This window comes from Takifugu flavidus, chromosome 8, assembly GCF_003711565.1.
Source record: "Takifugu flavidus isolate HTHZ2018 chromosome 8, ASM371156v2, whole genome shotgun sequence".
Classification (NCBI taxonomy): domain Eukaryota; kingdom Metazoa; phylum Chordata; class Actinopteri; order Tetraodontiformes; family Tetraodontidae; genus Takifugu; species Takifugu flavidus.
In genome coordinates this window covers 801577-862524 of record NC_079527.1, presented here as the reverse complement: position 1 = coordinate 862524, position 60948 = coordinate 801577, and the positions used below count along the sequence as shown (strand labels likewise).

Below are 60948 nucleotides of genomic sequence, written 5' to 3'. Positions count from 1 at the left end.
CTGCCTTGACAGAAAAAATGTCCTGGGGATATGATGGGACATATAATGCCCCCATCAACATCGTGTCCACTGCGCATCCTCTCCTGTTGATCAGACGAACCTTGGCCGCACCCCTCTTCAGTGCGACTCCGCTGGTCCTCACACCGTCCGCCAACTCCAGGATGGGCTTTTGCGGCTTGAAATTCTCATCAAAGTCCTTGAACTTTGTGATGTCTGTCACGATGTGGGATGTGGCCCCCGTGTCGACCATAAGCCCTCTCTTCTGTGGTCTGCTGACAGGATCTCCATCCACCTGGCCCACCTTGAATGCAAACGTGTGGTCCTCCTCATCCACCCCCTGCTTGACCTTGCCTCTCCTCCTCCACCTGCAGTTCACCTCTTTGTGTGTGGAGCTCTTACAAAAACTGCACCATTGTCTCTGTACACTGCGCTGGCCCGCAGCAGGACACTCTATTGCTTTATGGCCCTTCTGGCCACAGCTGTAGCAGGTCAGTCTCACGTCCCCGCCAGATTTTCCTCTCATTCTCATGACGCTGTCCTCATCTGTGGACGCAGTCCTGAACTCTTTCGGTGCTCTCTTAGCTCCGCAACTTTGTCTTGTACTCAGTGAAGGTCAATTTCTCATCACTCTGGGCCACATGAATGGAAAATGGCTTAAACACATCTGGCAAGCCCTTTAATATCATTGCGATCAGCAAATCATCACTTAAAGTTTCTCCCGCATTCCTCAGTGCGGTAATTGCAGTCTCTGCCCGTATGATATAATCTGTAACGCTCTCATTGACAGCCTTTTGGAGGGATGTAAGTTCAGTATACAGATTAATCACACGGGGCTTCCCCTTGCCAGCGTAGTTGTCCCTCAGTATCTGGAGCGCTCTCCTACCATCATCAGCCGCATCCCTCATCACAAGAGACAAACTCTTGTCGTCCAACAGCTGGATTAACTCAGCATACGCTTCTTCGTTTTTCTCGGCATCTTCTTCTTCACCATCCTCACCCTCATCTGGCTCATGGAGGATGGTTTTCTTGAGTCAGAGCAAACGTAGCTGGCCAGGGAACTTAGTTTCCCATAACTCATAATTTTTCTTGTCTCCATTAAAACATAAACAATTCCATCGGCTTCCAATCTCTTTCCTGGGCCCATAACCTGTTGGCGCAGCCATCATAAAGAGCTGGATAACCGGGTACACATAGTAAGAGACGACACAATCGTGGTCTTTGTTTGACTGGGGAGAAAACTGGCACAAAGGAAAGCCATCAGTCATTTATTAGATTTGCTTCACCTGGTGCACTGGTGTCAGCATGAGGGCACATTCAAGAACAGTAGCAGGCATTCTGCAACAGTTTAACAGTTCCGCTCAAATCTCCTATTAACTCAATGCAGAAGAGAGTGGGGGAAAACGCCTCCGAACTGACAAAAGCTTCATGGTTAACTCGTCGTTTCTCCATCACCGGGTAAGCTAAAACTATAACATGCCAGGACTCCATAGAATTGGACGGTGTTAAGCAGTCCAAAACAGCTTTTGAATACGGGTGGTTCTGATCGCGAATTTGTGCATGGGGTGGAGGGGTGGAGCAGCTCACAGCCTGTGTGTATGGGAGGGGCTGCCTGTGTGTGTCACATTAATTGGGAAAATAAGACTATTTCAAATGGCAGCTTTCAAATTTCTCATTGTACGTGAATCCACCGCCACTTCAATTGATACAGTCCCACCCTTGCGCTTCACATAAGTACGCATCTCCTACATCACGCTGCTCATTTCAATTACTTTCACAACTGCTAAATGAACTAATTCGAGCTAAAGCTTCACAATCACACTATTCTGTGTCTCAGTGTAAAGAATTGACCGTTGTTAATTGCAGAGGCAAAGTAACCTAAACCATTGTCGCTCTTAAGATCTACATTTGATTCCAAATGGCTAATGCTAATAATCGGTATTGTGTCCCTCAGTTTGTGTTCTTATTTTATTCCTTTTCTGGGGGTTTAGTTTCTAACAGATTTAAGTTTTCAATTTACAGCTAATCTGGTTACACTGCCATCTAATAGGGTAGTTGGAAACAGGAAGTGCGTCAAGCACGAAGAAAAAGTGCAGCAGAATATGAAAGACATGTTGCTCCTGGATCGAGTCTGGTCACTTCTTTTACCTTTGCATCTTTCAAGGGCATGATCTGCAAGTTGATGTCGCCTTTCACTGTTGTAGTTGTTGTTCAAAATGCTGCATATTGCTAGTGTTGGGACCTCGAGTCGGCTATTCTGCACACCGATTTGAGTGTGAATGCGTGTTCTTGCATCGAAGCTAAACGTTGTAATTCTTTTCTCACAGTTTTACAAAATAAAATGGATCAGTAAAACCAGGGGTGTCCAAACTACGGCCCGCGGGCCAACTGTGGCCCTTCGTCCATTTTTAATTGGCCCGCAAGACATTTTATAAATAGAATAGAATATGGCCCGTACTTCAACTTTTGCTTGAGTGTATTGGACTTCTTAGTTTTAACACCAGGGGAAGCTACTGTTGGCATCAAGGCAGTTACTCCACCAAAAAGGGAAACCTGCTTTTGCGCATCACTTTGTAATAAGCGTTTTTCTTGTTAACACACAGTGTACAAACCGCTGTGTACAGCGCACACACTGCACATGAAAAGCAGCTCATCTCATCTGATGCAGATTTGCTCCTTGATCAAGTGACATTTGTCCGTATTTTTGGCACGAGTGGCGTCAGATCAGGACCACAGCTTGATGGTCCGATTTACATACCCAACTGATACTCACCAGAATAATTTACTAAATTTATACGCACGTCCAGTTCAGTCTGTTAATGTTGATAACCATTTCAAGTGAACGTTATTAGGTGTGCTCCTAAGCCTAATAACTTAAATAACAAGCTTGAAATCTACCAGTTTCATTTTCCCCTTTATTGTTTTTTCTCTGTACTGTAAATCTTCTAAGAAGAAATCTGAGGCTGCTGTTCTGGGAATGAGCTACCAAAGCTTTTTCTGAATAACTCAATAAAGATCCATTTATGCAAAGCTGTTATGAAGGCCATTTTGTCTTTAATTATATTCAACAATATAACATATTTGACCACTTTTAATTGATTTTTCTAACTTTAATACACTAAAGTTGAGGCTATATACCTAATTTCTTGTAAGTGGCCCAGCCCCTCCTATATTTTTATGTATTTGGCCCTCGGTGAAAAAAGTTTGGACACCCCTGAGTAAAACCAAAGAACAATTCAAGAGTGGTTGCTGATGCCATATGTTTAGCTCACTGCCGACGCTAAAGCTCTTAGTTGAGGGCAGAAGACTTACCATCCATGTCTGAAGCTTCTTGGGAAGAGTCATCATTGAAGATCTCAGCAGAGCTGTGACCTTATCCTACATCCCCTGATGGTTCAGATCAGAGGTGTCAAACTCAAATACCCAGTAGGCCAAAATTTAAAACTGGGACAAAGTCACGGGCCAACATTGGTATTTATTGAAAAAATCTTCCTCCAGCTATAACACGGTGTCACAGCCCCATTCCCCCAGTTCCCTCCTGACCCTCTGCCCCAGTAATTTTCCACTCTACCTGCCAGCCACTCCCACCCCGTCAGCTCAACTCCACTCACCTGCAAGCACAGCTGCAGCCGATTCCCAATCAGCCCGGTTTATAAGCCTCCCCTGCATTCTCAGTCTTTGCCAGATTGTTTTTCAGCATTCCCATGCAAGACTCTCCAGCACTTATCTGCCTTACTTCCTGTTGCTGAACCTGTTTGCCCCTGACCTGCCTGCGCCACCTGTCTCAGTGTTTATTGAACACTGAGACTTATTTACTGTACCAAAAGTCCCCAACAGGATTAGAGATCCTTCCTACTTTGCAAATGATCATGGTGTTTAAATTCAGAAACATTGTTTTTGTTTGTGTGAAGTGTTTTTAAGGAAAACCTTTTAAAGACAATGGTTTGTCATTTGAGGACTTGTATGTTTGATTTGGAATGATTATTCACAGAAGCAGAAAAGTTATTTGTCCTCACAGGTTTTTTATTGAGAAATATAATTTTCTCCACTGTTGCAGCCTTCAGTCTGCTCCCCTTCTGCCTGACCAGCTCCCCAGCTTTGGAAAATATCCTTTCACAGGGAACAGATGATGCTGGGATGCACAGATACTTGCATGCAAGTTTCCACAGCGTCAGATATAAAGTCTTTCGTGCCACCCAGTACTTCAAGGGATCCTCGGCTCTTGTCAGAATTTGTTCTTTCAAGTATCTATGACACAGACAGTAAGACAATGAATGACTGAATTTTTAAAAAACAACTGATGTTTCAACAGTAATCAACATGCATACCTCTGGATCTCCACTGCAGCGCTGGCAGATGCGCTGCTGGTGCAGTGCTGAGACTCTACATAGTTGTCCAGTAAAGCCCACAAGTGATTTTGTTCACTAGCACTGGCAGATGTTGTTGCAGTCTCCAGTGGCACATCTTCTGCCGACGCATCAATAAGAGTGCACACTCTTGTGTCGGCCTTTCCACAGCAGCCTGAGCATTGCTTTGATTCGTAAAGCCAGCCTGTTTAAATCGTGGATCCAAGATGGTTGCCACAGACAGGGAGTTCACCTTTTCCAAGCCGCTGAATTTTTCATTTAAATTATTTTTCAAATGGTTGGCAAGCGTGGCACCAATACAAGGAGCCATTTGGGCACACTCGGCAGAAATGACATGTCTCAGCATTTTGGCTAAAGGAATTGCCTTTGACCCTGACACTCTCCTTTTCTCAGAAAGCTCAACAGTTGCCTGATTGAATGGCCTTAAAACTGTCAGGCAATGGTTGATTGCTGCATAGTCATCAGCAGTGAAAGGCACTAAGTCAGTGCGAAGTGATGCCAGGGCTGCCCCTAAAGGTTCTCTCTGCTCATAAAGCCTATGGAGCATGGCATAAGTGCTGTTCCATCTGGTTTCAACCTCTTGAACAAGCTTTTTTTGGGGAATGCCCTATTAGCTTGAATAAACACAACTTTTTCCTTTTTTTGGAACTGGACTTGAAGTGTGCCACCATTTTGCGGGCCCTACTGCGCATGTCTCCAGCTCAGACTCTGACAAAGTGATTTTTTGACAATGAGATTTAGCATGTGGGCAAAGCAATAAATTGTGTCTAAACATTTAAAAGAGTTAACCTTGCCACAATATTGTGAGCCCCATCAGTAACCATCCCACAGACTTTTTCAGTGATTCCCCACAGAGAGAGAAATGGGGTACTTCTTGTCAAAGTGACAGGTTGACCTTTCCCTGAACCCGCCCACATCTGTCCCCCCCCCCCCCCCCCACCTCCCTTCCCCGCCTTCCCGCCTTTCTCCTTCCCGCCTTTTTTTAAAAAGGAAGGGCAACAGTTACAAAACAGTTACAAAACAGTTTTGCCATAGTCCTGGCATAGCCATCTGTGGACAACATGAGTAGTTCTACATCCGTGATTGGTGAGACGGCTGTGACCGTTATAAGAGAATTGTGTGGAAAAGTAGTTGAAAAATCCACGGTGTTTGTACAGCGTTCTCAGGCGTCACCTTCTGAGCCTTTGCAGCAAGAATGGTCTTTGGAGCCTTATAGTCAAACAGGGAGTTTTGGGTATGTGTTCCGTTACAAGACGGGGGAGCTGATTCTCTATCAGCGGGAAGAATCTTCCAGTGAGGGGCCTATGTTGTCGGCTACGATGTCTTCCAATGACTGGGGTGTGTTGAAACTGATCAAACCGAGAATGGTGTGTGTGACTGAAGAAGGCTGTGAAGAAAGAAACAACACAGAACAGAAACCTTCCACAGAACAAACATTTGTGAGCATTTGGTTGACGAAAACCTCGGGTACGGGAAGATGGTTCTATCGTGCTAGCTACAAGATGCAGATGGAAGAGATGTCAGGGAAACCGAGACAGTATTTTGTCTTGGATCTTTTTAGCTCAGACTGTGGGGTTTTCAGCAACGTGTTGACTCTACCTCTTGCAGCATGGATCGAAAAGATGCATGAAATGGATGATAAAATCACAAAATTTTTTCACCATTGTCGTCTTTGGAACAACACTGTGGTGACGAAAAAAAGAGTCCTCCCTCATGTAAGCCCACACCCATATCTCAAATGTATAAAAGACGTTCGTCTGAACCATACGTTACCCACTACCGGAGTGAAACACTAAGGAGAGCATGTCTACCGACAGAAGCGTCAAGAGCGGATCTGACAATCCGAGCAATTCCTATCTGTGGGATGAGGATGAGACACAAGCGGAACGCCCTCAACGTCGGCTTCGGCCTCGCAGGCTGGACTTTGACTCACTCATCCAACGCTTGGATCCCACGGATTCTAAGGAGTCTCTCACTCCTTGGCTAAGCCCTCCACCAACCCCACCCCTCGGACGCTCGGCATCGGATCCTGGGGTGTCCAGTCCTCACTCACCCTCACTGACACCACCCGTCAGAGACTCAGCATCACTTCCAGAGCTGTCCGAGTCTCTTCTCCAAGGCAGAGATCCTGCGCCGTCTCTGGCTTCTTCACGTCCAGGTTCTCCAATCTCTGTGAGCGGTGTGGAGAGTCTTTCACGCTCAACAACCCCTGATCTGCCTTTGCCCGACGACGCATCGGATCTCCCCGGGGGTGTATGTAACGGTGCTGACCAGCTTGACGGCTGGGCATCTGAATTCTTTGGTCTGGTAAAAAAAGGCGTTCTTCATCTACTTAGCGTCGTCCTGGACCTGTACAAGGGTGAGGTTTGCAACGGATGTCGGATCGACCACCCCAGCCAGCGCCAACACCAGTGTTTGGATGTGATCGAACCGGGTTTCTACCGCAACAACTTTTACATGTTGATGAAAAGACTCTACACACCCAAGTTCATTCCTGCTATTCAAAATTTCCTGAAAGCGTGCGGTGTCAACGCTGACTACGTGAAAGTCAAGATCGCCGCAGAGACCCTTTTGTTCGAGCTGAAATCCAGCGAATTAATCTACACTCCCATCCAACAAATGTACGAGAGTATCGCCGACAACGACAGCGAGATTAAACAGGAACATCTGGACACGGTGACTCAGTACTGGACTGAAAACACTTATATCTGAAAATGGTGTTTTCAGATATAAAATGGGGAGCTTCTGGGGAAAAGTTGTAAACGATGTAGAAGGTGTCAAGATCCAATTGATCAAGGGTCAGATAATAAACATCTTGTACCAGGCTATTGAGAAAAAAACGGCTTCAAACAAAAACATCTTGCTGGAAAAAACCAGAACGTGTGCAGGACCCGCACTTTGGGAAGAGATGGTAAATGACACGATGCTTATGAGCAAATCTGGATTGTCGGATTGTTTTAAAGTAATTTTTAAAGAACTGTCCAACGATGTTGTAAAACCATGTCATATGATAGCCTTTTATGCTTTGCTCATTGATGTGACCAGCAGACTTGTGCAAAACAACCATTCTGTAAGCATCTTGGAAGAACTTGGAAAATTACACGATGATATCTGCCTCAGTCTAGATCATAAAGTCTTAACTCAAACTCTATTGATGATAACGCATTGGTCTTGGACTAGTTTTTGACTATCTGTACTTTCACATTACAAATGTTACAAATGTATTTGTTCATGTTACTCACAAAATGTATTTACTCATGTTACTCACAAAATGTGTATGCTAAAGATTTCTTAACAGCTAATAAAAAAATAAATACCTCTCAAACGAGCATCCCTTCTCATTCTGTTTTCAACATGTCTGAGACACGCTTCATGGAAAAAGTGTACTATGATCCCGCGCATCCCGGTAGCCTCGGTGGTGTAGAGCGGCTCCATAAGGGGGTGCAAGAAGAAATGGGAAAGACGGTTCCTCGAGAAAATGTTAAAACATTTCTACAGGGACAGGACGCTTACACTCTACACAAACCGGCCAGGATACATTTTCCAAGAAACAGGGTTTTCGCCCCCCGCCCTTTAAACCAATTTCAAGCGGACCTGTGCGATATGCAAGCCCTGTCGGAGCATAATGACGGATATAATTATTTATTAACGGTCATAGACATATTTTCCAAAAAAGCTTACGTCAGGGCTCTGAAGAGAAAATCAGCGGCTGAGGTGGTAAAGGCGTTTGAATCCATTTTTGAGTCAAGTCAGACGCCTGAAAAAATACAAACTGATGCGGGGAAAGAATTTTTTAACAAGAGTTTTGAAGCTTTGATGAGAAAACACAATATCGTTCATTTTTCCACCGCCAGCCACCTTAAGGCCTCTGTGATTGAAAGATTTAATCGTACATTAAAAGGTAGAATGTGGAGATATTTTACAGCAAACAACACTCTGCGATACACCGACGTCTTACAAGACTTGGTGAAAAGCTATAATCACAGTTATCACAGCAGTATCAAGATGAAACCCGCTGAGGTAACCTCGGAGAACACTTTTAAAGTGTTTCAAAACTTGTACGGTAAATCTGAAAACCGACGGAAGGTTGAAACCAAGATGAATTTCAAGAAGGGGGACCTAGTTAGAATTTCAAAACTGAGAGGAGTGTTTGATAAAAAATATGAACAGAGTTTTACGAACGAGGTGTTTACGGTATCTGAACGCATCCCTCGCGACCCTCCAGTGTACAAGTTAAAAGATTACGATGGAGAACCCATCCAAGGGTCATTTTATGAGCCAGAGCTACAAAAGGTAACGATGGGGGAAGACAGACTTTTCCACGTAGAAAAGATTCTGAAGCATCGCGTCGTCAGGGGTGAAAAGCAAGTCTTTGTAAGTTGGAAAAACTGGCCGGAGAAATTCAACAGCTGGATCAAAGCCGCAGATTTAAAGAACGTATAAAAATCAACTCGCGATCGCAACGGATATCATTTCATCATGTACGGTCCGAAGGACGAGGGTTTTTTTATTACCCTACCCTCCAACGCCAGCGTCGATGTTTTTAAAGAAAACACGAGTTCCAGTTACCGCGTGGATTTGCCTCAACATATCGATTTAGAGGGAAGCTGGGAAGTAGCTTTAACGCAGATTTCATACCCGCACACCTTTTATCACCTTTATCAGGAGGATGCCTACTTTTACTGGAGGGAAAAACCTCAAGAACCGGCCACGGAGAGCGAAGTGCATCGTCAAGAGATGAGAAATCATATTTCAACGCCATCTCAGCCTTTAGATTCGAGATGGACGGACAATTTAGAAGAATAAAGTCTGATATTTACCTCGTCTATGACAGTCTTCTGAAAAGATTTGATTTCCAATCGGGAGGTAAAACCCACGTACTCTTCGAAGGACCCCTGGCATATTTGATGGGTATGAAATCAGGGGAATGGTTTACGTTTGACCAAAGGTATGCGTACTATCCCTGCGATTTACGAGCTGGGTTTTATCACATGTATTGTTACAGCGACGTAGTTGCACCGCAGATGGTCGGCGACGTTTATGCGCCACTTTTGAGAACGATTGATGTAAAAGGAACGTTCGGTGAAATCGTCACACAGTATTTCAATCCTGCTTACTATTTACCGGTGTCCAAAAACCACATTGAAAACATTCAGGTGGAGATAAAAACGGATCAAAACAAACCGGTAAAATTTTCATACGGCAAGACTATCGCGACTCTCCACTTTAGACCTAGAACTTGAACCCCAGGGTTATATATATTCCAATCGCCCGCGTCCTCATCATTCATTTTCAGGAGGCTGATCAGCTATCCACACACAAAGTGTTCAAGGCTAAGAGAAAAATAGAGAAAAAGAAAATGGCTCGGGTAGGTTTGAGAGAAGATCCTCACCGATTTGTACAATATTATGAGAGTCAAGTAGGGGGGAATTTGCCGGGGTTTTACGGTGCACCGGTCATGTACGGTCGGGGGATAGGATCTTTGTTTTCTAAATTATTTCGTTTCGTCAGCCCTTTGGCCAAGAAAGGTTTCGAAATAGCTAAACCTCATCTTAAAGCCGCTGCGAGTAACATCGCCTCCAACGCCGTCAAACACGTGATGGAACGGTTCGCCGGTGATCAAGAAGATGATCAAGAGATGAAGCAAGAAGGATCCGGGGGCATTATGGTGTTGTCGCGTAGGAAGAGAAGACGACCCCCGGAGAACGCATCCCCTCGAGCTTTAATAAACAGCCGTTCGGTAAAAGGAAGAAATCAGTTGCAAAAGGCCGTCGTGTGAAGAAGAAGTCCGTCCGGAGCTCTGATATTTTTTAAGAATATCTTTTCTTTGAGAAAAAAGAAAATGGCTCTAGTACATCAGAAATCTCCAGAGTGTACTCTGGCCGAATTGGATTTATTTTCAGCACCTATGACGCAGCTGTCTATCGATGAAAAAACCTACACGGAAATTTCTCCCCTGTCAGCCATCACCGACGGGGGACCCATTGAGTTTTTCATCCCCGGAGACGGGGACCGGTATCTGGATCTGAACGACACTCTGTTGCATCTCCGTGTAAAAATCACCAACCCTAACGGATCGAACCTAGCTAATGACGCAGCGGTGGGTCTTATCAATTATCCTCTAAATACAATTTTCAGTCAATGCGACGTGACCCTGGGGGATCGACTCATCTCTCAGTCGAGCGCTACCCACCCCTATCGCTGCATGATTGAGACCCTGCTCAACTTTTCACCGGACACGCTCTCCAGTCAGTTTACCGGGGGTCTTTTTTACAAAGATACCGCCGGGTCAGTGGACTCTATCGTGCTCGTGAACGGTCCAAATAAAGGGTTAACGAGGAGAGCCGCGTCCACAGCCCGTTCCAGAGAAGTACACCTGCTCGGTCCTCTCCACGGGGACATCTTTTTCTGCGAGAGACTATTGCTCAACTCTGTCGATTTGAGAATTAAACTGACGCGAGCCAACGATGCTTTCTGCCTCATGGGGGCGCGTGACTCTGCTTTTAGCCTAAAAGTACTGGGGGCTTCCCTATTTGTTAAAAAAGTAGCCGTGTCCCCTGCAGTCAGGTTAGGTCACGCCGCCGCCTTAATGAAGGGCAACGCTCTCTACCCCCTTTCACGCGTTAATGTGAAAACTTACTCTATTCCGGCAAACTCTAGGGTTTGCAACCAGGAGAATCTGTTTCTGGGTAGCATACCAAAGTACGTGGTTCTGGGTATGGTACACCACGAGGCTTTCACAGGAAGACGAGACCTGTCGCCTTTTAATTTCAGACACTATGACATCGAATACCTGGCTCTCTGTCAGGACGGCCGGCAAGTTCCGGCTAAAGCTTTCCAACCCGATTTTAACAACGGGGTGTCCGTCAGAGAATTCTACAACATGTTCCTGGCTACCGGGAGACATCTCAAAGATTTACCCCTGAGTATCAGCCGTGATGACTTTAATGACGGCTACTCTCTGTTTGTGTTTAATCTCAATCCGAGCGATGACAACGACGCACTGTCTACCGTCTCAAACGGAAACCTCAGGCTGGAGTTGAGATTTAGAACACCCCTGCCGCACACCGCGACCCTTATCGTCTACGCCTGTTACGATTCTATTCTGGAGATCAACGCCAAGAGGCAGGTGCTGGTGGACTATTATTAAAAGATGGACAACGTTCAACTAGAGAACCTTCTGCATAGCCTGCTGGGAGATGTGTTTTGCGGGGTGTGGGCGTCCGATCAACTGCCCATGCTGAATCCCTCTTTTAGAACCCCGGCCTACTTTATCGTCAACACACATCCGGCTCACATGCCGGGGGAGCACTGGTTAGCTTTGACGCTGGAAAATGGTGGCATAGCCACCTTTTTTGATTCTTATGGATTTCCGCCGGACTTTGATCACTACCCTCCGAGCATCTTACAGTTTCTGGAAAAACGTTCTAAAAACATTGAGTACCACGACGTTCAGTTGCAGCACCACATGTCGACGGTCTGCGGACAACATTGCATCTATTACCTCTGTCACCGCGCGTGCGGGCTATCTTTTGATCAAGTACTGTCTTTGTACAATGATGATGTAATAAAGAATGACTTCATGGTGTACGACTATGTGAGGAAATATCAGCGCTGTATTAGAAATAAAATCAATGGTCCCTCCAAGCAGGGGTGTTGTTTTTTTGCAATGTTTTAAAGATTTTTAAAGTTTTTGAATGAATGACTGTACGCTCGAAAAAATGTTTAATAAACGCTTTATTGGTAAAAGACAAAACTTTGTGTATTACATTTATTCACGATGAAATGTTAATCCAACGCGGGGGGTCATTTGTTCGTCTTCTAGTTTTTGACGGTAGATCCGCAGGTGTTTCAGAGTCTTGAGATCCGATCGCATCCATCTTGAGGAGTCGGTATTGATTACGCGCTCGTGGGTTACTTATAGAAGACAAAGGGATGTTTAATTCTGAGAGAGTATTTAAAAAATGTGTCCATCCGGGAGGTTCAGAACCCTCTGATTTTTTCTTTTTAAAAGGAAACAAGAGTCGTTTGAATAGATCGATCATGTGAGACCCTTTTACAACGTTGCCCCGGTACACAAATTCCCCTTTTGTATTCCAAACATCGTGACGGTCGGATAATTTCTTTAAGACGTATTCGGCGTTCTTGCGATCTCGCGCGGGGAGGCTCTGCAACACGTCGTCGATGATGCTATCGGACGTCCGTACGTCCGTCCCAGAATCTGCCTCTGCCTCCGTCTTTGTCAGATTCTCTGTCAGATTCTCTGTCTGATCCTGCTTCACAAAGGTCAGATATCTTTGCAGTAACGCGTTATATTTTTTAATTTTTTCATGAGAGCTCAGCCCCTGCTCGTTTAAGATGGCTCTCATCCTAGCATCCAAATCGTCCTCCGCGACATCTCTGATGGACTGGGAGGGTCGCGTCAGGCGGTTGAGTTGATGAGGGGTGACGAGAAACATTTTTTGGGCCTTTTTCAAAGTCATTTTCGTATCAATCCTCCGACGAGGTTCCCGATCAAAGGTACCACCGCTGAGAGGAGAGGTAAAAGAAATCCGCCCGTCTGCTTCTTTAGAACCTGTTGCTTCCTCTTTAAACTGGTTCTTTTATCAGCCAACAGTTTGATAATTTTTTTCTGTCTCTTCAGTTTTTTAAATTGAGAAGGAGTCAGGGGGACGTTTCCTTTTAGAAGATTTAAAGAAATCTCACACAGTGTCTGGATAAAATCCGGGGAGCTGTGAATAAGAATGTCTCTACGTTTCTTGGGTGTGGCACGGTACAGGGCCTTCAGCAGGGGTGCGTTTCTTTTTATACGCGCTGACATGATGATCTACGTCGACGCTCTGGGGATGTAAACGGCCGCTTGCTGGTGAGGAAGTACACCCGTCCTCAGTCTGTACGGATCTGGGCAGACGGGGGTGAGATCCACTATTAAATACCCGTGAGGGTCTTTTGTGGCGTCTTCAAAACTCTCCAAGAAAAATGTCTTTTGTGATGGAAAAATCTGATGAGCCAATATATTCATTTGTAGTTTATCCCGTGGGTTTTTAAACATGACCAAATAATTGCTGTTCAAACTGATGGTCCGACTGTGTTTACCCTGGTGAAACACGTTTTGAGTCAACATCATAACGCTCATGTTTCTGTGGTGGCGATACTGTGTAAAAATCTTTACCACTTCAGGATGGTCAGAGGCTTGAAAAATAACATCGTCCAAAATAATCAAATGCTTTTGATCAGGAGGAAACAGTGTTTCATCTTCAAAAGAATCAGGCAGACCTTTGACAAATTTAATGTTTTTAATCATCTTTTGCAGTTCAGTGTACATAGGTTGAAAAGAGGTATAAATCCACACGATATTGTCAGGTACAACATTTATTACACGGTCACAGTTTTCCAATACATTTTTTACAAAATAGGTCTTTCCACACCCGCTCGGACCCACGATTAAACAAGAAAAAGGAAAGATAAACCTAGGATCAAATTCAATTTCCTGCATTTCTAATACCCGAAAGGCAGAGTTGTTCCGTCAGCAAAGAGTCGTCTTTTGTCATACACCACCCTAAATTTTTTATCAAATGACACATTTCTCAATGCAAAACCCTTTTTATCACGTCTGATGCTGTGTTGACGGATCTCGATCGTGTTTCCCTCTTGTTTATTACTCAGGTAACCCTCCACCAGCTCTCTGACACTGTCAAAGCTCACACGCTCACAACATTCCCGGGTCTGAGTGATACCTTTCACACGCATGACGACTTTCTTTTTATTTCGTGTTTGGTACGCGTAACTCTTGGGACCCGCCGCTGCAAACTCTTGAATGCTGTCACCATCCAGTTCATCCGTCAGGTCACCTAAATAGTTACCCAGCTCTAGAGGTTTCTCACCCTCTTTGACCAGATAGATTAAACTATCTGTGTCGATGTAAAACACTCTGTCTTGTAGTTTTTCCAGATAACTGTACAGCTTCAGTCGTGCGTGTGCTGTGGTGAATGCTGCAATAAAAACATTACTCTGTTTACCTGGGGGTTGAACGTACCTGTCGGTGTATTTCCACCTGATGAGAGCTCTGTTGCTGTGGAGAACGGAAAAGTATTCGACTTTGTATTTACCTGAAAACATGTAACTAAAGAATTCTTTAGGATCTGAGACAATGGTGGTTTTAAACAAATTATCTCTCTGTGCAAACTTTCCCCACAAACTGTTGAGACACAATTTAGCAACCTGTCTTTTCACAGGATTGGTCTCGATTTTGCCAGCATCTAAAAGAATGCCCTGATGCTCCTGATAGTCCCTGATGTATTTTTCCCTGCTCTCTCGGTCCGTCGCCTCAGCGGGGTAACCCGAGGCTTCCTGCTTTCCTTTCAAAAAGGTGTGTATGTAGTCGGTAAACACAGTGTCGCTGCTCTTGTCAAAGTGCCAGACTTCTGTAATTTTACCCACCCTGTACCCCACCTCCAGAGCTTTGATGAATTCAACGGTGACCCAGACCCCCGTCAGAGCTCTGCCCTCATCGTCGTGTTCGCAGGGGCCACCCTCATTGTTAGTTTCGGCACAGGTGCGACACAGTGTAAAGAGTAATTTACCTCCCTCACTTTTGTGCGGTAACACGGGGAATAAAAGACCTCGAGGAGGATACACAGTGGCTCTGATGAAGCCGTAGTAGCTGCGTGGGTCCTCGAAATCTTTGTAGATGATCACGGGGTGACCAAAGGGGTAAGAGCAAGTACTGTTGACAAACGGGTACAGTGAGGTGACATCAACATAGTGGATGGTTTCATCGGGCGCTGCCGTGTGTCGCAGTTTTAAAGCGCTCGTTCTACCTCCGAAAAGTGCTTTTCGGGGGTTGAGAGGCTCAGGAGCGTTAAAGCAACGGAGAAATTCTTTAACCTCCGTGCATGTTGTTTTCATCTGGTTCCACGTGTGTTCTCTCATGACTACAACACGAACCCCATGTGTGGTCTGTAGCTCACTCACCCTCTTCTCACTTTTGTAGTGCAGTTCACCAAAGGTGACGCCTCTCATATCGCACTGTACTGTGGGATCAAAGCAACTGGGACAGCCGTGGTAAAAACATCCATGAAATTCCCAGACATGTTTTACACCGTCAATCTCAGCATATCCGTCTACGAAAAATGCACCAATCTGTTTTTCACCCATGTTTAGAGCATGCTGTATAAAGATTTTTTCTTTGTGCATCAACCATTCTAACCATTGAACCGATGCGCTAGAGAATCTTTTGCTCTGATTCAAATAGTTGTGAGGGCAGGGGATAGCCAGAGTGTTAGGAGTCAGATAATTGGTGCGAAACACCTTCATACAGGCTCCGGCTATGGTGATAGAACCAAAAGGGTCTACCCCCGTCTCACCTAGGAACTGATCTCTAAATTTAAGACTGCCCTGGGTGAGAATGTCAACATCATTTTTGCAGTACAGCGAGGCCTCCTTTTTGAAGTCAAAGGTACCTCGGCTGACCTCGTTGTACCACGGGTCAAATTCTTCCCGTTCGCGCACCGTCATGCGATCTACGCCGTAGTCGGACGGAACGGGATAGGGCCCCACGTAATTGAGGTGAATTTCTGAGCTAAATTTGTGTGGGAAATACCCCTTGGTCTTGTCAGTGAATCCTAAGGCTTTGGGCATAGCGCTGAGACGCATGGGGAGAAATGACAGGGAATCTATGAATTTGAGACCATAATGGGATTCCTCAAAACTGAGGATTTTACTCCCGTTCATCAGAATCTGTTGTGGCGTCACATCCAGTTCCAACATACCTTTTAACACCAGATAACTGTCAAACCCCTTGGCATTATGGGCTATAAAGATGTTCTGTTTGTATCGTGGCTTCCTGAAATGCAAAATAAACATTTTAGCACAGTCAAGACCATAAAACGCCTTCTCTTCACCTTTGGATGTTTTTGTATGCACTAAAAAAGGAACATGCTCTCCATTTTGACCCACAAATGTTTCAAAATCATAAAAAACCAAATCAGGATGTGAGATGTCTGGTTGGAGGGTAGGAATGTAACAACTATGATCGACTTTAGAGTCGCTCTGCAGTTTTTCACCACAGATTTTACATTTTTTCACCGCACAGCGATGCTTTGCATCGTCTAACGACAAATTGACACTGTAGTATAGTTCGCATCGTGCGCATTTTTTGATTCGGTCGCAGAGGCTGGACTTTCTGCTTGAACCGACCAATTTGTGTCTGGTGAAACAAGAGGGTGAGCGACACGTTCTGTTACAGTCAGAGCAAACCACTGTGTTGAACCCTTCTGTGGGGCAGGCAGGATCGTTGCACACTGCGCAGTAACCTTTACAAAAGTGGGTATAGGGGTGCTTAAAAGTCTTGTAACAATAATTACAGACTGACGACCCCAGGAAGGCTTTGAGATTTTTTATCCCATAATAGTGATTTTGTAGTAAAAAGAGAAACAACTGATTGGAACGATCAGAGAATTTTGTCTCATAATGTGAGAGGGGTTTACTGTGGCATGTTCTGTAAAACACAACAATTTTACGCCCCAGAATATTTTCAAATTTACCAATGTCACTGAAAGTGACGGGGGTCTCATCATTTAAACCAGCCTGATGCTGCAACTTCCTCGCAATATCAAGGCATTCTCTTTCAGTAAGTTTCGGGTAGATAACGTGAGCTAGACTGATGGCGAAGCAAAGCTGGTTGTCTCTGTTGTCTACGATAAATAAGTGACGTCTTTTTTTGTCAATGATTTCACAGTCTAGAGTTTTCTCCATCTTACGTTTGGCACCTCCTCCTGGGTTCTGCACCACGTGAAGGATGAATTCTATATTCTCATCCGATGAAATGATACCGTTTGACTGCACAATCCGATCTAGCATTCCATTAAAAGCCGGTAGAATATTTTCACCTTGTTCATCCACAGCAACTGTAACATGATTGTGTACGTTTTCACCCACCACCTCCAACTGTATTAAATCATTGCGACTACTATGTCGTCTGGCAACATCCACCAATTCGCTGATAACCCCTGTTACATCTCGATAGAATGTTGCAATGTCAGGCACATTTCCCCGAGTGGGAATGTTAAAGGAGCGTCTTGTTCTCCATGTGTTAAAATCATTAAAAAACCTCTCACCCCGCTCAGGAGAGAGATCGGATGGATTTTCTCCTAGCCCTCCTCCCCCTTGCTGAGGAGAAAGATGGGGTGATGGTCTGCTCTCTGACCCCCCTTCTCCTGGCCTCTCATCCTGTTCAGGAGGGGGGTTAGGAAGAGCCGATTGTGTCTCTGCTGAATCCGTCTCTGATCTGATTGTTACCGCGTGTAAGACATGATCACTTTGCGTGTGGAGAGCTGATGAAGGAGAATGATTTTCAAACTCTACTGCATTAACTGCATTAAGGTTTTCGAGGGCATCATTTATGAGTTGTAAGGTGTCAAGTTCTAGGACGTTTTCATTTTGCTCTGTAAATGTAAATTTATTGGAATGGAGATTGGAATTTCACTTAATTGATCAACAGCTATTTGTAAAGCATTCGGTACTTGATTAAAATATTCAACATTGAAATCCTCATCACTTAATTGATCAACAGCTATTTGTAAAGCATTCGGTACTTGATTAAAATATCAACATTGAAATCCTCACTTAATTGATCAACAGCTATTTGTAAAGCATTCGGTACTTGATTAAAATATTCAACATTGAAATCCTCATCCATATCTTAAACAAAAGACAGAAAGGAAAAAAAATTACAGCTTTTTCAACACTGTTTTAGTACACCTTTGGTTACAATTGGAGGAACAATATACCGTATGACATTATTGAAAATCTCCAGCACTACCTTGTCTTGGGGGTGTTGGGAATGAATGTAGCAGCCTGTATCCTCCTCCACCCTGTCAAAGACGGTTGACGAACGCTCTCGTGGTGCTCGTGCTGTTGTTGGGGATGATCGTTGCCCCCCGTATCCCCCTCCACCCTGTTGAAGGACGGTTCAGGGACGCTCTCGTTTAATCTCAACCCTGAATCTGTAATTAGATGAGAGATGAGTTTTATTTTTTTTATATATTATTATTATTATTAGTCAAGAAGATATAGTATAAAATATACCATCAAACAATCTCCTGACAATGTTAGACTTGTGTCTCTGGTTCCTACGTCTCCTTATCGGCCTCGCAGGTTCGAAAGGATCTGGTGAAAGGGAGAGTGGAGCTGCCGTGGGTCCCGCTGTAAGTACAGGGGTCAGAGTGGTACACGCTTGCCGTATTCTACGTCTCCTCGCAGGGGCAGAAGGTTCACGGGAGGGTGGAAAGGCCGTGGGAGTCACAGTGCTCAGAGAGGCGCACGTTTGAAGGTTCTGTTTTGATGGTTCTGTTTAGACAGAGGGGAAAATCGTTAAAATACAAATCATCAAAACGGCACATATTTTGTATATACTTCTAATCACAGATAAATATATTACCTTGTACAGTCGACTTCGGTCCTCCTGGCTGTCTCACACGTCTTCTGGAGAGTTTGTTCGTCTGCTTACTTGAGTCAGTCCCATGTTGAAGTGCCGAGGTTTCCCTCTCAATCTCAATTTCACCAATTTCAGTTACACAGCAATTTGTCCCCTGCACGGGGAGTGGGGTTTCAGAACACAGCAATGCTTTTACTGCTTTTTCAGTTTCTTGGTTGTCTTCGGATACCAATCTTTCAGCCCTGGCTAACAGATCTGAAAAATGTATCATAAAAAGTTATATTTCAGCAATCTATGAACAACTGAGCTGTTCATAAAAAACAAAACAAAACAAAAAAAAAAAACTGTATGTAAAATACCAATGTCTGTTTGCGTGAGGGTTATTCCTTCAAACTCATCGGCGCTGACTTTAAAGATACAGAAAATTACACTTAAAAATCTAGAATAAAAATAGAACAACTTTCAGGTTAAAAAGATCACGGATTGCTTACCAGGATAAATTGGCATATGGTGAACCTCTACTGTAACTTCTAAAACACAGTTATTCGTAAATAGTAGTTAATCATTAATAGTTCATTCATTAATAGTTTTCTAAAACTATTTAGAAAACTACAGAGAAAAAGTTTGGGAAGAATTTGAGGCTTACCGGTAGTCATCTTTGCAGCCATCTTTGTTTGTTACACGCGCTCGCAGACGGTGAAGCTTCCGATGAAGTTCTGGAGGACTGAGCTAATGACTGTGAGATGATCATGTATATATTCGCTTTACAATGCTTGGCGAGAAGGAAAAAAAAAAAAAAAAAGTTGATTGGCGCCGAAAAGTCTGATATTGACGATTGCCCCGGTGGACCAACTGGTGGTGATGTAGCTCCCATGGGGATACCTCCCTACACGGGAACTCTACCAAACAACAGGTTCAGGCGATATAACTCATGTTAAGAATGTTTTTCTCCAGGAGGGCCTCCAGGTCTCCACGGGATTTAAGCTTCTTCAGTTACACACCTCGGACACCGGAAGACAACGTAGGCCCCTAAATTTCTTACTTGAGGCCACAACTCTTTTCTCTTTTCTTCTGAACCACAGTGTTAGGGTTCTAACAGTCTAACTTTCTCCAATAGTTTTCTCTTCTCTAGTTTTCACAACTGTTTCACAAAATGTTTGTTCTGTGGAAGGTTTCTGTTCTGTGTTGTTTCTTTCTTCACAGCCTTCTTCAGTCACACACACCATTCTCGGTTTGATCAGTTTCAACACACCCCAGTCATTGGAAGACATCGTAGCCGACAACATAGGCCCCTCACTGGAAGATTCTTCCCGCTGATAGAGAATCAGCTCCCCCGTCTTGTAACGGAACACATACCCAAAACTCCCTGTTTGACTATAAGGCTCCAAAGACCATTCTTGCTGCAAAGGCTCAGAAGGTGACGCCTGAGAACGCTGTACAAACACCGTGGATTTTTCAACTACTTTTCCACACAATTCTCTTATAACGGTCACAGCCGTCTCACCAATCAAGGATGTAGAACTACTCATGTTGTCCACAGATGGCTATGCCAGGACTATGGCAAAACTGTTTTGTACTGTTTTGTAACTGCTTCCCTTCCTTTTTAAAAAAAGGCGGGAGGAGAAAGGCGAAAGGCGGGGAAGGGAGGTGGGGGGTGGGGGGGGGGAACAGATGTGGGCGGGTTCAGGGAAAGGTCAACCTGTCACTTTGACAAGAAGTACCCCATTTCTCTCTCTCCCCACTCATCAAATTTGCAATTGTTTCTGAAATATTAACTGCTGTGTGGGCCAAAGGAAAATACTGCACACCTAAAAGCACAGTAGCCAGATCTAGGCTGTCTGACACATAATGGAAAGTGACACCAAGGTACCAATCCATGTGACTGATGTCCACATTCAGCAGTCAACTACACGGAAGTCAGCTAATTTCTGCTTTCTGCCAATGCCTTCTCTTTGGCTACAGTGTACCTTGCTTCCACCATTGCCTTTACAGTTTTGCGGCTTGGAATGGAGTATGATGGGTCCAGGATTTTAATGAAATTTTGGAATCCTTCATCCTCAATGATAGAAAAAGGCTGACCATCTTTAACTATCATGTCCACCAAGGCCTCATCCAGCTTCTGTTTTCTGGACACTGTGGGAGAATGGTTGCTATATGAATACGATACACAACATCTCCAATAAAGACACACACATACATATATACAGTATATATTTAGCTTACCGTCAGGATTTCCTGTGTTGGCAGGGTCATGATTGTCATCATGCCGAGCACGCAAGTGTCTCAGCATAGATGATGTGTTGTTGCTGAAAGACAACTCTTGTGTGCATTGCAAGCACCGCACCTACAAGCAATTGTAATTTTGAGACCCATTTAAAATTAAAAATACAATTCAATTATGGAAACATAAAATGTATGCTATGAACTGCATTACCTTATTTGGTTCTATGAGATCAAAATTATCCCAAACTCTAGAACATCGCTTATTCGTGTTACTCGCCATGAAACTTTCCAAAATACGCACAACCCAACACTTTTGAAGCATAATAATGCATCTTATATAGCTGGTATGCCATCAAATCACTCAAATCTGTCTGAAACATTTTGAAGCAATGAAGCGCGAAGCGAAACAGCTCATCGGTCACGTGACACTGGTTTTTTGATACAAGCTCCGACACAGTGTTTCGAATCACTGCGCTTCGGGAAGAGTGACACAAGCTCCGAAGCCTCGGTATCATTTGCCCATCACTATGGTAAACTCACCAGCCTTCCGTCCCTGACTATGACTTCTGCCTCAGCGTTTCTGGTTCCTGTCTGCTCACCCGGTCCTGACTTCTCCGCCTGGCCCCAACTTCGCTGCTGCTCATCCCCAGTCTGCTCTGCTACATCGTCGGCCTCATCTCCTGTAAGCCTCTCTCTGTCACTCCTGCCTGCTGGAAACTGCTCCGCATTCCGGCTCTGCTCAACCCAATCCCAGAGCCTGAAACCCATAGACTTTGTGTGGGCCCTGAGCCTGAAGAACGGACTGTTTCCTGTGTTTCCTTGTCTGCCTGAGTTCCTGTTTGCCTGTGTACTAATAAAGGTCACTACCAACAGTCCCAGCTTTCCAGAGTGCTGCTTTTGGGTCCAAACTGCACCTGTCACGAAAACTAGTTTTGCTCAACAACTGAACATGGAAAAAGTAAAGCTTAACACAATACAATATATAATTTATTATTATACATATGCAAAATCGAAATTCAAATAAAAAAAAACACATCACTGGCATTCAGTTCTTTTATTTGCAGCCGTCTGAATTAAATTTCAACAGTAATCTTTTGCCATTGTAAGTAAATGTAATGTAGATCTAATGCCTTTTCATCTCTTCTACTTTCTGGCGCCTTTGAGTCATTTCCAGGTGCTTGTCTTGGTGTTGTGTTTTATAGTGTCATCTGTTGTTGTTCTCCTTGTAATGCTCATTGGCTCTACATATAAGACAGACAGGTCCGTCTTTCACATATCTAAACAGATATTCTACCTCCTACCTGTTCAGAAAGGTCCAATTTTCTGTCTTTCCTTTAATCATTTTTCAGAGGGGTAGTGTCAGAATTAGCATTAGCATATAAGATTGCTATGACTACTTCCTCTTTCTTAGTGGTTGGCAAGCCACATATTAGTGCATTACCACCACTAACTGATGTGGAGTGTGAATTTTCACACCAAAACACCAGCAGAGCATTCTGGCATTTGTAGTATTAGCACATGCGCTTTAAGATTAAGATTAAGATTAAGATGGACTTTATTCATCCCCGTGGGGAAATTGAATTATAGTAGCAGCGAATGCAGAGTAAAGAGACAGAAAAAAATAAATACAGATAGATTAGAATGTTATAAGCATATATACAGCATATATTATAAGCATATATATAATATATACATAATATAATATATACATATTATAAGCATTATAAGCATATATACATAAATATAGAATAAATTAGAAATAAAATTACAACATAAACATTACACAATTATTGTTGAGTTGGTTTGAGTGAATTGTACAGTTTAATGGCGGACGGCAGGAATGACTTCCTGTACCGTTCCTTGGAGCAGCGAGGCTGCAGGAGTCTGTTGCTGAAGCTGCTCCTCAGTTTGTCCACTGTGTTATGGAGGGGGTGGGAGGGACTGTCCATGATTGTCCGCAGTTTCAACACCATCCTGTCCCTCACCACCTCGTCCAAGTTATCAAGTCTACAGCCAACAACAGACCCTGCCTTTTTGATGAGTTTGTTGAGTCTGTTGGCATCCTTTGCTTTAATGCCTGCACCCCAGCACACTGCAGCAAAGAAGATGGTGCTAGCCATAACAGACTGGTAGAACATCTGGAGCATCCTGCTGCAAACACTGAAGGACCTGAGTCTCCTGAGGAAATAGAGTCTGCTCATGGCCTTCTTGTAGACAGCATCGGTGTTTGTGGACCACTCCAGTTTATTGTCCAGCTGAACACCCAGGAACCTGTAAGATGGGACTATTTCCACGTCCTTCCCACTGATGCAGACTGGGGAGGGTGGGGACTTGCTTTTTCTGAAATCCACCACCATCTCCTTCGTCTTGGTCACGTTGAGCTGCAGAAGGTTCTCCCTGCTCCACCTGACAAAACTCTCCACAAGGTCCCTGTATTCATCCTCCTGTCCATTCTCCACACACCCGACTATGACTGTGTCATCCGAGTACTTCTGGAGATGACATGTCTCAGAGTGGTACTGGAAGTCGGCTGTGTAGGTGGTGAACAGGAATGGGGAGAGCACAGTTCCTTGAGGAGCTCCTGTGTTGCTCATCAGGGGGTCAGACACACAGCTCCGCAGTCTCACAAACTGTGGCCGACCTGTCAGGTAGTCCTCGATCCAAGAAACAAGGGGAGCATCCATCTGCATCTTCTCCAACTTAGCCCTCAGCAGTCTTGGCTGGATGGTATTGAAGGCAGAAGAGAAGTCGAAGAACATGACCCGCACTGTGGTGTTTGGTCTGTCCAAGGATGAGTAAGCCCTCTGCAGCAGGTATATCACTGCGTCATCAACCCCCACCTTGGGCTGATAGGCAAACTGCAGAGGGTCCTGAAAGGGGCTCACCAGAGGTCTGAGGTGTGACAGCACCAGCCGCTCCATGACCTTCATAATGTGGGAGGTCAGTGCTATTGGCCTGTAGTCACTCGGTGCCACAGGATGGGTCTTCTTTGGCACCGGGACCAGGCAGGATGTCTTCCAAAGCACTGGGATCCTCTGAAGATGAAGGCTCTGGTTGAACAGGTGCTGCAGTATCCCACACAGCTGCCTGGAGCAGTTCCTCAGCACTCGTGGGCTGATGCCGTCCGGTCCCGCAGCCTTTCTCTGGTTGAGCCTCTCCAGCTCTCTCCTCACCTGGCCAGACGTGAAGGATAGTCCTGTCGGGGGGATGGGTAACATGCTGGGATCCATGTAGGGTGTCAGCAGGGGGGAGGGGGAAGAAGTTGGCAGAGGTGTTAGGGGCTCTGGGAGGTGTGAAGGGGACCCATTGTTATCCAGAGGAATATTGGGACAGCTGGGGGAGGGGGAGCTAGAGTCAAACCTGTTGAAAAACTGGTTCAACTCATTGGCTTGGTCCACGTTCCCATCAGCTGAGCGTATTCCTTTCTTCTGGAAGCCAGTGATCGTCCTCATCCCACTCCAAACATCCCTGGTCTGGTTCCTCTCCAGTCTCTCCTCCAGCTTCTTCCTGTAGGCGTCCTTGCTCTCCTTCAGACTGCGTTTCAGTTCCTTCTGTACACTCCTGAGCTCAGCCGGGTCCCCAGCAGTGAAGGCCCTCTTCTTCTTATTCAAAAGGGCCTTCAGGTCACTTGTCACCCATGGTTTGTTGTTTGGGTAACAGCGTACCTTCTTGGTGGGGACGGAGTTCTCAGTGCAGAACTTGATGTAGTCGGAAACACAGTCTGTCAGTCCATCCAGGTCCTCACCATGTGGTTCACAGAGAGCAGACCAGTTAGTGGTCTCCAGGGCATCCCGCAGACAGTCCATAGCACCATCAGACCATTTCATAACAGTCCTCACAGTGACTGGTTGCTGCTGAACCACAGGTGTGTATGATGGGGAGAGCAGCACGAGATTGTGGTCAGACTTGCCTAGCGGAGGGAGTGCAGTGGAGGTGTATGCATTGGTGATATTAGCATACAGTAGATCCAAAGTCTTCCTGTCTCTCGTGCTGCACTGGACATACTGGTGGAATGTAGGGAGAGTGGACTTAAGGGAGGCATGATTTGAAGTCACCTGTGATGAGGATGAAGGCTCCGGGATGTTTAGTCTGCAGGTCAGCCGTGACAGAGTGGATGACGTCACAGGCCGAGTCCGCTTTACCGGTCGGAGGAATATAAACGGTGATGGCGATGACGTTAGTAAACTCCCGTGGCAAATAGTATGGACGGAGTCCGATAGCAATAAGTTCCACGTCGGGACTGCACACGCGCTCCTTGACGTGAATATGCTCCGGGCTGCACCACCTGTTGCTAACGAACACGGCCAGTCCCCCTCCTTTCTTCTTACCGGCCGCGGTGGTGTCTCGGTCCGCTCGCACAGTGGTGAAACCAGCGATCGTCACATTAGAGTCCGGTATCAGTCCATGGAGCCACGTCTCCGTGAAACACATGATACTGGCCTCTCTGTACTCCCGCTGGGTCCGTGTGAGCGCCTCCAGCTCGTCCATCTTATTCGCCAGGGACCTGACATTCCCCGTTATGACCGCGGGGACGCAGGGTTTAAAACGTTGCCTCTTCATCCTCTGTTTAACTCCAGCCTTAGTCCCTCGTTGTTTCCTCCTCACCTCCTTAGGGATTTGGGGCTTCTCTCCGACCACAAAGGATGGTGGTCTTAGAGCCATCAGCTGGTCGCGTGTATAGACAATACCGCTCCGCTTCTCGGCACAGCTGATGGGGGCCGCGAATAACCCAAGCACCGCAAAACAGAGAAAAAAGTATTCGAGCCTCCAAAACATGGTGTCTGAATACTCCAGTTGAAAATGGAAAGAAAGAAAGAAAATCCAAATAGAAAAGAATGTAAACAAGTATAGAAAACACTACGAAAGTTTAAAAAGAACAATTAAGTTTAGGGAGCTGCTACTACTGGCTGCCGCCTGAGACAGCGCCATTTTAGATTTTTGAGATTTAAGCGATAATACTGGCGGGCCAGCTCTAATAGTCAAATGGTATGGCTTTGCGGGCCAAATATAATTACATTGCGGGCCAAATTTGGCCCACGGGCCAGAGTTTGACACCTATGGTCCAGATGAAGCAATCTCATCAAGAGATTTTCCTTTGTAAACGTCTGTCCCCAGTTCTATTGCCATCAACACCTTGCTCATTTTTGTGAGATGGAGCGTGTTTTCAGTAAGACGATAGTATTCACGATGAATGCGGATGTCGTGTCCCATGAATTTGGCAAGCTGATCCAGTTCATTTTCTTTGAGATTCATGATTTGACTCAGCGACGCTACATGTTTCCTGAGCCGAGTCGATGTTAGTGTTTCTGGCCTGCTTGCCCCACTCATCCCAGCATATTTTCTCAGGCAATCTTAACCACGTAGATGAGATTCTGAGTTTTGTCTGGCCAAGATATATTCATTTGTGTCTGAAATCCCATTTTCGTCCTGTTTTTCAAGTAAAAAGTCCAGGGAATCAGTCATTTCCCTTGTAAAGAGAACAGGGACTTTTCTTCCTCTTTTTCCTCTTATCACGAGTCGAGTAAATGCTCGTCTCAAATTCCGTTCGAGTTTTGAGAGACACAGCATCACATCCTTATTCCATTCCTGCATTGATCTTTTCTTGTAAGTCACCACTAGCATCTTTGCTACCTCACCCTGCCTCCTTCTGTTAAAAAGAATAATCTGTGAGTGGAGACATTCACTAAGGGTTCTGTAGGCATTTGGGTTAGGCCCATTCAAAAGTTGCTCTTTTGCCTCTTCTTCATTAGACTTCAGAATTTTGTGATCATTTATTTTTTGTTCCATCTGCCTTCTTCCAAATTTGTTCGGGCACGGCAAGACACATAGAGGCCCCACTCAGCATCAAGTAAGCCCAAAAAGCTCCTGACTCTGCCAACAGCTGCTTCATCTTCAGCTTTTACAAACTGTCCTATCAGAATTTCACTCACTGACTTCAGTGAGTATCCCAATTTAATAGCCAGAGATGGTGTGATGTACCTATACTTTGATCTGGTAAATCCAGAGGCTTTTTTTGGCTGCTGCCACTGCTAAAGAAAACTTTGGTGGGAACAAAATATCTTGAATGGTCTTGATTTTGGGATCAAGGGACTTGACAGCAAGCACAAATCTGCCCAACTCCCTCATTCTTTGACTGACATACCCATCTTTGGAAGGGTCACTTCCATGTTTTTCCAGCAGCCTTTCACCAAATTCACAAATGAGAGGATCATTTCTGACTTCATAGGAGACATCATCCACATTCATTCTGTTGATTACTGTAGTACACCTCTGCGATGACTGGCCTTTGCTGAGGAGAAGAGCTGAAGCAGAAGCTTGAATTCTCCTTTTCTTGGGTTGATTCCCCCCCCCCCACATCATTTCTAATCCTACATGATTTCACATGTTTCCAAAGAACATCTTTTAGGAAAAAGACAACAAATGTTACATGGCAGATAATCATCTGCCTTTGGGTTTAGGTCCTTTCAAGGTTGCCAGAAACAATCTCACCCTTTTTTTCTTTGAGTGCCACAATGTTGTGAAAATAATTTCCCTTATTGCGGAGCTTCTCAAATAGGTTTTTGCGTTTTAATTGAACATGGTGGCTGACACATTGCAAAGGCTACTTCCTCTACCTTCTTGTCTTTAATTTGCAGGTGTCTGGCTAGTTTGCTTTGTGTTTTTTTGCAGGAAAGACAATGTATTTTGTCCCATCTTCCTTTTGGTCCTTTAGTGCAGCTTTTGACTGTTACCTTTGACTCACTTTCCTTGCGTCCTTCAGTGGCATCAACATCTTCGAGTGCATCACTTCCTGATGAAAAATGATGTAGGACTCTGTAGCATTCTCTGGTCCCCTCCCCAATCTGGCCAGCGATGACATGTTTAGTTGCATGTTGTCGCTGGCTGTCAGGGTGGTGCCCCGAAAACCAGGTGTCCATTGTAGACAATTGGAACAGTTTTTGGGGAAAACCTGGTTTGATTAGGAGAGACGGTGTCCATCCCACCAGGAATGGTGTCTCTCTCATTTCTAGTAACTTGGCCAATTTTATTAAAGTGACCTGACAAACCAGGGACCAGACCAGGATGCAGAGTTGTAGTCTTACACACCTGTCTGCTGCTTCCATAGAACCCTCATCCGCCAACAATAACATATTTAACACGATAGAGGTAGTCTCTGTTCCACGGTTAAAAGTTCACCAAGCACAGAGCAGGGCAGCGGTCAATCACCATAATCTTATTAAAATTAATACCAAAGCACAAATTGGAGAAACTAACATCACAATTAAATGTGGACTATTAAATATTCTTTTGTGTAAATCCCTGTTAGTGCACGACCTGATAGTGGATCATCACATTGATTTATTCTGTCTTACTGAGACCTGGCTTCAGGAGGAGGAGTATGTGAGCTTAAATTAATCTACTCCTCCTACCCATCTGAATTATCATATTCCACGTGTTACTGGTTGAGGAGGGGGAGTGGAAGCAATCTATCACTACAAGTTATTAATTACTCTTGACATCTCCCATCCGAACCGGAAGGCAGAAAAGCCACTTTTGTTTGCAGTTTTATATCGGCCCCCTGCTGGACCACATTCAGAGTTCCTATCTGAGCTCTCTGACTTCTTATCTGACTTGGTCCTTAGAACAGACAAAGACATTATTAGAGACTTTAACATCCATGTAGAAAAGGGGTGCCCACACTTTTTTAGCATGTGAGCTACTTTTCAAATGACCAAGTCAAGAAGATCTACCTACCGTATTTTCACAACCATAAGGTGCACCGTATTATAGGGCGCACCTTCAATTAACCACCTATTTTAGAACTATTTTCATACACAGGGCGCACCGTGTTATAAGGCGCATAGCATAGAAACTGAGTAGTGCCTGTGGTTTCATGAGGCATTCACTAGATTGAGCTGCGCTAAAAGGAATGTCAATAAAACAGTCAGATAATTCAGTCAAACTTTATTAATAGAATACAAACCAGCGTTCTCACAACTCCATTCACTCCCAAAATCAATAAACAGCTGTTTATTCATTGACGCGTAACACAGTTCGTTTAATAACAGCGAGTTATAACAGGCAGAGCAACATTTTATCACAAGTGGATAGTGGAGTTTAATAAATCTTCGACATTTTTATCACGTAGTACCGTTGCGGTAAATCAAACGTTAGTGCAAACACAATATACGGTAACTCGAACTCTCGAAGTAGTGCAAAGCAATAGCAATATAACAACGTTGTTCAAACGGTAATGTCCATATTCACAGTATGACCAGCCTTGTTAAGTTGTTAACACACAAAAACACGTAAAGCTCACTTTATCAGTTCATTCCTCATCCAGGAATCCCTCGAATTCTTCTTCTTCAGTGTCCGAATTGGAACAGTTGTGCGAAAACGGCGTCCAACAAGTCCAGTGTCCTGAGGCTGTACACAAAGCGAAAGGAAGGGGGCCGAGGACTAGTAAGTGTCCGAACTACTGTCCAGGAGGAAACAACGAGCCTCCGAGAGTACATCAAGAAGATGGCCCCCACTGACCCACTGCTGAGTGAATGCCTCAGGCAACAAAAGCCCACCAAGGAAGAGGAACCTGAGGGGCTATCATGGAAAGACAAGCCCATGCATGAAATGTACTGTGAGGGTGAAGTTTTGATCACCCGCGCTGTTCGTTCACTAGACTCAGATTAACCACGCAAACAACAGGAGTTCCTTGCAAGGGAGAGTCGAGCAGCAGTTCAAGCTTCCTCTGTCAACTCCGCTCGTCTGCTGCTCGCTCACCTCTTTTATTGGTGCAAACAGAATGTGTGTCCAAACAAGATCTCATATCTCATTGCCTTCTGACATCTCCACCCATCTTAACGAACTTCTCTAATCTTGACCAACAGGATACATCTGGATGCTGGGCTTGGTTGTAAGCAGCATCAGTACTTTTGAATTCTCATGTTCTTCTTCTCCTGTCAACATTCCTCAACACTCAAAATCTACATACAATAGCATTTAAAGATAATACTAATAACAACAATAACAATAATTCTTCTCACAGCACCACCGACAAATTGAGGAAGTGGCTGATATCGAGAAAACATACCAGTGGCTGACAAACGCCGGACTGAAAGACAGCACAGAGGCACTACTCATGGCTGCACAAGAACAGGCCCTGAGCACCAGAGCAATAGAGGCCAGGGTCTACCATACCAGACAAGACCCCAGGTGCAGACTGTGTGGAGATGCCCCTGAGACAGTCCAGCACATGTATGCCTTGCCAGCAAGATGTTAGCAGGCAAGGCATACATGGAGCGGCATATCCAGGTGGCTGGCATAGTGTACAGGAACATCTGTACTGAGTATGGACTGGAGGTCCAGGTGGGAGACACCCCGAAAGTGCTGGAGAGCAAGCAGGCCAAGATCCTGTGGAACTTCCAGACTGACAAGATGGTGGTGGCCAACCAGCCTGACATAGTGGTGGTGGATAAACACCGGAAGACAGTGGTGGTGATAGATGTAGCAATCCCGAGTGATAGCAACATCAGGAAGAAGGAACACGAGAAGCTGGAGAAGTACCAAGGGCTGAAGGAGGAGATGGAGAGAATGTGGGGCATGAAGGCAACAGTGGTCCCAGTAGTGATTGGGACACTAGGGGCAGTTACACCCAACCTGAGTAGATGGCTCCAACAGATACCAGGAACCACATCAGACATCTCTGTCCAGAAGAGCGCAGTCCTAGGAACAGCTAGGATCCTGTGCAGAACCCTCAGACTCCCAGGGCTCTGGTAGAGGACCCGAGTCTGAAGGAAGGAGGCACCACCCAGTAGGTTGAGGAAGAGATTTTTATATATACACTAATAAATTAATTAATTTGAATGAATACAAATGATATAATTTCCTATGAAAAATGAAATACAGAATCTTCAAAAAAAAAAAGTAAAAACCAGATTTGTCAGAAAACTACTAAAAAGTCTAAATTTGTTCGTTGTTTTAGTTTTTACAGGCTGTAGATCAGGGGTCTCCAAACTTTTAGCAAAGAGGGCCAGATTTGATAACGTGAAGATGCCCGGGGGCCAGTAGATCCTTCTGATGTTTTTTTTAACCAGAAAAGTTACATGCAAATGTACACTATTATAAAACAATTTTCATTGTCACAATTCGCTTTATTTTTCAAATGGCAGTGTAACCAAATATAAGCCACTCAGGCAGACGTGAACAACTTGTGAGAAGAATTATTGTTGTTATTACTATTATCGTTTCAATGCTATAGTAAGTATAGTAAGTAGATTTAGAATGTTTAATCAAAAAGAATGTATGAGTGTTTGACTCAAGTATTGTAGCTGTTATGTTCCCAGCACTGGGAGGTATCATGTTCAAGGACACGAGGAAGTCGTAGAGATAGGAGGAGAAGGAATCATGAGGTCAGATTGACACAAATCTTGTGTGCACCAAATAAAAGAGGAGAGCGAGCAGCAGACGGACGGAGTTGAGAGAGGAAGCTTGAACTGCTCGTCAGCTCTCCCTTGCAAGGCCACCTGTTGTCTGTGTGGTTGATCTGAGTCTAGTAAACGAACAGCGCGGGTGACCAAACATCACCCTCACAAAAATTGGTCCTTCGAGCCGGATCCCAAGACCTGGAGAGGAGCGCCGTGGGACGACCGAACGCCGAAGTCTGCGCAGCCGGAGTCAAAAGGACGTCCGAAGTGAAAGACCTTTCATCACGAGTTGACGGAAGGCCGGTCTTCGTCCCTCCCAGGGCGACCATCTCCAGTGACGGGAAGAAGGCACTAAAACAACTCAGAGAGAAACCATCGAGACAACGGAGTGAGTATAAGACACAAAAAGCGCTACACGGAATATACCGCGGTATTACCTGCCTGGTCATCAGGAGAGAAGCAGAGGCAAGATACACCCGCCTCCTCGGAGGTAGAAGCTTGGTGTATACTCTCCTGATTAAAAAAGAGGGGTTATAAGGCCACGGCGGAGGGACTGAACTAGATATCCTGTATGGATTGAGGGTTGTTCAGTCGGGAGATCAGGCGTCTCCACTCAAGTACATAAAAACTGATAAATAAAGTGCAAACATGGGCAACCAACATTCCACAAAAGGTGCTGAATTCAAAATCCCAGCATCATGTAAACACATGGAAGACAAATATCCAGGTTCATGCTCATATGTTCAGCTGTGGATGACTAAGTTCGATTGGGATGGTAGCTTAGACAGGCCAGGCAATATTATAAAATTAAAAGAAGTTACCATACTAACGGTACTGAAACACAGCAAGTCCTCATGTGCGTTAATGGCAAGAAATGGGGCACTGTTAGAGGAGATTGGGTCCCAGTGGATCCAGCCACTCAACAACCATGGCAGCCTGGCAGCCAAGAACTAAATGACAGACTTGACAGACTGTACGAGCGCATGCGAACTACTTTTACCAGACGAGCTGACTACAGCGCCATTACGGCCACGAGACAAAAGACTGACAAGTTTTGAAGACTATAGCATGAGAATGAAAGATGTGTTCCGAAAAAATAGTGGAATTCCGTATGCGGAAGAACCAGAAGGTCCCTACCAACAGCAGTTAAAGCAAGCTATACATGGGGGATCAAAATCAGAGATAAAAACCTGGGTAGAGAGACAATTAGTTGATTTCGGAACTAGTAACCTAAACCGCTATGAACAACATGCTATGCATGCTGAAAGACAATGCCAAAAAAGTAAGAACCAATCAACAGGCATGTTTTTCAATGCCAACCCTCTCCCAAGCCGAGGCCGAGGGCGTGGGCAAGGCCGAGGCGGAAGGGGAGGAGGAGGCAATTTCAGTGAAAAAGATCAGTGTCATTATTGTAAAAATTATGGACACTGGGAACGTAATTGCAGAAAGAAACAACGTGACCAGAGATACAATAGAGGACAGCAGCAAGGTTCTAATCCACCTCAGCTATGACTAGAACTGGAAAAAGATGTCACAAAAATTAAAACAAATCAGGGCACAAAATTTGACCAATTTGAAAAAGATGACTTAGAAGATGTTTTAGACTTAGAAACCATCTTCCTGTTTGCTGAAGGCAAACCAGAAATACAACTGACCGTGTTAGGTAATTCTTTAACATTTTTAGTAGACACGGGTGCAGGTAAATCAGTAATTAGAGATCCAATAGCCCTGGCACCAACTTCTACACAGATTTTTGTGAGATCAGCAAATGGTCTCATAACTAAAGAAAGAATGTCAGTTCCTGTAGATGTTTGTGACCCTGTAAGTGGAATCACACTTAAAGCTCCTTTCGTGATCTCCACCACATGTCCCGTAAATCTGTTAGGAAGAGATCTTATCTCTCAGCTTCAGTTGATGATTCGTACCACAGCCGAAGGGATGTGGTCTGTAGATAGAATGGTTAATCTGTGGGTAAGAGAAGGAGGGACGTGCAGTAAATTTTGGTCACTTGACATTCCTGAAAAGCAGCCCCCTCCATTCTCTGACCCAATCACTATGTTATATGGTAAAGCTCTGTCATACTTACAGCCTGAAGCCCAGCTCCACAATCAAACTGACCTGCATGTAACCATGCACGTGGAGCGCACTGGTGGATTCTGTAAATCAGACCCACACGGCACATCAAGCTATGCAGAAAAGTTTGCTAAACTCAAAGATCCACAAATGATTGTAATTATGCATCTATATGTGTGTGGTCAGACAGCTGTCTGCACGGCAGGAAGCCTTTCCGCCGAAGCAGCAGCACTATTCAAAGTGTCAGGTTCTGTACCACATGTTTCTATTGCTAAACCGCTTAAGAAAAGATGGCAAGACTTGGGAAGTGACGTAAAACACTGGAGCAGCCTGCCCTATAGGCCTAAGGGTGAGGTTGATTTTAATGATCAGTTCCAGGTGTGGCGCATTCCCCTTAAAACATGGTTGCTGACACATCCAGCAACGCACCTCACAGACCAGAGTTCATGAGAAGAAAACATCTTCCTCACGCAGGAGGAAGAGGAGAAGCTGAAAGAGCTTCCCCCTGAATTATGGTCGGAAGGACCTGCAGATGTAGGTCTTATAAAAGGAGCAGAACCTGTAAAAATAATTCCTAAATCAGATTATAGACCATTTCAGAGACAATATCCCCTTAAGACTGACGCACAGGAGGGTATTGTTCCGATATTTAACTCACTGCTTAAAGCAGGAGTCATCAGAGAGTGTCCTGAATCCCCTGTAAATACACCCCTATTTCCAGTAAGGAAGTCACCACCATCTACCGGCTGGCGGATGGTGCAGGACCTGCAAGCTGTAAACGCTGCAGTGGTCCCTAGGTCTCCCTTAGTCGCAGATCCATACACTCTGCTGAATGACTTAAACCCTGAACATCAGTGGTACACGGTGATCGATGTATCCAATGCATTTTTCTCTGTACCAGTACATCCAGACAGCCAGTTTTGGTTTGCGTTTACGTTTCAAGGACAGAGGTACACCTGGACAAGGTTACCTCAGGGCTACTGTGAGAGTCCCACAATCTTTTCTCAGGTAATGATGTCATCGTTAGCTAAGTTTAAACCTCCGTGTGGAAGTCAAATCCTCGTCTACGTGGATGACATCCTCATGGCGTCAAAACAGAGGCAGATTGTTGGTCAGACACGCTAGCATTGCTACACTGGCTAGCCGCTCAAGGCCATAGATTAAGCAAAAGTAAACTGCAGCTGGTGAAGCAGAAAGTGATTTATCTGGGCCATGTTTTGACACATAATGGTAAAGCTATTCTCGAGTCGAGGAAAACAGCAGTGCTTGAAGCCCCAAAACCAAAAACAAAGAAGCAGATGATGTCATTCTTAGGACTTGTGAATTTTTGCAGATCATGGATCTTAGATTATGCGAAAATAACTGCCCCTTTACAAGCATTGATGTATGATAATCCCTTAGCAATGACTGATGTGTTAACTTGGACCCCTGAAGCTGAAGAAGCATTTACACACACAAAGCAGGCCCTTGTAGGTGCTGGAGTGTTAAAGCTGCCAGACTATCAGAAGCCTTTTGAGCAGGTCGTAGATTGCAAAGGTAATTTTATGACTTCAGTTTTGTTGCAAAAACACGGAGATAAGAGGCAGCCAGTGGCCTATTACTCCCACAAGCTAGATTCCGTAGTTTGTGCACTCCCACCATGCGTTAAAGCAGTGGTGGCAGCATCTGAGGCAGTAAAAGCCTCCGCAGGAGTGGTGCTATATCATGAGCTAACTTTGCTAGTTCCACATGCAGTGTCAATACTGCTGCTACAAAGTAAGATAGCATTCCTGTCGCCCGCACGTCATCTTTCCTGCATGGCAGTGTTGCTCTCTCAGCCGAATCTGACGATTCGACGCTGCACGACCTTAAACCCAGCAACGCTGCTACCCACCGCAGAAGAGGGACACCAGCACAACTGCCTGGATGAGGTCTCCACCAAGGTCCTGCCGCGACCAGATCTCAGTGATGTCGCGTTGACTACAGGACGGATACTCTTTGTGGATGGATCATCGAGAAAGGATGACTGTGGACGCACTAGAACTGCCTATGCAGTCGTCACAGCAACTGAGGTGGTGGAGGCGAAATCACTTCCCTCCTCCTATTCTGCTCAAGCTGCAGAACTCGTCGCACTCACACGTGCCTGTGAACTAAGCAAAGGACAAGATGTTACCATTTATACAGATAGTCAATATGCTTTTTCCACGCTGTTTGTGTTTGCTCAACAATGGAATTTAAGAGGGATGAAAACGTCGACCGGCAAACCGGTCATGCATGCAGAACTGTTAAAAAAGTTATTAGCTGCAGTACAGCAGCCACGCAAAATAGCTGTATGTAAATGCGCTGCACATACTAACAACACAGACGCAGTCTCACAAGGCAATGCCTTTGCTGACAGAGCCGCAAAGGCTGCAGCAAATAACAACACACTTCTTGATAATGAAGAATCATTTACCTTAGAACCTGCAGATAATGATATTCTAAAAGAAATGCAACAAAGTACTCCAGAAAAAGAAAAGGCCACGTGGAAGAAGCGAGGAGCCAAACTGGATGACAAAGGACTGTTAACCATAGGCAATAAGCCAATCCTTCCCCGGAATATGCATAAATGGGCAGCATTAGTGAGCCATGGGCCATGCCATGTCTCAACAGGAGGGATGGTACAGATGGTTAATGAACATTATTACACTATAGGATTTCATACCTACTCAAAAAATTTTTGTTCACAATGTGCTATTTGTGTAAAACACAGCCCACAGGGAGCCCTTAAGGCCCCTGCAGGCACTACACCATTACCAAATCATCCATTTCACACAGTTTTTCTAGATTTTATTCAGCTAACACCACGTGAAGGTAAACAATATTGTCTAGTAGTGTTAGATGGATTTACTAGGTGGGTAGAAATTTTCCCTACAGCAAAAGCAGATGCACTGACAGTAGCAAAAGTTTTATGTAGAGAAATCATTCCCAGGTTTGGCATCCCGAAGGTCATCTGGAGCGACAATGGAAGCCATTTTGTAAATGAGATAGTGAAAACTGTAGGAGTAACTTTGGGCATTGATTTGAAGAATCACTGCGCATACCACCCTCAGAGTGCAGGGTTGGTTGAAAGAGTCAACGGTACTATTAAGAACAGACTGAAGAAATGTATGGACGAGACAGGAAAGAACTGGATGTTTTGTCTCGACCTGGTGAAATTATGGATGCACATAACACCACACAAGAAAACAGGCATCACACCCTTTGAAGCATTATATGGGCGGCCTTATTGCCTACCATACTTTGCAACAACAAATGAGCTAAAACATGTTGAGGAAACAATAGCATTATCTGAAAAAAGTGTTACTTAACCGATGTGTGAATACAGTAAATGTTCTGCCTAGTCCTGTGTCTTCCACAGATTCCACCCCCCAGGAACCCATTCAACCGGGCGACTACGTGTGGGTGAAGAAGTTTGTGCGGAAGAGGTGGAACACGCCTAGATGGGAAGGTCCTTATCAAGTACAGCTGACCACAAAGACTGCAGTTCGAGTGGACGGAAAACTGTCGTGGATACACCTTTCACATTGTAAAAAACAGAAAATTCTTCCAGGTGAAGGCGAGGGAGCAGTGGCGGACTCTCCGTAAACGGCTGACGGCCTGTATAGGTCCAGCAACGGCTGAACCCCGTCGGAACCTGTGAAGAGGATCTAAAAGGAAATGAAGTTGTTCTTCCTAATTGTGGTGAGTGCTGTGACGGCGGGACTTGTGAGTTTTGGTCTTTGGAATTTCCGACAGGAGGGAGGTAATCAGGGACAGAAAGATGCTCTGAGACAGGATGAGAGCTACGCGCGCGCTAAACGCACCATAGTTAGCCACTTAGAACATTCGTGGTTAGAACAAAATCCAGAGTCCTCACACACTTACAGTTTGAATACATGGTGGCGCTATGCTACTTTCACAGCTTGGACACAGAATCATTCAACACAGAGGTGTCCAGAAGGTTATAACTGTACATGTAACTATCCCGCTTTCGCGCCAGGAGACAAAGGCACGCAATTAGTGAATAAGGGATGGTGGTTATGTGGACACAATGCGTATGCAGACCTACCAGCAAACTGGTCAGGAGTGTGTGCTCCAGTACATCTCAAGGATCACACAGTCATAATTTATGCTGCTAATGCTAGATCTGCACCACAGTTGCGTTCCAGGAGAGATTTGAATGACGAGTTCAAACCACATGACTCAGTGTGGGGCACAGATGTACCACGAGAGTTTAAGCATTGGCCAACCGGAAATAAAGTGACCATGACACTCTTTCCGTGGCTAGGAGTAGGAAAGAACATATTGAGATTGGAAACAGTTGATTACAGGTTGAAAGTATTTACTAATTTGACAAAAGTTGCTCTCACAGGAGTCAAGGAAGAAATGACAGCGCTAAGACTGATGACCATGCAGAATAGGATGGCCTTAGATCTCATAACGGCCCCCCAGGGAGGAGTGTGTGCAATGGTAGGAGATTACTGTTGTACGTTCATCCCAGAGAATGATGCGGACGGTCACCTGATAGATAGCGCATTGAGAAATTTAACTAAGCTACAGAGAGCTATGATTGACGATGGTAGTCCCCCACCAGACTGGCTTACAGGGATGTTGTCAAGGTGGAGGGAACTGTTGTTCAAGATAGGAATGATGATAGGGATAGTGCTGCTAGTATTAGCCATACTAGCTTGTTGTGTAGTACCTCTTGTTCGGGGTTGCATTGGCCGGCTCGTGGGATCAGCTGTTACTAGTACTTTGCTGCAGGTGGAAGAACGATCTCTACTGGACAACGATGAAGAGGAATCAGAAGAAGAATGGACAAATGTGATGCAAGATGTAAATGAAATGTTTAAGATGTCTTAAGCTGTACCCATGTTGAACTCTGAGTGTAAGAAATGTGTTTCTAGGAAAATGACGTAATGCATTTAAATTTCATGAAATGAAATGATGTAATACTGACAATGAGAATCTAGACGCATTTAACGATAAACAGGAGGGAAATGTGAGAAGAATTATTGTTGTTATTACTATTATCGTTTCAATGCTATAGTAAGTATAGTAAGTAGATTTAGAATGTTTAATCAAAAAGAATGTATGAGTGTTTGACTCAAGTATTGTAGCTGTTATGTTCCCAGCACTGGGAGGTATCATGTTCAAGGACACGAGGAAGTCGTAGAGATAGGAGGAGAAGGAATCATGAGGTCAGATTGACACAAATCTTGTGTGCACCAAATAAAAGAGGAGAGCGAGCAGCAGACGGACGGAGTTGAGAGAGGAAGCTTGAACTGCTCGTCAGCTCTCCCTTGCAAGGCCACCTGTTGTCTGTGTGGTTGATCTGAGTCTAGTAAACGAACAGCGCGGGTGACCAAACATCACCCTCACAAACTCTAAAAACACATTCTGCCTTTAATTCATATCTGGAGAGTCAGATAACATTGAACACTGAACTGTATGGAATACCTTAAATTTCCATGAGTTTGATAAATCTAATGCAAAGTTGTCTGTTATCATCCAAGTTTAAAACAAGTAAATTTTGCTCTTGTCTTTTACAAGATCTACAAGAAAGGGGGAATTACATTTTAGTGATTTATTTATTCTGTTAGTGCCAGTGGGCCATAAATAATACATTGTAAGACTGAAGTTGCGGGCCGTATGAAATCTTACCGCGGGCCGTGATTGGCCCCCGGGCCGGACTTTGGACATGCCTGCTGTAGATTGTGAGCTACTTCCTGTTAAACTGACTACACATTGGAATTACATGACATGATCGTGTGATTCCAGTGACTAATCAAAAAAAAATCCTGTCTCAGCCAATCACAAAATTGGTCGTTCTGCTAAAAACAATTCCAATTGCAGTACTGGAATGTGTTCAATTGTGGACACTCAAGAAGATTGGTGAGAAAACACATTTCAGGTTTTAATATTGCAATGAGAGCAATTACTGAAACGTATACTGATCAATCATTAGGGGCACTAGGTGCTATTTACAGGGTTTTCTTTGTGAGGACCATGGGAAATGCCCTCACAACAGAAAATGTCCTCACACGTTAGGTCGTTTGTCAATGTGTTCTCCTCACAAATCTTGCAATACAAGAAAAACACAACTCATCTGAATTTCATGAGTCTGCAGGGGCTTCAGGCATGAAGGACTGTGTGTCCAGCAATTAAGACAGTCAGACTGAGAGCTGCAGATGTTTCCTTTTTCTGATTTTATACAAAAATGACTCACAGGCCTTCAATATCTACGTCCAGCAAATCAATCCTATTCTCCTCCCACTCCTCCATCCATTTTAGCCCATGGTCATCGACTTGGAAGGCAGCCATCTTAAAAAGTGTGGAGTGAGGACTCAGCCATTAGTGCACTGGTCATTAAATGCTCCAATTTATCACTCAGTGTAGTCTTCTAGAGTCAGCTGAAAGAAGGACACTGTTTAAAAAAAAAAAAAAAAGCAACAACAGCACAATGATGCCTGGCTCTTTTCATTTATATTGAACCATTTTTGGAGTAACATTAATTTCCACTTCCTATTCACATATTCATCAGCACATAAAATACAAGGTAATAGTTTAATAAGAGAAGTTAGACCTTATAAAGAGAAGTCAAAATGGTCCTTTGGTGGTTGGCGGCAGTAAAAGTCACCACACATGAACAGTGATGCTCATGTACCAACGACCCCATAATGTTTTTGATACTTTTGTGCTAATGTAAAATGCACTTTTTAAAAAATCAAGTCCCACATGAACTGTTCTTGGTCACTTTGAAACAGGCACTGTCAGGTTCCCAGTTTCTGGGAACTCTTTTGCAGGGTTTCTCCTGCGGGGGGCGTGGTGGAGCCATGCTTCAGCCACAGGTGGTGCCGGGGACTGGTGCACCTGCAGACTATCAGCAATCAAGCCACCTATTTATGGACTGTTCTCAGGGTGGCCAGCGTTGGCATGTCTTGTCTGTTTCGGAAGACCCCAGCTACACTCACTTGACTATTGACTTGTAAAACTTTTTCTTCGTGGATTACTTTTGAACCCGTTTCTCGGACTGTTCGTTTATCTATATCCTTCGTGGTCTGCTTTTGACTCCGCTCGGAATTTTTGTTGTAAGTTTTCATTGTTCTGTTTGGGTGAAGAACGGAGTCGTGGTCAACACGCATTTTGAGTTGCGCGATTTTGTGTGAACAGAAATAAAGCTTCACGGAATACGATACGCCACTGCGTCCTGCCTGCTTTCGGGTCCTAACACAACCGCTCGTAACATTACATGCCAACCAACATGGATCCGGCGGACCAGGACGCAGTGCGCCGAACATTGGAGGCTCAGGGAAGGTTGCTGGGTCAACACGACCAGCTCCTCACCGACATCTGGACCTCCCTCCAGACTCTTAACGCCAGCGTGACGGCCCTGCTTGCCTCGGGACGAGCGGAGCTGGTCCCGCCTCCGACCCCCGCGGAGGCGCCGAGAGTTGCGTCACAGCTGTTCACTGCTGCACCACGGGAGCCCCACGTCCCGGTCCCGGAGCGATATTCCGGAGAGGCAGGTGCGTGTGCCTCATTCTTGCTCCAGTGCTCGCTGGTTTTTGACCTTCAACCCCTCACCTACCCCAGCGACAGGGCAAAGATTGCCTTCATGGTGAACCTACTCTCTGGGAGAGCGGCGCAATGGGCCACAGCCGTGTTGGGACCAACCAGACCCCCGCGTCCTCTAGTTTTCCGGTTTTTACGGCCGAATTAAGACGGGTTTTTGATCATCCCATTCAGAGCAGCGAAGCGTCCTCCCAAATTCTGTCCCTGCGCCAGGGTCCCAGCTCTGTCGCTGACTACTCAATTCGTTTCCGTATCCTTGCTGCCCGAAGCGGCTGGAACGACGCAGCGCTTCAGGGAGTTTTTACACAGGGGCTTTCCGACGACCTGAAGGACGAGTTAGCAGCGAGGGAGCAGCCGAGACCTTGGAGGCGCTCATCGGTCTGGCTACTCGATTGGACAATCGACTTCGGGAGCGACGCCGGCAGAGGGTGAGCGAGCGGACGGTGAGACCTTCTGGGAGGTTCTCCAGGCCGGGAGACCACCGGGGACTCGTCTGCCTTCGTCCCTGTTCCAGCGCCTGAGGCTTCAACCTGCGAGCCAATGCAGTTGGGTCGAACACGTCTAACCCAGTCGGAACGTCTGCGCCGGCGCTCAGCTGGGTTGTGCGCCTACTGTGGCCACGCAGGCCACCTCCTCGACGACTGCCCGGTGCGGCCAAAAGATTAAGCTCGTCAACGCCGGCAGGAGTGCTGGCGAGCGGATCCTCTTCCTGCTCACCTCCCGTCCGTCTAACCCTCTCCGGCACGCTCCTTGGGGGGCAGGAGTCGGTGCCAACTACCTTCCTGGTGGATTCGGGTGCAGACGGCAACTTCATTAGCCAGGACCTGGCCCGGCAGGTTCGTCTTCCCCTCGAGACGCTGCCCGAACCAAAGACCATTCTGGGTCTCGACGGAGAGGTCCTGGCTAGGATTACCCACCGGACCCAGGCAATCACCCTCATCATCTCTGGTAATCATCGGGAACAGATCCACTTCTTCCTCATCCGCTCCTCCTCATCCCCTGGAGTTCTCGGGTCCCCATGGCTGGCCCTACACAACCCTCAGTTTGACTGGCCAACCGGGAGGCTGGTGAGCTGGAGCGTTAACTGCCACACCAACTGTTTGCGTTCGGCGGTCACCTCCTTGTCAGGGTCTTCGGCACCTGCCCAGGAGATTCCCGATTTGTCCCAGGTTCCGAGGGATTACCATGACCTAGGCGAGGTCTTCTGCAAGCAGCGGGCGCTCTCCCTTCCGCCCCATCGGCCCTATGACTGTGCCATCGATCTCCTCCCCGGGGCCACGTTACCGTCGAGCCGACTCTACAACCTCTCCAGGGCGGAACGGGAGGCGATGGAGAATTATATTGGAGAGTCCCTAGCTTCTGGCCTGATCAGACCCTCCTCTTCTCCAGTTGGTGCTGGTTTTTCTCGTACAGAAGAAGGATGGAACCCTGCGTCCCTGCATCGATTATCGGTCCCTGAACGAAATCACAATAAAAAATAAGTATCCACTGCCCCTCCTCGACGCGGCCTTCGCTCCTCTACACCGGGCCCAGGTTTTTTCTAAATTAGACCTTCGGAGCGCATACCATCTTGTGCGGATTCGAGAAGGGGATGAGTGGAAAACAGCCTTCAACACCCCTTTGGCCATTTTGAGTATCTGGTGATGCCGTTTGGACTCACCAACGCCCCCGCTGTGTTTCAGGCCCTTATCAACGACGTGCTCCGGGACATGTTAAATAAGTTCATCTTCGTATACCTGGACGACATCCTGATCTTTTCCGAGTCTGAGGAGGAGCACGTCCAGCATGTCCGGCTCGTTCTCCAACGGCTCCTGGAGAACCGACTTTTTGTTAAAGCAGAGAAATGCGACTTCCACACCACCTCCATCTCTTTCCTGGGCTTCGTGGTGGCGCGAGGACAGCTTTCGCCAGACCCAGCCAAGGTGAGGGCGGTAATGGAATGGCCAACTCCTTCCTCCCGTAGGCAGTTGCAGCAGTTCCTGGGCTTCGCTAATTTCTACCGTCGCTTCATCCGCGACTACAGCAAGGTGGCCGCCCCGCTCACCAGGCTCACTTCCACCCTACTTAGCTTCCGCTGGACTCCCGAGGCCGAAACGGCTTTCAACAGACTGAAGGTCCTGTTCTCATCGTCACCTATTCTCACTCACCCCGACCCCAATCGGCAGTTCGTGGTTGAGGTGGACGCTTCAGATGTGGGAGTTGGGGCCGTCCTGTCCCAAAGGAGCGGGGAGGACCAGAAGCTCCATCCGTGTGCCTTTTTTAGTCACCGGCTTTCACCCGCAGAACGGAATTATGACGTGGGAAATAAGGAGCTCCTGGCCGTGGTCCTGGCGCTCCAGGAGTGGAGGCATTGGCTGGAGGGCGCCACCCAGCCATTTATCGTATGGACAGACCACAAGAACCTCACATACCTCCGGAACGCCAAGAGGCTTAACTCCCGGCAGGCTCGGTGGGCTCTATTCTTAGGGAGGTTTCGGTTCACTCTTACTTACCGTCCTGGATCGCGTAACCTGAAACCCGACGCCCTTTCCCGTCAGTTTGCCTCCGAGCCTGGGGAGATGGACCCGGACCCCATATTACCCCTCTCCTGCATCCTGGGGCTGCATCCTGGCAGGTGGAGGAGAGGGTCCGCGAAGCCCAGCAATCTGCCCCGGATCCTGGGGGATGTCCTCCAAACCGGTTGTTCATCCCGGGGGCGGTGCGCTCAGAGGTGCTGCACTGGGCCCATTCGTCACGATTAACCTGTCATCCAGGAGTCAACCGCTCGTTACACTTCCTCCGGCAGCGTTTCTGGTGGCCCTCCATGGCCCAGGACACCAAGGACTACATTGCTGCCTGCCCGGTGTGTTCTAGGGGGAAGGCCTCCCATCGGCCACCGGCAGGACTCCTTCAGCCCCTGGAGATTCCTCGACGACCGTGGTCACATATAGCAGTGGACTTCATCACCGGCCTCCCTCCTTCCCAGGGTCATGAGGTCGTTCTCACCGTGGTCGATCGTTTCTCTAAGTCGGCCCACTTTATTCCCCTACCCAAGCTCCCGTCGGCAGCAGAGACTGGAGAGCTCCTGGTCCAGCATGTGTTCCGCCTCCACGGATTACCTACTGACATAGTTTCGGATCGGGGGCCACAGTTCTGCTCACAGGTTTGGAGGTCTTTTTGCTCGGCGCTGGGAGCCTCGGTCAGTCTTACGTCTGGGTACCACCCACAGGCCAACGGGCAGGCCGAGAGAACCAACCAGAGCCTGGAGGACGCCCTAAGGTGTGTGGCAGCCCAAGACCCATCCTCCTGGAGCACCTACCTGCCATGGGTGGAGTACGCCCACAACTCCTTGGTTTCTGCCTCCACTGGTCTGTCTCCCTTCATGGCTTCCCTGGGCTACCAACCTCCATTGTTTAAAGGGCAGGAGGAGGAGGTTGCTGTACCGTCAGTGCAGGCCAACATTCGCCGTTGCAGGAGGGTGTGGAGACAGGTCCGTTCGACTCTGCTGCGGACTTCTCGTCGATCCCAACTGCAGGCCAATCGACATCGGACGCCAGCCCCCTCCTATCAACCAGGTCAGAAGGTCTGGTTGTCCACCAAGGACCTTCCACTCCAGGTCGAGTCTCGGAAGCTGGCTCCTCGCTTCGTGGGTCCCTTTGAGGTGGATCGGATGGTGAACCCCGCAGCCGTCCGCCTGAAGCTTCCCGCAGCGTTGAGGATACACCCCACCTTTCATGTTTCCAAGGTAAAGCCCGTTGCAGAGTCGGATCTGGTTCCCCCGTCTGATCCTCCACCTCCTCCCCGCATTGTGGACGGAGGCCCTGCCTATACGGTCCGGCGTATCCTGGACGTCCGCCGACGAGGCCGGGGCTTCCAGTTCCTAGTCGACTGGGAGGGGTATGGTCCGGAGGAGCGATCATGGGTTCCTCGCCGGTTCATTTTGGATACCAGCCTCCTCCGCGATTTCTACCATGCCCACCCGGAGAAGCCTGGAAGGACGCCAGGAGGCGCCCCTTGAGGGGGGGGTAATGTCAGGTTCCCAGTTTCTGGGAACTCTTTTGCAGGGTTTCTCCTGCGGGGGGCGTGGTGGAGCCATGCTTCAGCCACAGGTGGTGCCGGGGACTGGTGCACCTGCAGACTATCAGCAATCAAGCCACCTATTTATGGACTGTTCTCAGGGTGGCCAGCGTTGGCATGTCTTGTCTGTTTCGGAAGACCCCAGCTACACTCACTTGGACTATTGTAAAACTTTTTCCTTCGTGGATTACTTTTGAACCCGTTTCTCGGACTGTTCGTTTATCTATATCCTTCGTGGTCTGCTTTTGACTCCGCTCGGAATTTTTGTTGTAAGTTTTCATTGTTCTGTTTGGGTGAAGAACGGAGTCGTGGTCAACACGCATTTTGAGTTGCGCGATTTTGTGTGAACAGAAATAAAGCTTCACGGAATACGATACGCCACTGCGTCCTGCCTGCTTTCGGGTCCTAACACAACCGCTCGTAACAGGCACATCCCAAACCTTCAGGAATCCTCAAGTAAGACCCGTTTTCGACGTAGAAAAGTGTCTGATGCATTAGTGTCTCCCCAGGTTTCACTCTTTGATGAGTTGGGAAAGCATTACACGGTGTGTAATATGTCAGACAAGAGAACCGTAAAGCAAATATGCAAACATATGTCTGAACATATGTCTGCTGCATTCGCAGCACCTGCAGGAAATGAAAGCTAGAGTAAATTTCCCAAGCTTAGTCTGAGTCTGAGTCTGAGGTTTGTCTGTTATTTTTTTCTTTTGTATTAGCTGCCTTTTGGCTCTGCAGCTCCATAGGGTGTTCATATTTCTCCTCCTCTTGTTGACAGTTGAATAGAACAGCTGTAAATACACTCACAATACAGTGAACGCACTTGTAAGTGTTGGGGTTCAGGGGTTGTGTCTGGCTTTGTCCTGCAGGGGGTGCTCTGGAGCACAATTGGCGGCAGCTGGCACTGCAGGCAGGCGCACCTGTAGGCAATTTACATCTTGCCGCCTATTTAAGCAGGTTGTGCCTGCCTGTCAGGGCTGGGTGTTTGGTCGGCTTCGCTCATTGCGTGTTGGTGTGTTTTGGATTCCCTTGTTGTGTTTGGTTTCTGTAGCCAGAGTGTGGTGGATTTTGCTTATGGTTCAAGTTTCCTGCAATCTAGGAGGACTGCTTCTGCCTTCTGTATCTCTTGGGCACGTTTGGGGTCTTCATGCCGTTTGCTAGATCGGCGAGCATGCTGCGCCGGACTCCCGAGTTCTCTGCAGTCCAGGGGGACTGCTTCTGTTGGAGGACTCCCCGGTGGACCTGTGAGGGGCAGACGCCGGCAGTCCTGGAGGACTGCTTCTGTTCCCGAGTTTCCTGTTGCTCTGGAGGGCCGCTTCTGTTCCCTGGTGCTCGGCAGTCCTGGAGGGCTGCCCTTGTGTTGCCCCCCGTAAATAAAACCTTTTGACCATTTTACCACCGTGTCCTGGCCTGCGTTCAGGTTCTATTCAACTCTCCCGTAACAGTAAGACTTAACAGATGTCGAGCCCACCTATGCTTGTACATTATTTCCTGCTCCTACATGGACACTCATTAACCCCTGTTGTTTCAACAATAGGGTTATGATAAGGTAGCTGGCTAATATGTCTGAACTCCTACACATAGAAACGTGTGTGTGTGTGTGTGTGTGTGTGTGCTTCATGAATCTTCTCAAAACTTTAGGACAATAACTGACAATCATATTTTATTTCATTTTTTATTCACCAGAGAAGAAACACAATGAGACATATACACATCAACGTATTTCAGAAGAAGCAATGGAAGATGCTCCTCAACAGTCTGACCAGTCGGGCAAAAAGGCCACACTTCTCTGAGCCGAGGTCAGGCTGGTTGTTTTCAGTGCTCCCCTATGATTCCATATCCAAACAAACAGTTTGGGCATGAGCTCCTTGATCTGAGAAAGAACCCTGACTGCTGATATGGGAACTTGAGTTCATGTTTCCCTCACAGTCGCCGTAACCACTGTGTGTGGAGCTGGTTTTCAACTGGACATCGATAGCTAAGTCACTGGGAATTTCAATTACACAGGGGTCCCCCTCCTGTGCTCCTTCGTGCCTTGAAGAAGACTCCAAACTCACATCCCTCCAGTGCTCATCAGGGCCTGGGAGGCTGACAGCATTGTTCTCCAGTGGACCCTGAGGGGAGCTCTCATCCAGTCTACATCATCCAGTCTGATGCTCGTGAATGTCTGGGCCTGGAAATCTGTTTCTTCCTCATATTCGCTTGGTGTCTTGAACCTCCAGCGATGTTCACCGTCGACTTGCTCGCAGAAGTAAGATGCAGTGTCCTTCCCCCGGTCCAGAATCTCATCTGACGGCTGGCCGTGACACTGGATGATTTGGCTCAACTCATCGCATCCGTCACGGAGTGAGCCGTGCCACTTACGCACACACTTCATACGCACACACTTCATATGCACACACAAACATTTCATTTCCATTCTGTTCTGTCTAGGGTTACTCGGTTTAAGCATTTCAGACACACCACTTTTTACCATAGCTCACCAGCAGGACATACTTCCTCGTTTGGGGAAACCGAAGGACTGGTCCATGATTGTATATATGGAGGGGTTTCGCGGGGTGCTACGGCACAATCTATTTTAGCGGGGGTGTTTTATTGGGGTAAATTGAACATGTATTTTACTGTGCACTGGGTGGTTGTTGGTGGTGGAAATTTGTTTTGGAAGTTTTACGCATTTTTTGTATTTTCTTTTCGGTTGTAATTTTGAGTTTGTAAATGTATTAGTGAGCGTAATAATTTTGATAATTGGTTTCACCTGTGGGAGGGGCTACAGGTATAAAAGCCCTGTAGTAGGCCCAAGACAGGTTTTCTTGTTGGTTGTTGAGTTGGTTGGTCATTGTTTTGGAAAAAAGAATTGTTGGAAAAAGAGTTAAAGTGGTGGTGTGTAAGAGTGTGCAGGGTCTGTATGTTTTGTACGGATTTAGCCTGGCATCTTCTGACGCCACTTTATTTTTGGTAAATAAAAATACATTTTTGGAGGAAAGAATCTCCCATCTCCCTCTGTCTCCTCCACCGCCGTTCATCCTTGCGACATTCCTCTTCATTTACAAAAATGGTGGACGCTGTAGCGACTTCCACAAGTGTTGCACCAGTAGACCATATATCTGATTGATTGATTGGTTACTTTATTGATCCCTTTAGGGGGTGTCCATCAGGGAAATTAGCATCTCCAAAAAAACGTACAGCACTGTACAAAATTACCCACCACCATTACACACCATTAAACCTATTAAAGATAATAAAATAAGACATAAAATAGAAAATTAAAAATAGAATATAAATATAAAACTATAAAAATGTAAATAAATGAATAGATGGATGAATGAACTGAATGAATGGATGTCACAGTATTATATTATTCCAGTCCTTCTGTTGGCCCTCCTCCCCCCCAGTGAGGAGTTGAACAGTCTGGCTCGGGGGATGAATGAGTTCCCCAGTCTGTTTGTTCTGAACTTGGGGAGGCGCCTTCTCTGGCTGTGGATGACAGTGTGCAGAGGGTAGCGGACATTGTCCATGATGCTCCGCAGTTTGTCAATAGTTCTCCTCTCTGCCACTGTCGCCAGAGGTCTCAGCTTCATCCCCACCACCGAGCTGGCCCGCCTGATCAGCTTCTCCAGCCTGGAGAGGTCCGCTTTTGTCACACTCCCCCCCCCAGCACACCACAGCGTAGGACAGGATGCTGGCGACCACAGACTGGTAGAACATCCAGAGGAGTTTCCTGCAGATGTTGAAGGATCTGAGTCTCCTCAGGAAGTACATCCTGCTCTGCGTCTTCTTGTACAGCTGCCTCGTGTTGCTTGTCCAGTCCAGCCTATTGTCCAGCCACAGCCCAAGATATTTGTAGGTCTGCACGCCCTCCACCTCCTCCGTTCCTATCTGAACTGGTCTAGGTCTCGGTCGGTCCCTCCCAAAGTCAATGACCAGTTCTTTAGTTTTGGAGGTGTTGAGCTGCAGGTGTAGTGAAGAAGGGTAGAAGGCATAAGGCGTCAGAGGGACGCCTCAGAGGCAAAATGTGTGGTTTCAATATTTACCTTTTGACCTAGTTTACCTTTTGACCTAGTGAGTAGGCCTTGTGATTAGGGCAGATGAGTGCTTAAAATTACATATATAAGGTAGAGAGCCAACATAACCTGTGTGTAACCCATACTTAGCCTATGCATAAAGCATACTTAGAGAATCGACATAATCTATGTGTGACCTATACCAGATGTACGAGCCGTCACTATTACTGATTGATTACCGGCAGTAAGTGCATGTCACTATTTGAACTCCGGTGGTAAATTGCTATGTATATGTATCCCTGTTTGAAAACATGCTGAAGCTAACAATGGGTTAATAGAAAAGTAGGAGGGTAGCCGAGGTATGGTCTGTTTGAATAAAGAGATGTCTGTTTTTTAAAAAAACCCTGTAGGGTACACCTGACCTCTGATAGGTATGTTAAATGGTACTTAAGGGTGGAAAATGAGTCAGGAAAACTAACCAAATGAAGGAGTCCGGGGCGGAGTAGCCTCAGACTCCGAATAGTATAAAAGAGGGGTGATTCTTGTCAGACTTCAGACTTAGCCCGGGCTACTTCTCATGCATGGTGAATTGTGGATCGACAATAAACCATTGTTTGGATCGTGAACCAGCTGACCCTGACTCATCATTCGACTTTGTTGTGGTGTCCCCGCACCTCAATTCACTGGCACTGGCATAAGTATATTGATTTAATGTAAACATAAAGTTTGAGTGTATTAGTGTAGGGGAAATCCACGACAGTTTTGGCGAGCCAGCCAGGAGGCAGCGGCTGGACCTGACGGCTGCGGGTGCTGAGCGGAGGCTGGGAACCCCACGGGCCCACTTATCCACCCAATAACAGGTGAGATACCAAAATTCCTTTTTATTTTTGAAATTAATGGGAATCCGGCCTCCGTCGGACACCTGTGGTTTGAAGGTACCAGTAAAACTGTCTCCTAAGAACCTAGAACATAAAAATAAAAGAACCCGAATTGTGTGTATGAGCAGTAATAGCTGGTAAGCGAGCCCAACATTGAATGTGTGATTGGAACGTAGATGGATGTGATTGAAAAATGTGTATTTAATCTGTTAATTTGTGTTTGGATTGCCCTATCACTTACAGGTACAGGAACAATAGTGTACATGTTGGTGGTGTACGGGAAGAGCGAACAGGGAAAGTTCAATCAGACGGGCTGGAACGAAAGTTATCCAGGGAGAGAATAGAAAGACGGTGTAAGGGGGTGGATACCCAGCAGCACTTCTGGAGCTCTGTATCTTGTAGCCAATTTGAAATGCCAGGCCAAAGTCAACGAGACGAACTCTGATTGGCTGTTGTCTCCGGTCCACAATCATGATATTTTCAGGCCTGATGTCAGCATGAACAATCTTGAACGAGTGCAGATGCTGCAGGGCCGTTGCCACCTGTCGAATGACTGATTTCAACTCCGGAATGAGGAGGCCTTCTCCTCTGGCCTTTATATAGTTGTGAAGGTCCTGATCCAGAAGCTCATATCTCATGCACATGTGATCCTGGTATGTGAAGCTGTCCTTCCACTTTATGATATTGGAGGTGTCTGGATCCAAACTCCACAGCTCTTTAAGGATGACCAGCTCATTTTTCTCTACAGGAAGACCAGGAAACTTCTTAATAATCTTCACAGCCTCCATCTCACAAGTTTTAGTAATGAAGCATTTGGTCACATGACCAAATGCACCCTCCCCCAGCAAGTCCATCACCTGGAGGGACTCTGAAAGGAAAGTTCCTATACTGAGGTCGGGCTCCTCTAAAAATGCAGAAGGGTCATCCATATTGTTTAACATCCTGTTTTTTGCCATTTTAATGTTTCAGTTTGCTCAGCTGTTGAATCGTTGGCCACAACCTCTGCTACAATACTTTCCTCTGCTACAATACAATGGACATCACAGAAACATAACACCTCTTAAAACTGTCAAGGCAAGAAATAGTCTGAAAATGAAGTATTAAACAGAAAGTTGCTTAGCTTACCTCATTGAAAATTAACATGGTGAATGAACAAGGATAGAAACAGGAAAGCTTTTAAATGCTTGTTTGCCTCTTCAGGGCAGTAATTCTGTTTCTCACATAGTGTTTTACATCCGTTCAGGTTCGATCTTTCAGAGTCTCCGATTCATTTTGCAGACAGAGCATGCAATCGTGCTTGGCAGGTGCTGTGAATGTTGTGAGGAAGTTCATCAGGTGTTTCTCCACTGCCTGAGCTTCTCCTGTTGTCCATTTACGCCTGCGTCTCTCTCTGCTCGTACTGTGAAGAAACAAATGAAGATTTATGTAATAGTGTAAAAAAGAAAAGGAAATGAGAAAAGCATCAAATATTCAAGACAGATCTAAGCAGACAGACACATGATCATCTGTCTCTGAGAAATGATTGAGGATCTTCTGGTTGTTCACACCCTTGTCTTCATCTACAGATCGCAACGAAAGGGTACAGTACCCAAAGAGCAAAGGATAAAATCATCATTCTCTTCGGACGTTGGAAGTTATAACCTGGTCCAGGTTGAGTAGCAGCAGGTGCTCACGTGCAGGTGTGTCGGTAACAGGCAGTATGTGCTCCATTTCAGTGTTGGTACACTCTTCTTCAGAGGTGTCACTTGAAGGTGCTTCATTGGAGTGTGTCACTGTCTCTAGGGAAATATCCTCCAGTGTCATGCCTTTGTACTTTGACACAGTTCCCCCCTCCATAGCCAGCAGCACTTTGCTCATTCTGGCAAGCTGCAGCATTCCCTGAAGCAACCTATAGTACTGTCTGTGGATGCCAATATAATGGCCTAAAAGTCTAGCCAGTTCATCACATTCATTTTCCTCAAGGTTCAGGACCTGTGACATAGTTGCAATATGTTTTCGAAGCTTTGTTGAAGTCAGCGCTTTAGGATGTTGGGCACCACATAGTTTGTTGGGCACCACATTTTTTAAGGCACTTGCCCCCTCGATAGGCTAACAATGCTTCTGGTCTTCCAAACATGAATACATTATCACTGGGTACATGGCACAGCTCTTGCATCTCAGCTAGCAACTCCAAAGCCATCACTATGGATGGTTTTAGGAGGACAGGAATAATCCTACCCCTTTTCCCTCGAATTTCGACTCTTGTGAAGTACTCACACATTTTCTTCTCGAATGGAGTCAAGCAAATAGCCACATCATCATGCACCACTGATTTGTCACGGGACCTAAAGGCAGTCAGCAACATCCTTGACACCTCTCCTGCTCTTCTCCTGTTGAATGTAATGGCTAAAGCAAGCATTACCTGAGCTAGGGCAGCATAGTTTTTCGGAGTGGGAGAGATTCTCAGCATTCTCTCTGTAACATTTTGCTGTTTTTCCATATGGAAGTTTAACAACGTCACATCTTCTGCAAAAGGTAGCATCTGTGGCAAATTCCATTTTGCCTCTTTTAGGGTGTTTAATGCTGCAGATCTGTACCTTTTGGCATATTCTGTCATAACATTATCACCCATCATTAATAGCATCACTCTCAACTATACTGGATATTTTTTTTAGACTGTAGCCAAGCTTGAGTGCTAAAGACGGGGTTTGATAAGCATTGCTTTCAGGATTGTATCCTGCCATCTTCACTGCAGCTATTACCATCCATCCATCCAACCACTACCGCTTATCCGGGGTCGGGTCGCGGGGGCAGCAGCCTAAGGAGAGAAGCCCAGACTTCCCTCTCCCCAGCTACCTCCTCCAGCTCATCCGGAGGGATCCCCAGGGGTTCCCAGGCCAGTCAAGAGACATAGTCTCTCCAACGTGTCCTGGGTCTCCCCGGGGGTCTCCTACCGGAGGGACATGCCCTAAACACCTCACCAGGGAGGCGTCCAGGGGGCATCCTGACTAGATGCCCAAGCCACCCCATCTGGCTCCTCTCAACGCGGAGGAGCAGCGGCTCTACTCCGAGCTCCTCCCGGATGGCAGAGCTTCTCACCCTATCTCTAAGGGAGAGCCCAGCCACCCTACGGAGGAAGCTCATTTCAGCCGCTTGTACCCGTGATCTTGTTCTTTCGGTCATTACCCAAAGCTCATGACCATAGGTGAGGGTAGGAACGAAGATCGACCGGTAAATCGAGAGCTTCGCCTTTCGGCTCAGCTCTCTATTCACCACAACGGACCAGTGCAGAGTCCGCATTACTGCGGATGCCGCACCGATCTGCCTGTCGATCTCCCGCTCCATTCTTCCCTCACTCGTGAACAAGACCCCGAGGTACTTAAACTCCTCCACTTGGGGCAGGATCTCCTCCTTGACCCGGAGAAGGCACTCCACCTTTTTCCGGTCGAGAACCATGGCCTCGGATTTGGAGGTGCTGATTTTCATCCCAGCCGCTTCACATGCGGCGGCGAACCGATCCAGTGATAGTTGGAGGTCACGGGCCGATGACGCCAACAGGACCACATCATCTGCAAAAAGCAGAGACCCGATCCTGAGGTCACCAAACCGGATCCCCTCAACACCATGACTGCACCTAGAAATTCTGTCCATAAAAATTATGAACAGAATCGGTGACAAAGGGCAGCCCTGGCGGAGACCAACCCTCACTGGAAACGAGTTCGACTTACTGCCAGCAATTCGGACCAAACTCTGGCACCGATCGTACAGGGAGCGGACGGCCCGTATCAGCGGGCCCGACACCCCATACTCTCGGAGGACCCCCCACAGGACCCCCCGAGGGAAACGGTCGAATGCCTTCTCCAAGTCCACAAAACACATGTGGACTGGTTGGGCAAACTCCCATGCACCCTCGAAGACCCTGCTGAGGGTGTAGAGCTGGTCCACTGTTCCACGCCCAGGACGAAAACCACATTGCTCCTCCTGAATCCGAGGTTCGACTATCCGGCGGACCCTCCTCTCCAGTACCCCTGAATAGACCTTACCAGGGAGGCTGAGGAGTGTGATCCCCCTATAGTTGGAACACACCCTCCGGTCCCCCTTCTTAAAAAGAGGGACTACCATCCCGGTCTGCCAATCCAGCGGCACTGCCCCCGATGTCCACGCGATGTTGCAGAGTCGAGTCAACCACGACAGCCTACAACATCCAGAGCCTTAAGGAACTCTGGGCGGATCTCATCCACCCCCAGGGCCTTGCCACCGAGGAGTTTTTTGACTACCTCGGCAACTTCAGCCCCGGAGATATGAGAGCCCATCTCCAGGTCCCCAGGCCCTACTTCCTCACTGGAAGGCGTGTTGGTGGGATTGAGGAGGTCCTCGAAGTATTCCTTCCACCGATCCACAACATCCCGAGTTGAGGTCAGCAGCACACCATCACCACTATACACAGTGTTGACAGTGCACTGCTTCCCCTTCCTCAGACGCCGGATGGTGGTCCAGAACCTTTTCGAGGCCGTCCGAAAGTCGTTCTCCATGGCCTCACCGAACTCTTCCCATGCCCGAGTCTTTGCCTCGGCAACCGCCGTAGCTGCACTCCGCTTGGCACGCCGGTACCTATCTGCTGCCTCAGGAGTCCCACAGGCCAGTAAGGCCCGATACGACTCCTTCTTCAGCTTGATGGCATCCCTCACCGCTGGTGTCCACCAGCGGGTTTGGGCATTGCCGCCACGACAGGCACCAACCACCTTGCAGCCACAGCATCGGTCAGCCGCTTCAACAATGGAGGCACGGAACATGGTCCACTCGGATTCAATGTCCCCCGCCTCCCCCGGGACATGGTCAAAGCTCTCCCGGAGGCGTGAGTTGAAGCTCCTTCTGACAGGGGACTCTGCCAGGCGTTCCCAGCAGACCCTCACAACACGTTTGGGCCTGCCAGGTCTGTCCGGCATCCTTCCCCACCATCGGAGCCAACTCACCACCAGGTGGTGATCAGTTGACAGCTCCGCCCCTCTCTTCACCCGAGTGTCCAGAACATGCGGCCGCAAATCCGATGACACAACCACAAAGTCGATCATCGATCTGTGGCCTAAGGCGTCCTGGTGCCAAGTGCACATGTGGACGCCTTTATGTCTGAACAAGGTGTTCGTTATGGACAATCTGAGACGAGCACAGAAGTCCAATAACAAAACACCACTCAGGTTCAGATCAGGGGGGCCGTTCTTCCCAATCACACCTCTCCAGGTCACACTGTCATTGCCAACGTGAGCATTGAAGTCACCCAGGAGGACGAGGGAGCCCCCAGAAGGAGCACTCTCCAGCACTCCCTCTAAGGACTCCAAAAAGGGTGGATACGCTGAACTGCTGTTTGGACCATAGGCACAAACAACAGTCAGGATCCGTCCCCCCACCCGAAGGCAAAGGGAGGCTACCCTCTCATCCACTGGGGTAAACTCCAATACACAGGCACTGAGATGGGGAGCAACCAGAATTGCCACCCCTGCTCGTCGCCTCTCACCATCGGCAACTCCAGAGTGGTAGAGAGTCCAACCCCTCTCAAGAAGACTGGTTCCAGAGCCCTTGCCGTGCGTCGAGGTGAGGCCAACTATATCTAGTCGGAACTTCTCAACCTCGCGCACCAACTCAGGCTCCTTTCCCACCAGAGAGGTGACATTCCATGTCCCTAGAGCCAGTTTATGCAGCCGGGGATCAGACCGCCAAGGTCCCTGCCTCCGGCTGCTACCAAAACACAATGCACCCGACCCCCTTGGCCCCTCCTGCAGGTGGTGAGCCCACGGGAAGGGGGTCCCATGTTGCCTCTTCGGGCTGTGCCCGGCCGGACTCCATGGGCAGAGGTCCGGCCACCAGGCGCTTGCCAACGTGCCCCACCCCCAGGCCTGGCTCCAGGAGGGGGCCCCGGTGACCCGCAACCGGGCAAGGGAAACTTGGTACCAATGTTGTTATTCATCATCAGGAGGTCTGGGCAACGCTTCGTCTGATCCCTCACCTAGGACCTGTTTGCCATGGGTGGCCCTACCAGGGGCATATAGCCCCAGACAACGGAGCTCCTGGGATCATTGGGACACGCAAACCCTTCCACCACGATAAGGTGGTAGCCCAGGGAGGGGCTACCAGCTATTACATGTGGGGAAAAATTCCTCCAATCTCTTGAGTGGCGTAACCTTTTGAGCCTCGAGGACCAGTCTTCCAGCTTCTTGCATCTTTTGCTTTATGTAGTCCTCATTATTCTTCAGTTTGTTGAACATATATTGTCCCAGTTGCAGGATGCAGTTGTCTTCTTGAACAGCATGTGACACTTCATCATAGTTAATTCTTGTAAAAATTTTCTGGAAGCCTTCACTAATCTCAACGCTGACGGGTGTGGTCAGAGCACACTGAGATCGAACTCTTTTTCGGCCAGCTTCAGGTGCATCCTCTCTTGGCTTTTTGTGACAGCATTTCATATGTTTTCATAATGTCTTTTTTAAGTTAAGACCTTGGCAATGTGCACAGTGAATAAAATCGTTAGCATGTCTGATCTTCTTTGTTCGGTATCGTACAACAAGATGTCCTGTTTCCTTTCTCACTACATCTGTATTGTGAGCAAAGTTTCCTCTGTTGGCAAGAATGGCAAGTCGAACTCTCCTTTCTTTGGAATTCTCTGGATAATAAAGTGCTTTTGCAACCTCCCGTTTATTGCAATGAACAGTTTTGAGATGTCGTGAGATTTTTGATGTTGGCTTGGAGCAATAAAGGCAATAGTTCCTCCTACCATTCACATGATGATCATCATTTGAGGTACACATTACTTGAATTGAAGGTTCTGCTGTCTCTGGGCTGATTGATGAGCTGACTTTCTCGTGGTAGAGTGATGAGTTCCTCTCTCTCTTTTGGCTGATTGTCTTTTTCCCTGTTGGTCTACACTTCCTTCCTATGTAGTCTTCTTCAGTGCTACTGTCTTTGGTTGTTTCCGAAACCACACACGTTCCCTATTCACTCCTCACGACATGGGGGACATGGATTGAGTGAACTACGTAGTGCTCTGAATTTAAAGTTAGTATTCAGACAACGGCGTCATTTACAGTGCACGTAAAGTGACGTCGCATAATAATTACGAACCGGTCGTCGGGAAAAGTGGCCAGGTCCATTTAATTATTTTAACCCATCAGAAATACATACAGCGGTCATTTTATGAAAATGCAATATTTTACCCTATAATTAACTATATAAAATAAAATGAAATATTAATGTCAATAATAATACAATAATAATTACTTATTACCTAAAATAATGAGTGTCCCTTGACATTTTCAAGCCAAGACGTGATGGCACATTCTCAAGTCATATTCCGCTGTAGTGAAAACATTTAATAAAGCAATTTTTTTTATCAAAAAATGGCTCCAGAGCTACTTTTCATCTTTGTAAATATTATTTTATTGAAATTATGTCGCCTGGTGAGGAACAGACGATTCCGAAGAACAATTTTAAGTTAGGGGTGGGGGGATCAGTGAAGATTGATTTTTTTTTTTTTTTTTTTTTTTTTTTACACATTTATGTTGTAACATTTTAAGATGATCATATTGGACCCCTACTGAAAAAAATGTCTTATTTCCAAAAATTTCATATATCAAACCGCACAGTAGAAATTACGTTAAAAAATGTATCCCATCAGGGATCCCATCATTTTCCGAGTTAGGGTGCTCGCTTGTACACTACTTTTCGCAGTGCATTGTGGGATATATTGAGTGCACTACATAGGGTACAGCGATGCTCACTAACAATTTGGACACTATTTCAAAATGGCGTCCACACTATTGAGTGCACTATGTAGAGCAGGGGTGGGGAACCCCCGGCCTCCGGGCCATATACGGCCTACGAGACCATTTCTACCGGCCCGCAATGCAATAAGATTTTTATATTTTATATGTGCACTTATACAGTGGGACCGTTCGCTAAACTCCGCGAGCTGCGAGTAGCAGCGGTAGCGTATTTTTGCCTTTCGTATCCTGAAATGTATTTTTTTTTTAAAAAGAAATTCATTTTCCTTGAAATATTTTCCCGTTTTCTGAGATAAAACAGACGGTTATGTTATGTCCAAGTCAAGGTCAGGATCAGTGAACACAGCATGTGATGTACGTAGTGGGCTGGACTGATTGACACGGACGAAAAATGCATAGCGAAACACGCTAAACTCGACGAGTTGAAAGGACAGATGAGTTTGGATAAAATTAGCGCTCTTCGTCAGCATTTGGAGGCTCAACAAGCAGCTTTCACATGACCATGTACCGACAGAGAGAATATTACGCAAGTTTTGTGATGAGTGAATTAATAGCCACGAAGCTGAAACCTCACGCCGAAGGAGAGTTCGTGAACGCGCCTTGTAGCCGCCGCTGAGGCGCTCGCGCCGGACAACGTAAAATTGTTTCAAAGCGTGAATTTTTTTCGTGAATAACTACTGAACTGAGACATATATTGTTATGATTCCAGTGGCTAACGGTATGTTTTTATGGTCAAGGAATCTAAATATGTAGTCAAAGTATATGTGGGACTAATATTTATGGTGGAAATCACAATATGCCAGGATTTGTTGCGCTTGGCGGAGGTCTGCGCTCTCCGAGTGATTTCTAGTTGTTATTATTATTGTCTTTATCGTTCTTTCTTTTCATTTATTTTCTTGATTATCTTGTTGTATTGCAGTTTTTGTGAGTAGAGGCCTCGAACAGGCCCTTACGGGTCTCTTGCTTCAACTCTGCACCTCTTTTTATTGTTTTGTATGATGAAAACATATTTTACTTGTTTGTCATTTTATTCTATTTTTTGGTGATTTTATATGCATGTGTGCTAAATAAATAATTCAAACTCAAATGCAGCAATCATGAGACTTAGTAACACAGTGGTTATAGACTTTTCTTTGTCTTTTTTTGCATCCCTAGGTATGTGTTCATAATAGTATGGCCCTCGGAGGACTTTATAAAAATTGAAATGGCCCTCGATATGAAAAAGGTTCCCCACTCCTGATGTAGAGTATAGGGGGTAGTTTCGGAAACAGCCTTTGTCTCGGCTGAGAGCTAATCCAGTGGTCCCCAACCACCGGGCCATGGACCGGTACTGGTCCGTGGATCAATTGGTACCGGGCCGCACAAGAAATAATTAAATATTTCCATTTTATGCATTAGCTGAGTCTGATTGATCTTTTATTTTGAATAAGATTTGGGGAAATGACCGGATTCTCTTGGTTATGTCTTAAACGCCAAAATTAAACCCATTTTTATAGTTTTATAATTTATTCTATTTTATTTCTTATTTTACTCTATTTTTATTATCTTTAATAGGTTTAATGGTGTGTAATGGTGGTCGGTAATTTTGTACAGTGCTGTACGTTTTTTTGGAGATGCTAATTTCCCTGATGGACACCCCCTAAAGGGATCAATAAAGTACTCTGATTCTGATTCTGACAAGTGAGCAAAATGAGTAAGAAACAAACGTCTTTAAAAAAAAAAATTGCAATAAAGAAAAGCCCCAATCAAGAGATGGGAGAAGAGCCCTCTTCCAAGAAAAAGAAAGCTTTTAACAGACAATATCATGAGTTCTAGTGAAAATATGGATTTAACCCGGTAGGTGATTCCCGCATACCAAGCCCACTCTGTGTAATTTGCGGCGACCGGCTTGCTAATGAGGCAATGAAGCTTTCAAAACTACTTCGCCACTTGGAGACCCAGCACCCTAGTTTAAAAGACAAGCCCCTGGAGTATTTTGAAAGAAAAAAAACAGGAACACGATGGGCAGAAGAAGGGCCACCACATCAGTAAATGTGAAAGCACTGCAGAGAGCATCGTACCTGGTGGTCCAGTATTCTGGATTAAAGTCACGGCAGAATACCCTGAAATCGCCACCACAGCACTGAAAACCTGGTTGCCATTTCCGACATTCTATCTGTGTGAAGCGGGATTTTCTGCGGTGACAGCAACTAAAACACAACAATGGAGTAGACTAGGCATAAGCAGCACACTTGGGGTGTCATTGTCTCCCATCACTCCCAGATGGGACCGTCTCGTTGCAGAGAAACAAGTGCAGGGCTCCCATTGATTTGTCGTTATGGCGAGTTAAAATTTCCATGAAAATAAAATGTTCTTTATATTTGTCTTTGTAGCATATCTGTAGCTTATTTTGAAGGGATGTTTAAATGTTATCCTAGCGAGTAGGAAAGAGTAGCGCTTGTGAGTCTTTGTGGGCACAATTATCCAACAGTTCAACCCCCCCGGGCCGCAGTAAAATTGTCAAGCGCTGACCGTTCCGCAGTGATAAAAAGGTTGGGGACCACTGCTTTAACACACACACACATGCACACACTCACATTATTTGCTGACAGATCTTCATTTTCAAAGACAAATTCAATTCTGGTTCAAATGGCATCACATTAGAATAAAAAACTCTCTGGGTGTTTATAGATATTTACAGACGGTCCAAACGACCAGAAACAGCTAAAACAAGCATGGTTGATCCAGAAATTGAAGTGGAACTGGAAGCATGCGCACCTTTTGAATTACTGGGAGACGTTGTAGTTACCAGCAATGACCACTAGGTGGCGGTATCACGCGCTGATAGTTGCTGCAGTATAAAGTCAAGAAGAAGAAGTAGTGTGTTGTGTTCCGGGGTAAGATGGCGGCGTAGGTAGGCTGCTCTTAGCAGCGGCCCGTAATCTAGCCACAACTCCGACAAAACTAATTGTTTGATCCGTTTGCTGCGCACCAAACTACAAATAAAGTTAGAGTGAGTTCCAACATGCCGACTGGAAAGCTTGAAGCTAACCCAAGCGCAAGCCAGGACCATGCTAGAGCGACGGACCCCCATTCCCACATGGATGTAACAACCTGTGGGGGCACAAAGAGCAAAATCCCACCTGTCACTCCAACCAAAAACTCTCCGCCACCCACAGAGGTAAAAAAAAACGAGCCGCCTCTCATGTTAAAC

General features: G+C 46.3%; 2 protein-coding genes and 2 long non-coding RNA genes across 7 annotated transcripts in view; 1 reads left to right on the top strand and 3 right to left on the bottom strand.

Moving 5' to 3' along the window:
- Positions 1 to 4891: 4891 nt before the first annotated feature.
- LOC130529621 (uncharacterized) lies at positions 4892 to 19844 on the bottom strand. The gene is made up of 7 exons (XM_057040052.1): positions 19448 to 19844; positions 19293 to 19331; positions 19161 to 19208; positions 18805 to 19056; positions 18453 to 18713; positions 18261 to 18370; positions 4892 to 4900 (listed from the first exon to the last, which is right to left on the bottom strand). Exons 1-7 carry the CDS (start codon positions 19467 to 19469, stop codon positions 4892 to 4894), a joined length of 741 nt encoding a protein of 246 aa, XP_056896032.1. The 5' UTR covers positions 19470 to 19844.
- An 895-nt stretch (positions 19845 to 20739) lies between these two features.
- On the bottom strand, positions 20740 to 21730 carry LOC130530379 (uncharacterized). Its single transcript, XR_008951822.1, has 3 exons — positions 21565 to 21730; positions 21025 to 21145; positions 20740 to 20934 (listed from the first exon to the last, which is right to left on the bottom strand). It is a non-coding gene; the product is annotated as an uncharacterized LOC130530379 (long non-coding RNA).
- A 9808-nt stretch (positions 21731 to 31538) lies between these two features.
- LOC130530172 (uncharacterized) lies at positions 31539 to 32199 on the bottom strand. Its single transcript, XR_008951756.1, has 2 exons — positions 31862 to 32199; positions 31539 to 31784 (listed from the first exon to the last, which is right to left on the bottom strand). It is a non-coding gene; the product is annotated as an uncharacterized LOC130530172 (long non-coding RNA).
- A 28410-nt stretch (positions 32200 to 60609) lies between these two features.
- The window catches only part of LOC130530508 (zinc finger and BTB domain-containing protein 39), a 3979-nt gene continuing 3640 nt past the window's right edge, over positions 60610 to 60948 (top strand). For all 4 annotated transcript variants that reach the window (XR_008951856.1, XM_057041746.1, XM_057041745.1 and 1 more), the window contains exon 1: positions 60610 to 60915. The gene's annotated coding sequence lies outside the window, so the exon portion shown is untranslated. The remainder of the gene's footprint in view (positions 60916 to 60948) is intronic.

Excerpts from the sequence above, each read along its gene's own strand:
- LOC130529621 (XM_057040052.1), bottom strand. The coding sequence starts at position 19,469 with ATGGCTGCAAAGATGACTACCG. Across the intron at positions 19,057-19,160 it reads CCTCACGCAAACAGACATTG|ATCTGTTAGCCAGGGCTGAA; the intron begins GTATTTTACATA and ends TACATTTTTCAG. Across the intron at positions 18,371-18,452 it reads TGTCAGGAGATTGTTTGATG|ATTCAGGGTTGAGATTAAAC; the intron begins GTATATTTTATA and ends ATCTAATTACAG.